The sequence below is a fragment of the Amia ocellicauda genome, chromosome 10 (assembly GCF_036373705.1).
Source record: "Amia ocellicauda isolate fAmiCal2 chromosome 10, fAmiCal2.hap1, whole genome shotgun sequence".
In the NCBI taxonomy this organism is placed as follows: domain Eukaryota; kingdom Metazoa; phylum Chordata; class Actinopteri; order Amiiformes; family Amiidae; genus Amia; species Amia ocellicauda.
The window spans coordinates 34877497-34933041 of record NC_089859.1 but is presented as its reverse complement, the minus strand read 5'-3'; the positions used below and the strand labels follow the sequence as shown (position 1 = coordinate 34933041).

General features: G+C 35.9%; 1 protein-coding gene across 1 annotated transcript; it reads left to right on the top strand.

Annotated features, from left to right (window-relative positions):
- Window positions 1–5202: 5202 nt before the first annotated feature.
- On the top strand, window positions 5203–55296 carry sdc2 (syndecan 2). Its single transcript, XM_066715977.1, has 5 exons — window positions 5203–5647; window positions 45069–45180; window positions 50525–50676; window positions 51395–51548; window positions 52775–55296. The coding sequence occupies exons 1-5, from the start codon at window positions 5585–5587 to the stop codon at window positions 52936–52938; spliced, it is 645 nt and encodes a 214-aa protein (XP_066572074.1). The 5' UTR covers window positions 5203–5584; the 3' UTR covers window positions 52939–55296.
- Window positions 55297–55545: the final 249 nt, after the last annotated feature.

Below are 55545 nucleotides of genomic sequence, written 5' to 3'. Positions count from 1 at the left end.
ATGGAAAAAAATAAAGCAAGCTGTTGCATTACATAAGGGGTCATTTTATTAGATGGATCAATATTTTTAAGTTCTAGAAAATGTCAAATAATGACTGTATAAGCACCATTTCATTTGTTGTGTGTAGCTGGTTGCAAGATCTTACAAGGAGTACAAAGGAAAAAATGAGTAAGGGGTGATTTAAAAAGATGTCTCAAATTTGCTCCAAGTGATAACACTGAAAACAAGGCAGGCACTAACTTAAAAGAGCCCTGGCTAATGATAGAATGTTCAAACTTGAAATAAATTAAATTGGTAATAAAAGTTCAGCATGTGTCCCCTTGTACAGAATCTTGCTTGAGGACAAAGAACACAGAGGCAGTGCAGATCTTAAGACTGAGTCAACAGGGAAAGGAAGAAAGGACTCTCAGCAATGAATACCCCTTGCATAAATCTTTTTATCTCATTGAGTAATATCTATATGTAATGTTATTACTGAAAAATCGTTAGGATAGATGGATACATTATGGGGGAAAAGGTGAGCTCAGTTTGATAAATCAACAACATGAAGGTTAATCTAATTAGACATTTGTGGTAAAACATGTGGCTTTTGAAGAAATCCTTCACACTAATTTGCAACTACCTGTTTTAAATATCTGTTTTCTCCCTTTTTGGGAAGAGAAAAAATACTCTGCTACTTGTGTAAAACCACTTCATGCATCCTCATACATTCCACCAGCTGGCCAGACAGATGGAGGGAGGTGATGGAGGAAAGTGTAAAGAATTACAACAAGGCAATCTGGGAGGCATTAAATACAGGGTGACTTTTGACAGTGTGCTACAGCTCTGTCCATTGTATGAGATCCAATGTAGCTTGAGAAAGTTAGAGGTAGACCAAAGACCAGAAAAGGTAATAGAAAAGAAAAATGCTTACAGAATTTATCCCCAAAAATGTTGTTGTTTTTCATGCTTTGTGCTTTTGACAGACTAGCTAGGACATGAAGAAAGGTATATTAAATGTTACCTTTCAGAAACATGGAAGGGGTTTCCATTTTATATAATGTGGCTCTGGTATATGTTTAATTTAATTACATGTATTTATTTATTTACAGAACTGGTTTACAAATAATGTAAAATTACTATAAAATACATTAAATACAATATAAATGTGTTTACTTTGAAAATGACCTACATATTGTGTCTTCAATATAGCATTTGCCCATCTACAGTACATCATTTGATGTTGAATAAAATACATTAAGCTGTAACATTGACATCATGCATTTAACATTTTGTGCATACATATTAATTCCATTATTATAATTTTTTTGTATTAAATTAGTTTAATAAAAACAGAGAACAGATGTGGAGAGAGAAATCATCACATTGAACATGTTACAATCCCTCACAAAACTGTTTTTATTTTTGTTTTTTAATGCTATGTTTAAATGTGTGCAGTCCCTTAGCTTTTCAAGGAAACCCTGAATAATCTCAAATGTATGCCAATGTGGCTTTGGCATGAATTACTTTAAGATAAGTAGGAATTTGACAGAGGCTGCCCTCTCATTATTATCACAAATTATATTCAAGTCAATACCATTATTATGATTATGTTCTTAATGTATATATTTTGATGACAGGACAATAAAAGTAACCAAAAAAATGAACAAGCAAAATCTGCAAATAATAAACTATGTATTGTATAAGACAGTATTATAGAAACTTTGATATGCTGTTTATTACCTCATTCAACTCGTACAACCAATGCAGGGGAGCCTACATCTTCTAGTGCGTTGGTAATGGTTGGAAATGACAGGCGCTGTGAAAACTTTTGTGTACAGCTCCATATAAATAAATAGAATGGCAGTTCTAAAATCAACTGTGATCTTTTGTCTAAGCTTAATCAGAGTTCAACAAACTCAGAAAAAATGTTATTAATAAGAAAGTATAGATGAATGAGCAAAATGTATTAAACTAAATTAATAACCGAATAGCATTGTTTTATACAAAGGGTGTGAATTGTTTTGAACTACAACTGTATCTCTGTGTCTAGAAATCTCTAAGATTAAGGTTGTTTATTTTTTCTAAGCAAGTCAATGCCTTGCTTGAGGCAAAGGGCATCACTACCAAGTAATAACACATCTCCTTATTGACAATAGTATTTATCCACAATAAACACTTATTAATATATATAGTGATAAAGTGTTTGAAACGGTATGGGAACTGCGCTACTTTGTCAGAATGAGCTGCCTAGCGAAAGTACGCGTACGCAGTGGACACGCCCATAAATCTGTTGGTAATAATTATGTACATTTAAAATTATTTTGACCGTGTTATGTCATAGTGACCAATTTGATATTTACACATAGATGACAGGATGAGCTACATAGGGTTTGAAAGGCTCTAATAAAGTAATAGTGTTGAAAAACAGAGGGAAGCCCATTCTGACGGGCCCCTTCTGTCCGACAGGATGAGCTGCCTCAGATTGTAAGTATTAAAATACAGTAATAGTGCTGAAAAACAGCTGGTAGCCAATTCAGACAGGTCCTTTATGGTCCAGTTGGGGCAGCTCATTCCAGAAGGTAGCCCATCATTTTCAGTCTACCGGGCAGCCCATCCTGATAGGGAAGCTCAGTTTGTCTGAACACCTCGGCATTAGGCCGGGTCGAAAGATTTAGGCCAGGTCGAAAAGCTGGACTAGTTTTGACCTGGCCCAGGGCCGGCCTAAATCTATGACCCCGTTCACATATGAGTTAAATCTCAAGTGTGAACGGGGTCTTTGGTGAGGAGTTTAGGAGGTATAAATAAGTCCGGTGTGTGCTGCCTTGTAGACCTTTTGCTATGAGACCTAGACTGACTAGTGTTTAAACCCTAAAATAAAGAAACGGGCAGTTGCACTGCATATGATGAAACATCTAGTATTGTTGCTTGGCATTCCCTGTAACAGTGTAGAAGAGTCTGAAGAGAAAAATAAAACAAAATAATTGTACACAGAATGTATATAAATATACCCCTTCTAATTCATGGAATCGGATATTTCAGCCACACCCATTGCTGACAGCACATAGCCATGCAATCTCCTCAGTCAAACATTGGCAGTAGAATGGGTCATACTGCAGAGCTCAGTGATTTTCAACATGGCACCATCATAGGATGGCTTTCCAGCAAGCCAGTTTGTCAAATTTCTGCCTGCTAGAGCTGCCCCGGTCATCTGTAAGTGCTGTTATTGTGAAGTGGCAACGTCTAGGAGCAACAACAGCTCAGCAGTGAAGTGGTAAGCCACACAAGCTCACGGAACGGGACCGCCGAGTGCTGAACCGTGTAGCACATGAAATGCGTTCTCTGGAGTGATGAATAACACTTCACCATCTGGCAGTCTGATGGACGAATATGGGTTTGGTGGATGCCAGGAGAACGCTAAGTCCTCGAATGCATAGTGCCAACTGTAAAGTTTGGTGGTGGAGGAATAATGGTCTGGGGCTGTTTTTCATGGTTCGGGCTCAGCCCCTTAGCAACAATTTGGGTATGGCCCTTTCCTGTCTCAGCATGACAGTGCCCCCAAGCACAAAGTGAGGTCCATACAGGACTGGTTTGTCGAGATTGGTGTGGAAGAACTTGACTGGCCTGCACAGAGCCCTGACCTCAACCCATCAAACACCTTTGGGATGAATTGCAACACAGACTGCGTGCCAGGCCTAATGGCCCAACATCAGTGCCCAACCTCACTAATGATCTTGTGGCTGAATGGAAGCAAATCCCTGCAGCAATGTTCCAATATGTTTTGGAAAGCCTTCCCAGAAGAGTGGAGGCTGTTATAGCAGCAAAGGGGTGACTAACTCCATATTAATGCCATATTAATGATTTTGGAATTAGATGTTTGACGAACAGGTGTCTACATACTTTTGGCCATGTAGTGTGTGTATATATATATCTTTATTTGATATAGTTTCCTTTGCAGAATTGGCAAAGAATGTTTATTACATTGAAATCAACAAAAGCTTGTGCTATTAATATGAATGGTAAAGTAAACCATATGGTATGGAGGAGTGAATAACAAAAGCTCTTACAGGATGACAGACTGATATACGAGAAAATAAATCTCTGGGGTTCTGTTTAAGGCCTATGCCGAATGGTTGCCTCTTCTGCAGGCAGTGTAACATAAGCAAAGAAGATCAGAAAGTCCTTGTCCTTGTTACCCCCCAAGTCCTTTGGGAGGGTGCCTCCTCATCGGCAATCAGACATGCTGTAAAGACTATGGAGGGAATGATAGACTAAAGGAATACTAGGTGTAATAAATACACACATATATATATATATATATATATATATATATATATATATATATATGTACACACAAGATTTAATAAAAGAGGAAAATGAAGGGAAACAGTGAAGTAAATGATTTTCATCCAATACTAATTCCAGAGATTACATGGATTGGGGTTTATTTTATCCAGCCTGCAGTCTGGTTACCACCAGATGGAGACAAAATCTGAAATTAAATGAATAGATATGAAATCACTGTTAGGTAATTGTTATTACATCCCCATCAATCTGAACTGCCATGCATAATGCTGAAAAGAAGAAAACTTTCCATTTTAAAATTCCTAAAACTGAATTACTTAATGACATGAAAACATTCTTCACAGAGGCATTTTAGAGGATAACCTGTTGATTTCAAGCAAAGGGAATCCAGGTGAATGTGGTTCAATGTGATACACTTGTAGCTGTACGTTTTTCTTTTCTTAATGTATGGTTTAACTTGGCATTTACCAAATACCGATGTTATTGCCAAACTGGACTCCAAACGAAGCAATAAAAAACACATCTGTGTGCTCATGTGTTTGTTCAAAAGGAAATAAACACCTCGCTATAAAATCGATGTTATGTTGATGTTTCTACAAGTAGCCTATGCATGTTTGGTGTTTTGGGATATGCACATTATTGTACATTGCACGGCCTTAAACAAACAACCAAATAAACAAATAACCAAGGCGGATACAGTTCTACATGTTCCAATACATAATGCTTTGCTAAAGAGAAAAGGACGTTGATTTTAAGGCTGCACCATTTAATCTTCTTTTTCTTCTTCTTACAACAAAGATGCATAGTAATTTATTTTCATATATAAGTGTCTATTGGGTGGGAAATGTTTCTATGTGGTCACAGCACCTGTCAATCACTGAGAAGCTGTCCTCGGCTCCTAGCAGCGCTTGTCTCGCAGGCTGGGCGTCGCATGTGAAGCTGTGCTCCAGACTGCGCGCTGTGTTGCTGCTGTACGGGCTTTATTGTTGCAAACGACCTCGGAAGGGAAACACGTCTCGAAATCAAACTTCTGAGCACGCCGTCGAGAAAGGAACATAAGCCTAGGTGATCAAACCAGGCTGATGCGCTTTGCCATTGTAGCAGAAAGAAAGTGCGCGGAGGAATAAAAAAAAGCAACACGTAGCCGGTGGGATTTTAGAGAGAGAGAGAGAGACAGATAGCAGGAGAGCAACAAACAAGCGGGGACAGCAAGGAGACGGGATCGCCGTGCGGGGAGGAATTGCACTGAAGAAAGACTTGATATTTTTTTGGTTTGTAGCATCACTCTTTGGGCAAAGTAATGATGAAGAACATTTGGATACTGTTGACTCTCGGCGTGGCGAGCTTTCTAACGGGGAACAGGGTAAGTTTTCCCCGAACGAAATGCAGTTTTTTGGGAATCGCTGTTAGAGAAAGTTGCCGCTGTTATTCGGGGGATTCGCGTCGCTTCGTGCGCTGTCAGCCCCCGTATCTTTTAGCAAAGAAGCTCTAGACTACAGCTGAAGTCATCTTAAACTAGCGGTGTCCATATTTACATGTATTCAATAATAGCTCATTATTATTATTATTATTATTATTATTATTATTATTATTATTATTATTATTATTAGTAGTAGTAGTAGTAGTATTATGCTATTAATAATAATTCGTGTGTTTAGTTTCAAATTACTTATGATCTCAGTTTGCTGGTTACAGAAAATGCATATAAACATAAGTTGTAGCCTGTTTAAGAATTATGTCCATTTGTATTGGTCAGTAATTCGGAGGGTTTACGGGTTTTACTTTAACTTCCAAAGGTGCGTGTTATTTTTTATAATTATTATTTATTAATTGCCTTGCCTGTTAAAAATAGTGTCCACCTTAAGTTTGTTTGCCTTAAAGATACATGCAGAGGTAGGGGTGTCTTTTGACTATATGTGATTTTATAAGTTTATTATTAGCTAGCCTTTAAAAACAACAACAAACAGTATTAATAATAAAACACCATGATAAATAATACTAAAATGGGTTTAAGATGTTCTACAACTGTCACACGCACACACCGGTGTGTATTTTACTTGACAAAGTATTTAATACTTGAATGTTTGTGGTCTTTCACATCGGTGATATTGTCAGCACGCAAAAGGACACTTGGTGACGTAATGCAACGCAACCACAACTTCGTGCATTCTGTAGCGCAGATTTCCGCAGTTCTGCGCGGATCTGCGCAGCTCCACCAATGGGATCGGCGGGATTCTGCACCTCTGCGCAGAACTGCGGAAATTTGCGCTACACGAACGCGACCTATGTATTCAAAACAAAAACGTTTGTTGAAGGTCAGTTAAAACCTCTTGCTCCATTATAACTTTACAGAAATTGAGTTGTAGTCAAAGCAGTTGTATAGGCCTATAATCTATACACCAATCAAAGTGGTTTACTACTCCGTATCACAGTTATAACCAGTTTTTATTTACTGCAGAACCCATCCATTTTTCCCCGAAAGGAATTACGTAGGCTACAGTGTGTCAGTGGCAGCTGTTCAATTTATTTGTGTTTTGGAAGCTGCCATTACAGGTGTCAGTTTGATTTGCATATTAATTGTTCGTTTTTTTAAATGTTTGAACACTACGAAGAAGGTTACAACCTTAGCTTAGGGAGTTAAAATGAAAATTTCCATTACAAAAAATATAACACTTGTGGATTTTAAAGTAGGTACCATTTTGCAGATCTATATTTGCTTAAAATGTTACTTTATTACGTTACTACGTTACGATAGCCACGATACTTTTTGAAATACAGTAGCTAGCGAGAAACTGTTTTTATATAGCTTGGAGTTGAAATTGTCATTGTTACCAACATTAAATTGAATTTTAATTAAGCTTAAGCAGATAGTACTGGTTCAGTTAATTTTGTAAGGAATTAGATTGAAACCAAATATTAAGGTAACAGAACTTAATGTAGTGTTTTTTGTGTTTGACACACACATTTTTTGTCATTATCATGCTTTTGTACTGTCCATCGCTAAAACATAATCAAATTTACTGATTCTGGCATTGATGGTCCAGTGTGTCATTATTTTGTATACGTCTTATTGCACACCAATTGACTCGCTTTATAAGCTGTGGCATTCTGTTAAACTTACTTTTAGTTGTGACAATTGTACAATATGAAACCATATTTACCATATATACGTATGTAATGTATGTAAATGGTTGAGAAGGTATGGGTTACTTTACGAAAACATGCACACTGGTTCCTAGCCATACACAAATTAGTAAATTGGATTAAGGCGTTTGTGAGCTGTGGTGATGTTAGTGCAACATACAGCCATGATTGATTCTGTTTGATGCTGGTTGAGGCATCACAGTATATACCTTACTGTGTAACCTTTTTCATCTTTATTTAAATAAAGTTCAAAATGTTGAAATTAACTCATCTGGTAAGAAAGATACATTAAGATAAGATACATTCCATATAGATTCCAGCATCAGATTTTAAAGTAGAAAATAAAATAATGAAAAATATTTTTGAATATTTGTTTTTGCTATTTTTTTTTAATTTTTTTTACAAAAACGTACAGCTTATCAAAATATCAGAACACTACACGGACCACTGCCAGAGGATCTTATAGTCTGCATTTCATGCATTTTCTAGATGCTGTTTGCTATCCCATTGCTGAGATTCACTTAGCTCCTATGTTTTTTTTTCTTTACCTAATGACAATATACCATTTATTTCATGAAAGAGCATGGATGCATCTTCACAGAAAAGCTTGACATAATTTTTTGTAGGAGCAAAAATAACAAGGTTAACATAATATCAATCTCTTTTCTGCACTCAAACCTTATCCTGCCCTGCAGTCTTCTTTTAAAGGAGGATGGAACTGTGAAAAGAAGTAAAGCAGGCTGAGGGACATCAAATGCAGTTTCACTCCAGGGTTTATATTGCATTTTCTGAGTGGTGTCAGCTGACTCTTCTCCCTGAATAAACTCCTCTAATGAAAAACCTCACTCCCTCCACAGCAGTGCCTTGCAACAGTCATGGCTGAATGGCACTCTTCATAATTTCCCCAATCCACTTATTTTAATTTTCTCCATGTGAGGTAGATGGATTAATTACCCTTGATCTTAAAATGTGTTTCACGGGGCTGTGTCACACACATTTACAGTATTGTGTAGCATCCTCAAACCATTAATACGTTTGGTGTAAAGCAGATAACAACACGGCACTTAAGTTCCGAGTCTAATGCATTTAATGCAGTCTTGATGATGTTAAGACTCTCTGCTCCTTGTAATGCAAGTTTAGGAAGTCAGATTTATCAGGATTTACTTAGTGTAACCTAACATGCTTATGTGTTATGTCGTATCCAAAATTGTTCCTTCCTTAGCACAGAGCACATGAATCCATGTCTGTGCCAGTAGTTTACATTAACTTTCCCGTCTCTGCCAGATGTTATGTAATTATTTGAAGACACTGCAGACATCGTCTCTTCCCCCTCTACTTGGAAGAAATACCTTTTGAGCTGTGTTTTTATTTTTAAGATTTATGTGGTGCATAATCCCTTGGACTGTTCTTTCAGTTAAGTGGTTTTTATATGGTCTTTAGTTATATGACTTAAAGGAATGATGGTATCATTATTCCTAGTTAAAGGAAGAACAAAATACAAAAAAAAAACTCAGGCACACTTCCCTGTGTCTCTCAAGTTGAGTAATGCAGAGAAACTTATATTTGCAATTGCAATTTATATTTGTGCACATCTGTAAGGCTTATGGTGTTTTTTTTGACTGTGCAGTATAATTTATGGTTAGAAATGGCCCTTTATGTTCTTCTGGTTTTCTGCAATACAGAATCGTAATACATTCCAATGTGGGTTTTGGTGAAAAGCAAGATAGAGGACAAACTCAGCAATTGTAATTGGAAACACAAAATGAATTAGATTGTAAATATGAATAATACTAGCAAGACTTCTATAAGCTTCCTGTGTACAACTTGTGTGTTGTCTTGAATTGCAATCCTTTAGTTAACTTCAAGGTATTTGAGCTTGTGGAAAATCATCCCGTAGTTTAATACAGTGCAATACTCAGGCACTTTTTGTGCAGTTAATTAGCTTAGCAAATGGAAATGTTTGCACTGAGGTTTGAAAGGGGAGTACTGCAAACTAAACTATGTGTTAAGCTGTATGTTTTTTTTTTCTGTATGTCCTACCAGGATCTGATTTCCAGGTTTGAAATTTGCATTTTTTTTAATCAACTATCCTTTGCTGCAGGAGTGTAAATTGGGTAAGATGGTGATCATAAAGCCATATGCTTAGACAGACATGCTGCAGATCTCAAGCCTCTTTTTTTTTTTTTTTTTATATAAACAGTGCCAACAATGAGAGAGTTTCCTTTTGTCTATATGGGGATTCAGTCCTTGGCTCTTTGTTTTGGAAATAATTTTTCATTTTTGAATGTGCTGGTTATTAAGATAATTAGTTTGGTAAAATATATTTGAAAATGTTCATTTACATTTTTGGTCAAATGTTATGGCAAGGTAGAATACACCATTCTGCTGTCCCTTTAGCTCTCTCCAAGGCTTTACTGTGCCTTATGACATAATGGGTTATGTTCCCAGTTCACAGGGTCTGGGCAACAAGAATGAAGGTCAGAGGGTCGTGCCAGACCCCCCCCTCACACTGAAAACACATTGTATTACAGAAGATGTCTTAAAAACAGATTTCAGGATCTTAAATATAGAAACAAACAAATCAGTTAAATTACTTAAACCGCTGTAGGATCTCATGATTCTGACACATTTTACATTATAGGCCTACAAATATAATGCAAAATATGTCAGAATCATGCAATTTCTTCACTTAACCCCTTAAGAAATAGATGGTCAACTTGTAGATGGTTCTGTCATTGCTCGCTAATTGCTTGAACCAATTAATGAGCTTGATGGATCTGTGCTCTAGGAGATACTGGTTTTATCAGTGGTAAAATGTCAACCTTATAAGAGATCACAATACTAATAATATTCTATATATTGCTTTTAACACTGCTGAAAGAGAAATATGGTTTGATATAGGAAATGTATGGTGTTGCAGAGCACTTTCCAACTGCAGATAAAATCATTATTTGTAACGCTGTTTTTTGTAAGTTATTTCTGTAGTTAGCAGAAATCTGTCTCCATATTGGGTGGTTCTGCATGAGAGAGCTAAGTACTTGTATCATAGCAAACGTCATAAAATTGATATTGTTTCATTCTAAGAGAAACACGATTTGTCTGTGACAGTGCTCAGTATTCTTAAATTATATACATGTTTTCTGGTAAGATATGTTTTTTTATTACTATTATTTTTGGTTTCTTCTTACCTTTGATCTTTTATAATGCAACGCAATGGAAAGGGTAAAACAGAAAATTGTCTGCTGCGCTCGTGGGTTAATGCATCTAAAAATGGTTTGTAACTGCTTGTAATTAAGAGGCCATTCATTGTCTTATGACTTTAGTGTCAGAAGCAGAGATCAAACACTGACTGAACACTCCTTTGTCTTTGTAGTAGAGCTTCAAAAGGCATGAATTGATTTTGATGCACTTGTAGTATTGAGGGTCCAAGTGCAAGATGCAAGGAATCAAGACTTGAAAGAGTAACAGCCATGATTTTTATTTTTTTTTCTATGCAGAATTTCTGTGAAATCAATGTTGACCTCTACATGTGTCCCTTTTTATACACACACACACACACACACACATATATATATATGTGTGTGTATATATGGACACCATGGGTCTGGAAGTGCTGTGAAAATACATTATATTTCTGCTATTTCAATGGCTGTTCATTTTAATGTGGCATGGATGTGAATAAATTGAGCAAATTAGCTGATCCAGTTATTATGGAAAAAGGGTTTGTTACCCGCCTCTGCTGCTGGGTCACTGTGAGTTATACTGAGCAAGTAACTTAATCTCCTTGTTCCCCACGCTTCATATGAGCCATAAAACTGACATCCTATTGTAAGAGAATCAGCAGTTGTTGATGTTTATCCTGGGAGTCTGTAAATACCTTTGGGTAAAAATTATTTTAAATATATTCATATTCAAGATGCTTATCTGACACTACTGCAGATAAATGTTACATTCAGACTGTAAAAGATGAGTCTCATTTAGATCACATTACATTGTGTTTTAAAATATAATAGGATTGTAAACCCCTCTAGTTGTTAGTTATTGATCCCACCCCATTGATTTTGTTTCACTTTTTGGAAAATATCTACATAACACCTTTAACGTGATGACATTGCATAAGTCAATAATGCAGTATCCCCTTAAAACAAATAGAATGACATAATGGAAATTACATTAACCTAAATTTTAATAGCATGATGTCTTTACCTTTCAGTCTTGCACATTGCATATTGTATTGCAATGATTTTTCAATGGCAAATTATTTTCTGCATATAGTTCTGAATCATGGCATGTTTTCTTTAACCATGAGGCAAATGCACTGCCAGTGTGTCATCCCATATTTCTTGTGTTACCAAGCCTTAAAGATTTCATGGTTGTATGACCCTATGAAGAGATTCTCTGCATTTAGTCAGATTTATGCAATACTCTAAAAGCCTGGAATTAATTTATGCAAATGGATGCTTTATTTACACCAGACTCTAGGGAGATTTCAGGGTGTTTAAATGGAAATTAAAGCTGTCATCCCATGTTATTGTTTAATTAACTGTAACACCAATGAGCGTAGTTTAAAGAAATACCTTTTAAGTATTTTGAGTATGAGCCTTTTAATAAGTTACTCATTAACATTAGGTTCTGTCAGGTTAATTTGCATGTTTTGTTTAAGGTTAGTCTAAAATGCCCTTTCACCCACAATTACGAAAAACTACCCATGTCCTGGTTTCTCTGGCACATACACATGTTTCTATTTTCATTACTGGCAAATCTATACATAGCATAATTTTATTTTTCTTCTCTGCTATGTGTGAGTATTGCTACAATGTACTATGCTCATCTTCACCTCATGTGTGCTGTACAGCTGTCATGCTACAACATATTTAGTCATATAAATAATTACTTCCTATTTTAATGCTTTTAAACTATGTATCGTGTATGTAGTCAGACCCCAGATTTAAACTGCAATTACAGGCATATCTCTGAGCTACACAACCCAACCAAGTGACAAACCTGCTGTGGGAAAAGATGTAGATTGTGGGAGATCTGTACTGCAGAAGTCACAGGAAAGTGACATCTACTATAGGCTTATATTTGTTCAAAATGAGCTATGTTACATAGAATGAAAAATGTTTAATATTAGGAAATTTAGACTTTGGCAATAAACATTACATTCAGAAGTTTCAAGTACGTGTTTTTAGTAAAATTGTATTTGTTGGTGAAGTGATATGGGCATATAAAACTTCATTCTACAAAAAATAAGGTTGTTGTTGAATAAATGTATACATTTGCACTAGTTATGGACTATTTGCAGAGCTCTGTTAGCATTTGCTGTAAATTGTGTTTTAAAGCTTTTCCTCAGGCCTACAGAGTCCAAGTGAAATACTGCTCATGTTGCTTTGAGTGATCTTTAACTGAACATGTTCATTATCTTGTACTTCACAGTTTTTGGATTAAAGTGCTAAAGCAGTCATATTAAAAGGTCATCTGTTGTAAATATTTCAAGTCATTTAGCTGGTTAAATTGTGTTGCATGGAATATTTGCTCACTTTGGATTAAGGAATAGGGATGATTTCCACATATGTACCAAAGTTGAACTGATGTCATAAAGCAGTCAAAGCCACGATATTAGCCAATATATGTGGGACTTTTGTAATACTGTGGTTAGGATTTTTTTGGAGTGAAAATAGTTTCTCATTAAATATTTGCTTTAAACTCCAGTTGCACTCTGAAAAGTATTCTTTCCAATGAGATGTAGAATATCGAGCAGTTTTAAATATAAAGAAATGTATGATATATCTTCTGTCCTGAAAAAAATAATCAGAGCTAGTTACCACCTGTATTCTTCATATTAGTCATAGTCAACCATGGTTGTGCCATGGTTTTGTGGTTTACATAGGAAAATAAGGAATAGTATTTCTGTTCAGGAGTAATTAAACATTGTATGGTAATGGAAAGAATACTGATGATCAGGATGAAATATGTATCCTTTCACAAGCTGACAGATTATTAAATAGCCTTAAGTGTGTCCAGAAATATTAAAAAAATAAATAATAATAATAATAATAATAATAATAATAAAAAAAACATATATATATATATATATATATATATATATATATATATATATTAAAAGACTAGTTGCAGAAATCATTCAGTCTTTGGCACTGTGATAAAATTAGACGTGGTGCTGTCCTATATTCAGTAGTCGGATGGGCGTTGTGATTAGTGTTGATTGGAACTCAGAAGTGGCATGACAACCAGTTCATGTATCTCTCATCCATCACTGCAGTTAGTCTATAAAGCTCTCTCTCATGGCAAGATATTCCACAATTTTCAGACACCTACTGTTACACGATGTGATCAAAACTAAAGATTGTTTCCATTTGTGCTTAGAATCCATCAATCATCTATATCCCAGACTGCTTTTCTGTAAGCTAATGTTTCATCTTGCTTCTGACAGCTAAGACATTTTTCTTCTTTTTAACTGCACTGTGGAATTTGAAGTGTCTCTTGTCAAACACTTGAAGTTTTAGAATGATGTGGTTTGCATCTGTTGTCCTTTTTAATATATTTGTCTTTAGTTTCTGTTGCGAGTTGTAAAAAATCTCAGTTCATGCACTGAAACGGTACAATTAAAAAATCCTGCTACAGAGAGTAGGGGAGTATTTCTTGCTTAATTTGAGCTCCACGTTGGCAGGTTTCATTTCATTGCAATAACAGGTTACCGCACAAATCAGATGAGCTGTTTCAGCAGCACTTTCAGTAATCTCTTATTGTTGACTTCTTCTAAAGCTGTCTAATAGCCTGTGCATTTGAGGTTTTCTGAAATGTCACCAATATGTTACGTGATAGAAATCCCATGCAATTGGGTGTCAGCAGCAGGTTTTAACACCTGCACCAAGCTTCACATTTGGTCCCTGGGTCATTGCTGTAAACCACTTACATATGTTTTTGTCTGCAATCTCCAAGTTCCCTGTAGGAGTTCACCACAGGACCGTTGGCCTTTCCTTTTTAACCGCCTATTTAATTCAAGATTTTTTTACACTGTGGTCCTTTAAAAAATGGAATGACCAGTAAAACGTTTTTTTCTAATAAACAGGTCAAATTAAATTAGTTGACAATTCTTAAATATAGTATTTTGTTTCTAGCTGTCCTGGCAAGACTTGCTTCTCTTTCCATAATTTACAGTATTATTCCATTGCTGATTACCATATCAGGGATGTGACTGAAGAAACTCTCAGTACAGCTGTTAAGCTTCATTTTGAATAGCAGCAAATGCTTTCTGTCATGTCTGTAGCATCATCTGTTTGTTGCTACCACTACCGGCTATCTTTTAATGCTTTAAATTGCTTAGACAATGAATATTTTTAATGAATATAATGCATGTGATAACACTAATTATTTTTGTCACACTTTTTTTCTTTCTAGTGGCAGGTCTAACTGAAGATGCACCATACTGATGCTCTGAAATGTATTTTCCCATTTATTTAACCTGCAGTTATTTTAACTTTAACTTGTTTTTTCCTTTGGCAACAAAAGGAAAATTCTGTGTGTGTTTATGTGTGTGTATATATATATATATATATATATATATATATATATATTATATAAACTGAATGAGAAATAAGAAGCGGTTTGTTTTATACTTTTAAATTTAGAATATACTATGTCTGAGAGCATTAAAAAACAAGCATGAGTGAGAAGTGGAAAACAGGCCTGCATGTGTGCTGAATTAGTTTTACGTAATGGGATAAGCGTTTCCCACCTGCTGCTCTTGCCTGAGGTCGGAATTTCTCCTTTACACTCACTGTCACTTTGAGTTTAGATGAAAACGTGGATATCCTAGCTTGCTCTCCCTCTGTCTTTGCTGCATCTTGGTGCTGTAAGTCCGCGAGCACAAATCCTCTTAACGGGGATGTGAATTCAATTGCTGCACAGCAAGGATTGAGATAGATCAGCCACTGAACCGATGAAATTATTTCCCCCTAGTCGTACGCGATGGATAAGAGCCCATTTGCAGAACAGAGATGCAGAGTGTTGTTTGTTTGTTTGCTTATTTTTTTGGGTTTGTTTGCACAGTATAGGCTCCAGCCTTGACATTTCTTCTGTTGTGTTTCAGACTTTCTCGGGTTAAGCTGGTAACGATGGAGTTAATCAATTGGAATTAGGACCACATGATCAGCTTTCTTTGGGGGGGGAATGGATTAGAGCATGTGTGGAACAAATTAGATACAGAAGGTAAAATTGTAATTTTAAAGATTACTCCAAATTATTTGAGGAAAACTCTGCTGTAAATATTTCTATAGAGGGGAAACCACTTTATGAAACTGTAGTTTCTTTGCCTATGATTTTCATGTATTGCAGTATATGATGAACAACTACCAACAAGTATCATATATAAGCAGAGAAATGGGGGAAGAGAAAATTTTGAAGAAATTTTACTTTCATTCACCCTGTCGTGGCTATGTTGGTGTATGCATATGACATCAAAGAAGCCAACTTTCACACATAATTTGGCGACACTGATGATGAAGATTCTGAGTTTGAAGGATTTTAAAGTTAACTTTCTATTTACTATTATTACTAAATAGGCCAGACAGTTATTATTTACACAATTGGAAAATATTATTTATTTGTATGTGCTTTAGAAGTTGGTATTTTATATGCATGCTTTGTTTCCACCCTCTTGATTTTTTTGTTTTTCTAGGTCTATGGTGTTGGAAGAATAATTATAACCTATAATAATGTAGCCTAGTATACATTTTAATAAAAAAATTAACAAGAAGTTTAAACCGTGAATAACAGAAAATAAAACGCAATCAATTTTCATTTGAGAAAAAAATACAAAAACTATATTCATTGCTGACCACAATTTGCTGTTATAAAAAGAGTACATGAGTTTCCAAATTTAGGGTTTTGACTTATGCCCAGGGGATGCTGTTTTTATGTATTTTTACCTTGAATTTGGGAGGTTAGCTTATGCATGAATGGGCTTATACGTGATTACGGTAGTTACTGGTGTGCCATAATACCAACATTTTTACTCATAATAGAGATCCTTTGTAGTCTTTTTGTATTAATGAAAATGTTTTTTAGACTCCAAATGATTTAATAATGTACTGCATTTAAATAGATGGTAAAATGTTCATGAGTAAAAATAAATTTATTTTGTATTTTTATTTTACAAGAACTTTCAAATAAAACTACAGTCCATATAGTAGTCTTAATGAGGGTTACATTTTCTTTGACTCCTACATATAATACAATTTCTCAACCAGGCAACACTTGATATACAGCCTATCCATCGTAATTTACTCATAGTACCATTTTTCTTAACTCCAAGGATATGTCACACAATATGTGTATCAACTTTGTGGAATTTTCACACATAACTGGATAATTCACAATAGGTTTCCCACATATTTAACCAAAGTGACCATGAGAAAATAGGATAAAAGGCTTAAACTGTTATGATTCTTGAACTGTCTGTGGCTGAAGTAGCTGGGGATTAATGTTAGATAAATTCCTTACCAACAGTATTGTCATAGTTTTTACACTAACTTGTCTTATTGCTGCTGCGTCAGCATTATGGTATAATCTACTACACATGGTTCTATTAGAACGTTTGTGTGCTTCTGATAATGTTTGGGCTGATATGTGATGCTCCATTTAATAGGTCTTCAGCGAGTATATTTTATCAGGGGTGGACAAAATCACTTCTGTCCTACCAAGGTAAACTATGGTAGCCTGCCACAGATTTTGGTAGCCCACATTTTTCATTTCCATTTAATGCTCCAATAAATAAATTGTAGACTGATCTGAATCTTTTACCACCTTGAAATTAGAACAGAAAAACTCAAACACTCCGAAGTACAAAAACTATAAAGTTTTTTCCTTTGTTTGAAACATTCCACATTTGTCATATTAACTTGACAAAAACATACCCCTGACAGAAAAATTATAGATCAAATGTTATGTCTAGATAGAAAGGCCTGTGTATTGCTTGGTCTGTCCTACATACATTTTGTAAAACTAAAATACAAGTTTTTTCAAAACAAATTTTATTGTGTTGTAGTTAATTGTAACTTAAATTTGCATTATATTCTATATAGAAAACAATGAGTGAAATTGGGTGAAATAGGGAGTTAATTTCCTGATTGCAAAAGTACCGAGACCTTCCAGTGTCACATTTAAGTTTTCCAAGTGAACCGAACTCAGTTATTTTGCCAAATGGACTGAGACCACCTATTTCAGTGGTCTCAGTTTGTTTCGGTTTGGTTCATTTGCTAATCGAAAGTTATTGTTCTCCAAACAAACTGAACCACACTGAATACAAAACAAACGAGCCTTACTTTATCTTGAAACCTACAAATAATCTGACCAGATCTTTTCACTTATAACTTTTTAATGCGGCCTTTTAAGGAGGTGTGTGTGTGTGTGTGTGTGTGTGTGTGTGTGTGTGTGTGTGTGTGTGTGTGTGTGTGTGTGTGTGTGTGTGTATGTATATATATATATATATATATATATATATATATATATATATATATATATATCACACACACACACACACACACACAAACACGGATTATGTCCGTAGCATTTACACATGTTTTCTCCCATTGTTTTGTAATTTTTAATTTTTACCCATTTGTTTTTTGGCCACAAAACTGATTCTCCCGATATTTGGGACAAACGTGCACGCGTGTCATCGCTTCACGAGTTACAAACTTTGCATGTAAACGCCCCTGTGGCATTTGAGTAAACGTGTGTGTGTGTGTGTGTGTATATATGTGTATGTGTGTGTGTACCAATTACAAAATGGACCAGCAACTATGTCTACTACTATACAACCAACTCATGTTGCCAACACAAATATTATAATTAGGCTTAAAAGATTCTCAGTTGCACAACTAAACACTCAGAGCTCGATGTAACTTAGTTCCTAATAAACGTGCCTTACCTTTACTTGATATTTACTTAATGCAGTTTTAACATTTCAGTCAGCTTCTTCTGCAATTTAGACAACTACACAAACTCCAGCCTGCAAGCCAAACCTAGTGGAACAACCAATCACAGCTCTGTGTTCAGCATAAAGTCCTTTCCCATAGGCCTAGGAGCCAATCACAACTTGAATTCAACACAGAACTCGCGTCAATCAAGACCAGAAGTCTATCAACAATATTGTTTTAGCGTCACGGTAGTCCCGCTGGCTTTGGGACATTAGTTCGGTAGTCCTGGGCGTCCGGACTGCCTATTTGTCCGCCCCTGACTATTGCAATGAGTCACAGTACTTCCTTTAATAAGGCAAAAGGTTTCTGGAAAAAAAAGATACTCACCATGATGGAACCATCACTGCCTGATGATAGGTATGATGATATGCTATGTGACGATTAACAGCCAGAAATGTAAGAGTTCAAAATAAATATTTTGATTTGTTTTTCTTTGAGACCTCAGTTTAATAAAAGATTCACAGAATTTTGCTGAGTATTAAATTTGACCAATTATTTCTATTCAGCATTCAAGAAGCCTTTTCCTATAGCACTAGGGGTCTTCATTTGAAAAGAAGTGTATACTTTGTAAATGTCAGGAATTAATGAGTTTCAATAGATTTGTTCCATCATATTCCACAGTAAAATTGCTCAGGGTAAGATATGTTATTATGTAGTATTATATTAATTTTAAAGGGATGCTATTAAGGGAATAGAAAAATGTAAATTAATGTGTGTGTGTGTGTGTGTGTGTGTGTGTGTGTGTGTGTGTGTGTGTGTGTAAGAATCAGAGCAATTAATATCCTTAACAAATTACAGAGGCAAATATCTGTCCAATAATGTAGTCCTAGGACGATTCCTGTAATAAGTGAGTAAGTTGCAAGCCAGCTTGGATCTATTGAGCAAGGCCACCATTCATTAGTTGCCATTTTGTAATGTATCATCTTACTCTCTTGTTGAGCTAAACCATGTTTTAAAATAGCAGATTATGCATGAGGTATTGCCTATAGGTTCAGATATTCTTTAAACCATTCATAAAGCTATCTTTATAACACTTAAATAGAGTTAGAGTGCCTGTTCTAGTTCTAGTAAAATGTTTCTGGTTGGAAGAGACATCAGCCCATTTCTGCGTTTCGAAAAGTATACATTTTAAAGTATGTATGTGTATGTTTAGTCTAAGCTCTTTAAAGGTATTTCTATATAATTATATTAAGCACTGTAGAGTGGAAGTGGATAAATATCTATTTTCTTCACCAAAATGGGCCTGGGTAATTGGTACACGTGGAGAAGCATACCATAAAGAATGTCCTATTAAATCTGTGCATTAATGTTTTCAGATTTATGTTAAGTACATCTAGTCATGCTCAATCTATGTTGCCAGTTAGCCTACAATAGCTTAATTTCTATTTAATTCTTACATTGCTTTATATAAAATAGGCATCTAGGCTGCTAAGAATTGGAATTAAAAAGACCTTTCTTATATTTACACCATTCTAGAAAAATTGACAATCGGTGATTTTCACTACTATAATAATTAACAAAATGCCAAAAAAAACAACATCCAAAAAACAGAAATCAGCTGTGACACTCTTCACATTCTGAATCTGAAAATATGATTTGGTGTTTTCAATAACTGTGTTTTATGCTGGTGAAAAACATTCCTTGTTCAAAGCCCAATTCATGTGCCTAATAGACCAGCTATTATTCAGAAGCAAAGCGGACTTTCAAGCAAATTACCAAAATCCTCAGAATTGTCATTACAGGTGAAGACAGCTTGTTATTTAAAATTAAAATAAAAGAAGTTGATTTTCTTTTAAAGTGGCAGATTCCTGCCCCCCATCCTCTCCAAGCACAACACCTGTGTTTATCAAGGAATGTCAGAAATAACACACGTTCCACTGCTTTGAAAGGGCTGTATTCATCAGTTTGTGCTCTGCATGGTGATTGTAGTGCAGGTATGATTCTATATCCATACCTCATGACATTGACATTGGCAGCCAGAAGAGATGCTTTTTGTGATCCACCATGCGGTGTACAGCAATTTATAATGTTATTGCATCCTTTGAAGTAAGTGGGGTAGCTATTGGAAGCCACATGTATGTTTACTTGACTGGGAATGCTGCAAATAATTTTCTTTATATCATTATGGCTTCAGCTTTTGAGCGGAAAGAAACTTCATGCAATAGCTGTTTTCTATTTACAAAACATGTTTCAGTTGTTCACTATCACCTTAAGCTGAGTTAAGAACTATTACATGTATGTATGTATGTATGTACAGTGAGGGGAAAAAAGTATTTGATCCCCTGATGATTTTGTACATTTGCCCACTGCCAAAGAAATGATCAGTCTATAATTTTAATGGTAGGTGTATTTTAACAGTGAGAGACAGAACAACAGCAAAAAAATCCAGAAAAACGCATTTCAAAAAAGTTATAAATTGATTTGCATGTTAATGAGGGAAATAAGTATTTGATCCCCTATCAATCAGCAAGATTTCTGGCTCCCAGGTGTCTTTTATACAGGTAACGAGCTGAGCTCCTAATCTCAGCTCGTTACCTGTATAAAAGACACCCCTCCACAGAAGCAATCAATCAATCAGATTCCAAACTCTCCAACATGGCCAAGACCAAAGAGCTGTCAAAGGTTGTCAGGGACAAGATTGTAGATCTACACAAGGCTGGAATGGGCTACAAGACCATCGCCAAGCAGCTTGGTGAGAAGGTGACAACAGTTGGTGCGATTATTCGCAAATGGAAGAAACACAAAATAACTGTCAGTCACCCTCGGTCTGGGGCTCCATGCAAGATCTCACCTGGTGGAGTTTCAGTGATCATGAGAATGGTGAGGAATCAGCTCAGAACTACACGGGAGGATCTTGTTAATGATCTCAAGGCAGCTGGGACCATAGTCACCAAGAAAACAATTGGTAACACACTATGCCGTGAAGGACTGAAATCCTGCAGCGCCCGCAAGGTCCCCCTGCTCAAGAAAGCACATGTACAGGCCCGTCTGAAGTTTGCCAACATCTGAATGATTCAGAGGAGAACTGGGTGAAAGTGTTGTGGTCAGATGAGACCAAATTCGAGCTCTTTGGCATCAACTCAACTTGCTGTGTTTGGAGGAGGAGGAATGACCCCAAGAACACCATCCCCACCGTCAAACATGGAGGTGGAAACCTTATGCTTTGGGGGTGTTTTTCTGCTAAGGGGACAGGACAACTGCACCGCATCAAAGGGACGATGCACAGGGCCATGTACTGTCAAATCTTGGGTGAGAACCTCCTTCCCTCAGCCAGGGCATTGAAAATGGGTCGTGGATGGTATTCCAGCATGCCAATGACCCAAAACACACAGCCAAGGAAACAAATGTCTCTCACTGCTAAAATACACCTACCATTAAAATTATAGACCGATCATTTCTTTGTCAGTGGGCAAACGTACAAAATCAGCAGGGGATCAAATACTTTTTTCCCTCACTGTATGTATGTATGTATTTAAAATCAGAAGTGAAATGGAAATTCAGTTTAGAGCAGCTTGGTTAATTGACATCACGATTGCAGTTCATTAAACAAATAGGACCATTATACTGTTTTTCTCAATACAGATTGCAGACCAAACATTCTCAAGCCTTGGTGGATACTTATTAGAGATCTTGCTTCTGGGTACCAACATTTGTTTATATCTTTTAAACCTGATTTGTAAAATACACAAGACAGATGTATGACGTTCAGCTAGCTAGCTAGCAGTTCAACATATCTTACATGCATTGTAATTTGGTTCAGTCTTAATGAAGAACATCAATTTAGAATAGGAATTCATATCTTTCAGACCTGGTCCCCTTCAAAAGAAATGTATATTTCTAATTGTAATTAATTGTATAATCTGTTTAGTTGTATAATATTGTATAGGGAAATAAGTGTAGCCTGTAAAAGTGCAAGAATAATTTTTATTTGTATTTAACTCGAATCAAGAACTGGATTGTTTTTTTCTTCTATTCTTACTCCCATGTTTATTTTTTTAATTCGATTTCATTCTCTGGTTTAGCTCTAAACCCATTTGCTAAGATTTGGGTATGATAAATGAATACAAATGAAATAATAAATGCACATTTATTTAGTTCTGTCCCACTAATTTTCTTCCTAGAGAATTTACTTGGGAAGCTGTTGCTTAAATCTGTTTATATTAAATCCCTAGTGAAAGTTAATTCTGTGTTACACATGAGTGCATTTTCAGAATGGCAAGCATAATTGTGTAACCTACTTTAGGGTGTTGCCACTTCAGCTATTCATATTTGTTAGGCTGAAAGAACTATAGTATAAATGTATTAAAGGAGTTAAAAAGGCTGAATAAACATGAAATTTTTCACTGTTTTGCAAAATGGACACATTTGTCATCGAAAAAAAAAAAAAAAAACGTAAATGATATTTAAGAACATGTTATAAATATATATTCCTAATATGAAATATACTTGTGTGTTTGTATGCGTGTGCCATATTTGTTAATTACAAAATGTTGTAGCCTAATCCTCCTCACTATTACTGTTAAAAATAAGATAATCAGTTACTTTATATATATATATATATATATATATATATATATATATATATAAATATTTTGAAAACTGCTTGAATACATTTGTAGTCTATTATACATTGCAGTATTTGGAGAAACATGGTATATTCAAAATTAGAAGGAAAATAGTTCAGTTTCTTCTCTTCAAAACATCTAATGTTTCTTAAATTCAGCACATCATTAGGAAAGTATGTGTTTAAACCTTGACAGATTTGATTCAGACACTGCATTGAAGCCAGCTTTAATTTGAATTTGAACTTTGAAAATAACAAATTGACTGGGAGATTCAGTAAACAAAGCTTCCAAATGTCTAGGTTGCTTTATTATGGCTTAGATTAATTTACCTGGTCTAAAGAATGACATCTCTGTCAGTATTTGTAGATCCAGGAGTGCTTTTTAAAGAAGCATTTTGTGCTTTGTAATAATATGTGATGTAGAACTAATAAAAAATAGGGACAGCAAAAACCAAAAACAACGACAATTAGACATGTTTACTATGTGCTGCTTATGAAACAAAATGTAATCCTGATCAATTCTGCAATGACGTGTATGGTGTTGTGAAAGCTCTACAATGTTTGAAAGATAATACGTTTGTAATTCTCAATCATATGTTGAACTCTGGGCCTTCCATTCAGAAGTCATAAGAACCCAGTTACAGTTATTTTCTATTTTACTAAAGAGGATTCTTTAATAGGCATTTAACCTTTGCTCACATCCTTAATCAAATATGAAATATATTAACAATGTAGCTTTACAAAATATTGTGTTAATTCTTAAGTGCCGAAGGACTAAATAGACCAAACTAACATATTAACATTAAAAATGTGGGATATTAAAGTGTGTACCATTACATAAAATGGGTATTACATTTAGAGTTTAGATAAATTTAAGATGGCAGATTCCACATTTTCTACAAACAGCAGTGTAAAGGTAAAATGTCCATGATAAAAGTACACTAAGCAATTCTATAAGCTATGGTATTTAAAGTAGGCACAGCCACACATTTATTATGAGTAATAAACATTAAACCTAATCTGATCCTAATATCTTTCTATGTCTTTCTTTTTTGGTGCTCGTTTATTGGGGGGGGGGGGGGGATAAGGCAATTACTCTATACAAGATGTTGTGTTCATTTTACAAGCACTGAATTAAGAAATTAGCAGGTTGTAATTCTGTGACATCTCATAAATGTACAGGAGACAATTTTTATGTCAGTTGCAATAAAACTGCAGCATTCAACCTAGGGAAAGGATTCCTGCACAACTTCATTTTGCTCATCCTGACAAGCATCTAGGAGATCTGAGTTTTGTTAAGGGTCAGGAAGTGTGTATTGGGGTGACCTGCACAAAAACTGGTCAAGCCTTTGTTAAACACTGACTCTCTGAACAGAAAAGCACAATATAACTACCCGTATAACTATGTCAGCTATGAATTATCATTTTGAGGTTCACTGCCTTATGTAACTTAGATAAAATTGAACTATAATAAGGCCTAATTAGAACTTTAAATATCTTAAATATACTCTGCCAAACAATAACTAAAACAGTTAATGTTAATCCACACAATTACAATGTCCTGTGTCACCAAACATCATTTACATACCAGAATGTAAACTCACCCATACAGCAAAACAGCAAATACTGATTTTAACATCTTATTGTATTGCATTCAGAGATAAACATAGGTATTACCCTAATTGCTGCATTTTTAAGCATCATGTTTACCCGTTGTAAAATATTACAGCATGCTTTTAAAATGCATTTATTTTCTAGCTTAATTTGCGTAAAAATCTGTGTAGGTGTTGCACACTGGTCTCCCAAGTGTTTTTCTACTTCCCTACTAAACAAAACACTTGCGGCAAAGCATCGGGTAATTTTGCCAATTGAAGTAGGCTACATTTTCTGCCCTTCTGTAAATTGCTATGGCTTTCTTTGTTTGAACAAAACTTTTTTTGAGTACACTTCACTGTGGTCTCGGTTGAATTTAGTCGGGCTTGTAGCTTCAGCTTATTTTTGGCCACTGCAGGGTAGGACTGGGCGATGTGACTTAAAAATAATATCTCTTTCTTGTTTTTATCCAATCAAGCTACAAAATAAAACCAGACATTCAAACTACAAGTATTTCGTTAATCATTAAATATGCAAAACTAACAAATACCACATACAGGCTGTCATGGTAAACATAGGTGCCGACTACGCGGGGGCTCAAGGGCTTCAGCCCGCGCCGAACAGTAACAGTGTAATGCTCCCTGGAATTTTGATCAGTTTCTTAATCATTTACGGAAGAAAATAACCCCCCCGCCCAGCTCTTACCGGAGAAAAACATCGTCCTCCACCCCCCGCCCCGGTCTTACCGGAGATAACAGCGTCACTACGATAGTTGTCGTAGGGGGTTAGGGTTAATAACTAACCCCCCCCCCCCGAGTTTCAAAACTCGGCACCTATAATGCTAAATATATGCAGAATGCAACACATTACAGCGCAAGTGTTGTGTGATTACTATTACGTGTGTTATGTTGTTATGGGAGATTATATATATATATATATATATATATATATATATATATATACACACACACATATATATATATATATATATATATATATATATATACACACACATATATATACACATGATTTACTGTCGCATAACAATAACACAAGTAATAGTAATCACGCAACACATGCGCTGTAAAATGGTATAGATCCAGGTAGATTTACCACAGCCGGGTTTATAGTGGCGCAATTAGCATCTACTGGACAGGGACATTTCTTCTCTGTCTCGTTTCCATTCTACTTACCAGTACAGCACGTTAATACAAAATAGTTATAATAATAAAAACTGTTGTACCACTTCACCATCTTAATAAAAAGAAAAGGAAACTTTCTGCATCTGTTTGGATTGCTTTCCAATTTATTAAAATGCAAACAAACTTTATTCCATTTTTTTACAAATTATATATATCTAAATTAGCGGGGGTGGGGGGTGCTTGCGGATCGTGTTTAGCCCGGCAACGAGAGCGGGGCGTAGGGCTGGGCGATATGACCTTAAAAATGTCTCGATATTTTTATACGATATATCTCGATGTTTCTTGTTTTTATCCAATCAAGCTACAAAATAAGACCAAAGACATTCAAACTACAAGTATTTCGTTAATCATTAAATATGCAAAACTAACAAATAATACATGCAGGCTGTCTTGGTAAATATATGCAGAATGCAACACATTACAGCGCGAGTGGTGTATGATTACTATTACGTGTGTTATGTTATGGGATATATAGACACACATATATACATACATATACACACATATATACATACATATACACATGATTTACGGTCACATAACAACAACACAAGTAATAGTAATTACGCAACACATGTGCTGTAAATGGTATAGATTCAGGCAGATTTACCACATCCGGGTTTATAGTGACGCATTTAACATGTTAGACAGGGACATTTCTCCTCTGACTGGCGTTTCGATTCTACTGACCGGTACAGAACGTGTTAATACAAAATAGTTATTATTATTATTATTATTATTATTATTATTATTATTATTATTATTATAAGCTGTTGTACCACTTCACCATCTAATGCAACTTTCTGTTTGCATTGCTTTGCAATTTATTAAAATGCAAACAAACTATTATGCCTTAATTTCTATACAAATTATATCCGTCTAAATTAGCAGGGGTAGGGGAGCGATGGCGTATTGTCGGGGGTGCTTTGCAGATCGAGTTTAGCCGGGGGCCAGAAAGGGGGGGAACGTGTGCGTTTGAGCATTAAAGTTTATTTGGTCTATTTTGGTTATTCTGTGACAGTTCACTCTCCTCCATGTCTGTTTGTGTTTCTGATGCACATTTCTTGCCGCATCCGACACGTATGCAAGAACCGGGAAGAACGCAAAGCGTCATAATGACGAAAAATACTGCCGTAAAGAGTGGGATTTGCTACACCACGATATAAACGATAGAGCATAATATGAAACGATGGACGTTTTTCTATCGTCATATCGCCCTAGCAGGGCGGAACGTGTGCGCTTGCGCATTAAATTATCTTTTGGTTATGTTGGTTGTTGTGTGTCGGTTCACTCTCCTCCATGTCTGTCTGTGTTTCTGATTTTCAAATTTCTTGGCTGCATCCGGCAGGTGTGGAAGAACTGGGAAGAATGCAAAGCGTCGTCCATTGACCAAAACTATTGCAGTAAAGAGTGGAATTTGTGACATAACGAAATAAACGATAGAGCATAATGGGAAACGATAGACGTTTTTCTACCATCACACGATGTATATTTTCATATCGCACAGCCCTACTGCAGGGGTGTAGCATGAATTTTGACACTGACGAACAACTGCTTTTATACTGGCATATATCTTTTATTATATTATGATTGGTCCATTACTTATCCAGTTTAGTGGTATCAACTGGCCTATGGCAATGAATGTAATAACTGTTTTGATAATAAAGCGTTAATTTTTATGGTAACCCTCTTCGGTATCAATTTATTTGTTCGTTTATTGATACATTTAATTTTTCATTTTTTTTCTTCTTGATCAAATCTTTTTTTTATTAACTCTGTTTTTAATGCAAAACTATTTTTTTTCTTTTAGGAGCTTATAACCCTATTACGGGGTTGGTGCAACTATTAGACGAACTTTAGTAGCACCAAAACTAGGGGGGGATGGGGAGGCAGGCTATTAGCAACTATTTAGATAAAACTTTAGTCATTGCATGCTGGTTGAAGCTGCCTGATGGTCTGAAGGAGATGTTTCACACAGCGTGTCAATTACCCTTGCACCAGGTCCTGTCCTTTTACTATGTTTATTATTTTTTTCAGTGTTGTTTTCAGTAGATGTTTACCATGGTTACCAAAAGCAAAAGGCTTTCCAGACATATTTAACCTAAAATCCCATGTAGCCTATAGCCCTAAGCTTGCAGTTCCATTATTAGTTTGCTAATGATGAGTCATTATATAGTGTGTGTGTGTGTGTGTGTGTGTGTGTGTGTGTGTGTGTATCTATATGCTATATATATAATCTGTTATGTTCTTTAGGTTACAAATTAAAATAAAATTTGCATTTACAATTGTCATGTAATTCCTGACATATAGATACATTATATCATTATATCATCACTAAAGGAAAACATTCAAATGTGCTTTGTATTAACACAATAAGATTCTATGCTTGTAAAATCTGAGTGTCAGAATTACATGTTCCCTTATGCCAAAATAGCATACATGCTGCTTATATAATTATCCCTGAATTCTTTTTTATTATTATTATTTTTTTTTAACTGATCCTCATTCATGTGAAACCTTTTTCCCAGTGTATAATGTTTCTTAACTGACAAAGAGTTTAGGGTTTCCCTCCATATCCAAAGGCTCTGAGCCATTTGTGGAATGTCCCAATTCCCAGTGCACTAAAACCCTGAACTGCAAAATGGAGAATGTGAAGTTGTGGTGAGCAGCATGGCAAGAATACCTGCTTTTATTGACAAATTGTCAAGTTTAGTTTAGGCATTTAGTTGTATCATATCACAAATAAGAAGGTCAATGAAGGCCACAGTTTGCTGCACAAGGCTCACTTTAAAGAACATAAAATGTAGCCTACATTTACCAAAACATTTTCAGTTGTACGTAGTTTTGCCTTGATTCGCCTATAAAATAATCAGAACTCTAAAAGATTCATAGGGAGATTGCTAATTATGGGTTTATTAGCATTTCTCAGACTGTTTATTGACTTAAGTGACTTAAATGGTGTCAGAATAAGAAGGCTGTTACACTGCACTTACAGGCCTTATCTGAAGGCATATGAAACAAATCATAGCCCAACACTTACTAAATTCATATCTCTAAAAATGAGAATTAGTCTTGTGTGGAACTAATGTACTGCAATGTATGGTTTAATTTTTTTTTTTGTATTGTTATTGCACATTTCCTGAAAACATTTACTTTATCAAAAATATATTGCCTCAAAGAATTTGGAAAGGGGAAAACCCTTAGAGAACATTGTTGAATCGAAGTCTTCCACAAACAGTACTTTGGGAGGTATATCCCTGACAACTAAAACATGAAAGAAAAATCACAAAGCCGAATCACTGGAGACATTCTGGTCTGCCATGTGCCCCGTTTTATAATTGCTGAACTCCCATTATTTTGCTAGGTGACAAATAATGGCAAGGGACTGTAAGTATTCAGCACCTGAGCTTGATAAATGACTGTGTATGGACATTGCTAAAGTAATTTCAGGTAGGCCTTAACATGATTTAAAAAAAAAATGTCAGCACCTTATTTTATCTTATTAAAAAATTTACACAGTAGAACAATTTGCTACAGCATTTATATTAAACATTTAAAAGTTTAGCTTAGTATTTTTATAAACTTATGGTGGTTAGCAATCTCCAAAAAAAAATTTCCACCCCTAACTGAATTTGTATTTTGACATATAAAACAAACAGCAATATCATGCTCTAGATACAATAACTTGATATTTTCTATTTTGCATTTTTTCCTGATGCATCAAGGAGAGAAAGCATTGAAACCTAGTTTTGACTCGAGTCTAATTAATCTGCCATTCTAATGTTAATCCAGTTTTTTGTTGTTTTTGCAAGATCTTTATTAAATGGAGATAGCTGGATTTGCAGTCAGTTGAAATGGAAGGCACTATTGGACAAACTGAAGTTTAAGATCTTGTGAAGAGGGGACAAGAAGGAACAAGTCTGAGATAATGGCAGTGCAGTAGCAGCTAAATATAATTGTAATTATAGAATCTTATATGGAGGTAGATTTGCATCAGTGCTTTTGTGATTGTGAGCAGTTTGTCGTGTCAAACAAGATTGCAAAGTGAATCAAATAGCTTTAATCATATTAGGCAAACCAGCTTGTTTAAGGGTAAATATGTTTAAGTTTGACAGAACACTTCCAGTGGTGTTCTGGTCAGTATATTCCCTTGTAGCCAGTATGGTAATGTGCATCATTGTGTATGTGATCAGCTGTACTGAGTGAACAGTTTAAAAGCTCCTTGTTTTTTAGTTTTTTTTTTTTTTTTTTTTAATTCCCTGGATTGCCTGGGATGTCCATAAAAAAAAAAAGTCTGTTTTTCATCATGCATTAAAAGTAATCAGGAGCTGAATTTTATTTTGTTTAAAAAAAGAAATGGTGACACCAAAGTACTGTTGATGTTGCTTTAACACAAAGTCTGTCATTCGGCTTTATTTTCATTCAGACAATGTGATATGACATATTAAATTGTGACAGGATGTACCTCTTTGTAGTATTAGTTATATAATACTTTCAATATGATTAGTAAAGAAATATGCACCAAATGTATTCTAAATTTAAATTATTCAAACATTTGGGGTATAGTTAGCATATCATATAACTAGAAGTTGTTGAATGCATGCTTACATTTATAAATACTAGCGTGATAATACTTTTTCACATTCTTTATCATAAACACCAGTATTCATGCATGATGTGGGGAACTTCTGTTGAAAAATTCTCTAGTATATGGTTTCACACTGTGAGTGTTTGAGAACTAAAATTCAAAATTCACTTAATTAAAAGCCAGAACAAAAGAAGGATTGTAACACAGCAAATTTCAATTCTATAACTTTCACCAGTCTGAGTTTATGCATGTTGTTATTACTGCAAGCCATAAAGTTGACATTCTTCCACTGGACACCCCCTCAGGAAGTAATATTGGAAAGAGGAAATTATAGAGAGGCAATGGCGTGTCTTGTTGGAAGTTCTTTGGAAAACTGTTTGTTTCTTGGCACAGTGCACAAGCCAAAAACATCTATGACAAAATCAAGTTTCGGGCTGCTGTAACTGCTGCCGTCACTTAATACAGATATTTAATCTGATTTAAAACTTGTTGCCGCCTAATTGTTTTGTAAAGTTTTTATATTATTTTAAAATTAATTATGTATGTGAAAATGTTTGTGAATGTTTGTGAATTCTGAAGAAGTTAACACCGTAGTATTGCTGACAGTATTGGGAAAGTGTTTGCCACAAAATATTGCAGATGCATGTATTTTGTATTATGTAAAAATCAAATTCTGATAAGACTATATTGAATAGCCAAACTCTCTTGAGCAAAAAGACTGTAACGATTGAGTTTTAACTGTAAATACCGTAAAGTTAAGTCATTCTAAATTATTATTTTTTAAGTCTCTACAACTGTGTTACAGGGACCTGACTGTTTGCATCTCAAGAATGAAAAGCACACGGTATATTTTAATTTTTTCAATCTCTGGTAGGTTTCTACCAGTTGCTGTAAAACTGTTTACTTCAGTTAGCAGCTGCTAAAAATGATACAGAAAGAAGACCATCTTTGTGAAGTGTGTTTGGGATATTAACCAGGAAGGAACCAAAGTGGTATTTCCTGTCCGACTTTCATCCTGGCAGCCCCTGAAAGGCCTGGCCTAAGACCCGCGCACAATGGACCTCTTGTGAGACAGCGGGGCTTAGGAATGCGGCACCCGCCTTAAAAAATGTCAGACAGCAGTTTGTTTTGGAATCTGAGATATTATTTACCATACTGTGCAAGCACACATGCTATTACCCCGAGGGTCCAGACTGTGCCATCATATTTTTTTTAAATAGTGGGAAGACCAAAAGGGACATGTTAAGATGACAAATAAGTCACCAGTATACAGTTTTGTATATGTACGTATATGCTTTATATGATATTTGTATATTTTAATGACATTAGGCTACATATGTTTCTATTTTTGTGAGGCGAGAAAATCTGCATTATTTTCTTCAATATACCGCTGTGCTTGAAAGTTGAAGAGAACAACAACTTTTTTAGGGGCAGTCAAACTGGGTTTAATATTCGGCAGTAGTCCATGGTAGACACAGAGCTTCGTCATAAATCATCTTTCAGACATGTGGTAACAGACTTAAATACTATATTGCACAAATGGAAAGACATTAAGAAGACAAAAGAAATATATGCATGTTGCACTGTATTCATTACAAGCTGCGATAGAAACTAAAACAATTTGTGGTGTGAGACATTGGACTAGGTGTCTGTCAGGTTGTTCACAGCTGTAGCGTCAACACATTTCCATAGCAAAAAACTACCTAGGGCTACTTATTGAAAAATATATAAAACTTATGGGTAAAGCTTTTTCTGTCAAATACACTAATTAAGATGTGTGTTTACAGTCGTCCATGAGCAAGTGCTGCGAGAATGAAGTGTCATTCTAAGTTTGACTCCTTGTTGCCCATTAAACAAGAAAATACATTTGGGCAATTTTTCCTATCATAGTCCTCTTATTTTTATCATTGTAGGCTATTTTAGGTTTGTACAATTATTTCGTACTTTAATGATAGGAGAGGATGCTTTTTTGGGCTCCAACGTTTTGATATGATAGGCCAGATTATTATTATTATTTTTTTAAACGAATAGCGAACTTAATGTTCTTGGAACGGAACATCCACACAAATCAAATATACAATCAACAATAATGTAGCCTATAATATAAAAATGTATGTGAAGAAAAGATGTTACTGACTTGATTACTAGTTACAATGGAAAAATAAAATCTCCCAAAGTTCATTGTCAGAATTTCCTTATAGGCAATGTGTTAGCCCAGTGGCAATGGAATCCATTTCCTTTAGATATTTTTAGTACTACACTTAAGCACTGCACAAGAGGTTACATCCAAGCTTGTTACTGGCATTCCAAACCACAGCTTTTTATCTAGGACATGATGACCAGTTTCTGTAGCGATTGTGCTTGTTAATTAAGTGAGATAATGTAAGCTCTGGAATTTGATAAACTTGAAAAAGAAAGGTAGGTAATTAGGACATATTGTGATAATCCAAGGGGCAGAGGTGTTGGGAATGTGTCCTGTGGAAAGGTGGCTACTTAAAAACAAGTGGACTACAGATAACAAAATGGCCACCCACAGAAAAACTACATGTCCCAGAACCCTCAGCAAGCCATTTCCCCCATTAATGAGTCCACCTGGTGGTAATCTACAAATCATCCACCAGGTATAAAAGGGAAGAATCTGGGGCAAGGCAGCAGAGTTGAAAAAGGCAGTTAAGTGTGAGTAGCTGAGTTGGGCTGTGGAAGAATTGTCATGAGGTTTGCTTTGCTTTGGTTTGGGAGTTTTGTGGTTTGTTTTGGCCCTTGAGCCTTGTTTCTTTTGTTTGGTTGGATATTTATTAAAAGTATTTTTGTTTAAAGACTGGTCTCCTGCACGTTTTTAAAGAACCGCTTTGTCACAATATTTTTCTGATGTACAGTGAGGGAAAAAGTATTTGATCCCCTGCTGATTTTGTACGTTTGCCCACTGACAAAGAAATGATCAGTCTATAATTTTAATGGTAGGTGTATTTTAACAGTGAGAGACAGAATAACAACAAAAAAATCCTGAAAAACGCATTTCAAAAAAGTTATACATTGATTTGCATGTTAATGAGGGAAATAAGTATTTGACCCCTTCGACTTAGTACTTGGTGGCAAAACCCTTGTTGGCAATCACAGAGGTCAGACGTTTCTTGTAGTTGGCCACCAGGTTTGCACACATCTCAGGAGGGATTTTGTCCCACTCCTCTGTGCAGATCCTCTCCAAGTCATTAAGGTTTCGAGGCTGATGTTTGGCAACTCGAACCTTCAGCTCCCTCCACAGATTTTCTATGGGATTAAGGTCTGGAGACTAGCTAGGCCACTCCAGGACCTTAATGTGCTTCTTCTTGAGCCACTCCTTTGTTGCCATGGCTGTGTGTTTTGGGTCATTGTCATGCGGGAATACGCATCCACGACCCATTTTCAATGCCCTGGCTGAGGGAAGGAGGTTCTCACCCAAGATTTGACGGTACATGGCCCCGTCCATCGTCCCTTTGATTCGGTGCAGTTGTCCTGTCCCCTTAGCAGAAAAACCCCCCCAAAGCATAATGTTTCCACCTCCTTGTTTGACGGTGGGGATGGTGTTCTTGGGGTCATTCCTCCTCCTCCAAACATGGCGAGTTGAGTTGATGCCAAAGAGCTCGATTTTGGTCTCATCTGACCACAACACTTTCACCCAGTTCTCCTCTGATTCATTCAGATGTTCATTGGCAAACTTCAGACGGGCCTGTACATGTGTTTTCTTGAGCAGGGGGACCTTGCGGGCGCTGCAGGATTTCAGTCCTTCACTGCATAGTGTGTTACCAATTGTTTTCTTGGTGACTATGGTCCCAGCTGCTTTGAGATCATTAACAAAATCCTCCCGTGTAGTTCTGGGCTGATTCCTCACCGTTCTCATGATCATTGAAACTCCACGAGGTGAGATCTTGCATGGAGCCCCAGACCGAGGGAGACTGACAGTTATTTTGTGTTTCTCCATTTGCGAATAATCGCACCAACTGTTGTCACCTTCTCACCAAGCTGCTTGGCGATGGTCTTGTAGCCCATTCCAGCCTTGTGTAGGTCTACAGTCTTGTCCCTGACATCCTTGGACAGCTCTTTGGTCTTGGCCAAGGTGGAGAGTGCTCTTTAAGAGAGTGCTCCTAATCTCAGCTCGTTACCTGTATAAAAGACACCTGGGAGCCAGAAATCTTGCTGATTGATAGGGGATCAAATACTTATTTCCCTCATTAACATGCAAATCAATTTATAACTTTTTTGCAATACGTTTTTCTGGATTTGTTTGTTGTTATTCTGTCTCTCACTGTTAAAATACACCTACCATTAAAATTATAGACTGATCATTTCTTTGTCAGTGGGCAAACGTACAAAATCATCAGGGGATCAAATACTTTTTTCCCCTCACTGTAAGTCTCCTGGGAAATTCACATCTAAATTGGTTGATTTTGAAAATATATTAAGGCAATTTAATTGGGAACTGTATACAAATTAAATTCTTTTTTCATTTCATTTTTGTTGTTTTACCTTTAAGTAGAATATAGAAACACATTCATATAGGCCTAGATTACATATTAAAACATCAGTTTATCACTGTGCATTAAATAAAGATATTTATACAAATGGAAAAAAAAAACTGGTATTATGGTATGGTGAACCATAGTATATTTTTCAGTGATTAGCAATAATACATAATTATTTAACAACATATTTGCAGGTGTAAACTGACATTTTACAATTTATAGTACATAAAGCTGGAGACAGACTAAGGGATCAAACATTTACATTTCTTGCAGTTTTCTTAGCACACAATTGTCTTGTCATATTGGAAGTTTCATTTACTCCATGATCGTCTGGAGAACGCTAATCCTAATTGGCCAGTCTGTCAGTCAAGTTAATGCACATCAGACAAATATCACTGGTTACAAGGTAGGATTTCTGCAAAGAGAAGAGGGAGGTGATGAAATGTTTCTAACGTTGGAACTCTGCTGGGACAAGATGTCAGAAATAATTTAATCCAGCCTGGTTAAATATTTCAATCAAAGTTATGTTCCTCATTGTTTTATTTCTTTTTAAATATAAAAATTACTGGGTCTGGTTGCTTTGCTTTCCTTTGTCTGGTTTCAGAAGTCATTGTATGACACCTGCTTAATTCTTGGCTTGCTGATTTAATTGTACTTAAGTCTTGCAGAAGATACACTTTTAATTATACAGTATACTATAACAAATCACATGAGTAAAATTAATATCTGTCAAGTAAAATATGCTGTTTACTGGTGGGAAAGATATTGAGGAGTGAAAAAAGGTAAACAACTTAACATCTATTAGGTATTACCTTGGTCTCATACAATTCAAATTGTAGTTTTTTTTCCCATGTCTTAATGATTTGTATTGCAAGAGTTGTTTAGGGAATATTATTGGTGTCTTAATTTCTTGATAGTAGACTATAGGCCTCTCACAGGCTATCTCTGTATTAAGTGTCTTGTCTGTTAATTTCATTTAATGGATTACAATTGTATTAAAACCAAACTTAATACCTATTCATAAAGAGCAATTTGATTTGAGCAATAAATATATCCCCGCTCTGCTTTTGTGAAGAGTAATACCAAGCACTTTGTGATGGGCTGTGTTTTGAATCTGCTTTTACAAGGAACAAGGCATTCAGTGGCCTCTTTGCTTGATGATTAATTAGTTCCATATTAAGAACCCCCAGGAGACTGATTTAAAAAAAAAAGCCCTGTGGGACCAGTCACTGCAAATGGAATAAAACCAGCCACTCCAGATGAGTCTTCAAGAGGCATTTAACATACTTAGTTGAAATATAAACTGAGCTGAGATAAACAGGCATATTCAGCTGGTGGTTTAGAGATTCTGTCCCATGGTGGTTGTATTGTAATATCAATTACTTTATTTGTTGTCAGAACTACTTTAAGGGCTAATGCAGCAGAACAATAGCTACTTTTTGCAGGTGCTATTTAATAAAAATGTTTTATTAAATTATATATCAAGGAAATGCATGCTTATGGACTGTGTGTGTTTCTAACATTATCAATTACTTAAAATGAAAACTGACATTTTGTTACATGTTGTACGGTCTGTTTAGAGCTGTCCATTGCTTCTGTTCAGTTCCATTAGTAGTATGGAAATGTGATAAACTGGCAATAGGGAATGGAGGGCTTTTTTCAAAGGCTGCATCAAGGCTAATTTCTGTCCATCTGTGCATCTCTCATTCATGGGAACCTTCAGTATTTTGTGTGAATATTTGTATAAATTGGTCTTTAAGCTTTCATCTACATACCATTCGCTTTTTTATGTTCAGTTAAGTGTACCCCCCCCACCCCCATTCAGTTATTATAAACTGATGCAAAAGCCAGTGTACTCTAAACATAATTTCAAATATAGATGTTAGTTACTTCAACAAAACTGAGAATGTATTCAAGTAATTCATATTGGTTCTACTTTTAATATAAAATGTGCTTTATTTGTAGTTTCATAACAGAGACCTTTTTATGTTATATGTAATAAATGTGGTTTTAAAATGCAAAAGCATGTTACATAATTACTTAGCCATTGTGATGGAGTAGAATAGTACAGCATGTAGACTATAACTGGACATTTTGCATTAAAGTGCACTTGCCTATTCATGGCTGGATTTTTTTCTCCAGATGTATAATTAATTTTTCAGACTTGCAGAGGATTGTTTTCCTTTCATATTCATAGTTTATATATTAAGGCATAGAGGCGCATTTTGAATGAAACGTTAATTCAATCACTTTTCAAAATTCTCAATAGTAATTAAAATCAGTAAATGTTCACTGAAGATGTTGACTTGGATATAAGCAAACAAACTGTCTCCAAATGACAAGCAAGCTCAGATCACAGTAAAACATCTAAAGAAAATGAGTGGAAAAACACATCTCTCAGACATGCAGTGAGGGGAAAAAAGTATTTGATCCCCTGTTGATTTTGTACATTTGCCCACTGACAAAGAAATGATCAGTCTATAATTTTAATGGTAGGTGTATTTTAACAGTGAGAGACAGAATAACAACAAACAAATCCAGAAAAACGCATTTCAAAAAAGTTATAAATTGATTTGCTTGTTAATGAAGGAAATACGTATTTGACCCCTTCGACTTAGTACTTGGTGGCAAAACCCTTGTTGGCAATCACAGAGGTCAGACGTTTCTTGTAGTTGGCCACCAGGTTTGCACACATCTCAGGAGGGATTTTGTCCCACTCCTCTTTGCAGATCCTTTCCAAGTCATTAAGGTTTCGAGGCTGACATTTGGCAACTTGAACCTTCAGCTCCCTCCACAGATTTTCTATGGGATTAAGGTCTGGAGACTGGCTAGGCCACTCCAGGACCTTAATGTGCTTCTTCTTGAGCCACTCCTTTGTTGCCTTGGCTGTGTGTTTTGGGACAATGTCATGCTGGAATACCCATCCACGACCCATTTTCAATGCCCTGGCTGAGGGAAGGAGGTTCTCACCCAAGATTTGACGGTACATGGCCCCGTCCATCGTCTCTTTGATGCGGTGCAGTTGTCCTGTCCCCTTAGCAGAAAAACACCACCAAAGCATAATGTTTCCACCTCCATGTTTGACGGTGGGGATGGTGTTCTTGAGGTCATTCCTCCTCCTCCAAACACTGCGAGTTGAGTTGATGCCAACGAGCTCGATTTTGGTCTCATCTGACCACAACACTTTCACCCAGTTCTCCTCTGAATCATTCAGATGTTGGCAAACTTCAGACGGGCCTGTACATGTGCTTTCTTGAGTAGGGGGACCTTGCGGGCGCTGCAGGATTTCAGTCCTTCACGGTATAGTGTGTTACCAATTGTTTTCTTGGTGATTATGGTCCCAGCTGCTTTGAGATCATTAACAAGATCCTCCCGTGTAGTTCTGGGCTGATTCCTCACCGTTCTCATGATCATTGAAACTCCACGAGGTGAGATCTTGCATGGAGCCCCAGACCGAGGGAGATTGACAGTTATTTTGTGTTTCTTCCATTTGTGAATAATCGCACCAACTGTTGTCACCTTCTCACCAAGCTGCTTGGCGATGGTCTTGTAGCCCATTCCAGCCTTGTGTAGGTCTACAGTCTTGTCCCTGACATCCTTGATAGGGGATCAAATACTTATTTCCCTCATTAACATGCAAATCAATTTATAACTTTTCTGAAATGCGTTTTTCTGGATTTTTTTGTTGTTATTCTGTCTCTCACTGTTAAAATACACCTACCATTAAAATTATAGACTGATCATTTCTTTTTCAGTAGGCAAACGTACTAAATTAGCAGGGGATCAAATACTTTTTTCCCTCACTGTATATATATATATATCGGCAGATATCGGTAATCGGGGAAATTTAACTTCCCAATTATCAGTATCGGATACCTGTGTGTTTAAAAACCTGTATCGGTCCGGCTATTTTTAAAGGGGAAAAAAAAGATAAAAGATAAAAATAAAATAATCGGATAACCATGCACAGAGAACCTGTACTGCACTGTACTGAAAAATATACCTCGGTGAAAAACATTTAGTACAAAACCCTTATTGCTCAAGAATGAGGATCTTTTAATATTAATTTGTTGCGTCAACTCTATTAATGCACCATTCATTTGGTGCAGAAATTGAAAAGACAGAAATACTTTATCACAAAACACATTTAATGCGTTTAAAAATTCATAACACATAAAACCTTGAGAATTGTTGTGTAGAAAATTAAGCCATTATTGATTTTATGAATAGTTAATAATCAAGGATAAGTGATAATCAGTACATTTTAAAAGTTTATTAAAAGTATGATTAATTGAATTTCCTTACCCTGAGCACCAGTTAGCAGTTGAAACAATATGGGTGAACATTTTAAAATATATTTTTAAAGATTATTTAATTGATTTTCTGACTTGAGAATATTTTTGCAGTGTATTTAACTTTTTCATTTAACAAGGTATCATTGTTGAAGATTTCTTGTTTGAATGGAGCTTACATTTAAACTTATTGGATAAACCGGGGGCGGGGGGGTCCCTATCCAATGGGATTAGATCATATTTTGACAAGTTATCAAGATAAGATTAGAAAGTTATTTAAAAAAAATAGACAAGATAGTACTGTTACTTTGGATTACCACCAGATTTATGGGAATACTCATTTCAGTATGTGCTTAAGCCTTGCTGTAGTGCAGACCTGACAAAAAACATGTGCGAACATTTAACATCTTTAAAGCACTACTAAATTCTTACTCGCACTTTGGCTTGCACCATGTTCACACGCCACTGAGGTTAAAAATCTCATATCAGTTTTGCTGCAAATTACAACAATGGATGAACCTTGTTTCTTGCTCTAGTATGTGAATTGCAAATACCAGTTGTAGATGCTGATCTGGGACATATAAAATGCACTTTTCCATAGACCATATTTTTCATTATATGATTGGTACTAATAAAGCTATCAAATTTGGACTGAAGACTGTACAAGATTGTGTTTGACCAGCATAATATCTAATAAACACAGCCTATACACAGAGTTCTTTGTATAGCTGTGATAAGAGCTATTTGGATTGTTTTGAATGCTCCCTGTTTTTAAAAGGATATGGGAAATCATGTGCAACTGGAAGAACACCATAAATTGAGAATTGAATAGCCTCTTATCAACTGTCATATCATTTTAATGTTTTACTCAGTGTCAGCAAGTCACTTTGAACAGTATAATTTTAATTGATATCCAAAGCACATGTTGTGGAAGTGGTTTTGCAGGGTGCGTACCAATCAGGGAAACCCTTCACTGAGGCTTTTTAAAAGCAACGCACCTAAAAAAAAAAACTTGTGATGTGGATCCAGGCACCCTCACTAATCCTACAGTGATCTGAAGGTGCTGTCAGAACTGTGCAAGGAGTACATTAACAAGGCATATGGGGAAACTTCATTATTATTTTTATTTTTTTAATTCCTATTTGCGTGTGAGCACCATGAACCGCCTTTCCAAAGGCTGCTGTTGTGGATGTGATTCCATTGTGATTGACTGCTCAATGCAAACAGCCTCGTCTTGTCTGCCCAAACATGGCTTAAAATAGCTCTGAAGGATGAAAATGAAAAATAAAAACTCTTCATAGGTTAATAAAATGTATTTTAGCTGCAGTAGATTTAGCAAATTGATGTATGCTTTGGAAATAGGCCTCCCTGGTTTTGCTGAGCTAATATTCATTGTAGTAAAAGCATATGAATAGATTTTAAAAGACAAAGGGCTAGAGATGGATCAAGAGTCCTGTTTACCACTGCAACCCCCCTCCCCCCACTCCTCCCACCCCAAAAACTAAATTACACACAACATTGAATGATCCCTTACAGATCTCCTTTATATATGTTCAGTGTTTTGCCAGTGTTGTGAGGCTTTAAGGAATACTAGATTTGTGGTCTGACAGCCTTTTTAATAAAGTAACCTGCAGTCATAGACAGCTTGTGCTAGCAGTAATGTGTATCTCTCTCTCTCTCCAGCTCTCGTGTGTCTCCATAGAGACTTTCAGAAGCAAACTCCTGCTGACTTGTTATTCATCAAACAGAGAACAAAATGTAGCTATAGATTTTGCTTAATAACTCCACCAAATGCAGCTCAAAGTTACAGAAATACCGGGGTGGCTTAGCTTGTGAGAAGGAGACTTTCAAATAGGAATGGTTTTATTTATTTCGAGTTTTACAATAAATGTGTTGTTTTTATGATACAGAAAACAGTTTAACGCAGTTGCTTAGGGATATCATTGTCCAGATAGGTGTTGTCCAAAACCTTCTTAAAATACTTGTTATAAGTGTCCATTTCTGCCAGATTGTTAAAATACCCTATACTTCAAACTGCAAATCTGTTGAAGTTGATTAAAAACGGTGACTCCTTTCATAGCTCAGCCAACGTTGTGATGTAGCCAAAGGCTGCAGTGTGTGGTCTTGTAGAAATGGCAGACAAAGTGAAGACCAATCCCACATCTGGAAGGCACTAGGAATACATCTTTGTGTTTTTGCTGGATAATGTTTAAAAGCAAACTGAAGAGTAATTCCATTAGTAGAGATTTCTTCCATCAGGAAATCAAAGAATCTTTCTCTTTCTGTGACTTTAAGAGCAGCTTTGAACTTAAATGTGTAACCTTTAAGCAAATAATAAATCATTGTGAGGAAACTGCTTTTTACAGAGGAAGTATGTGACATGAGACTACACAGAAAATGGGACACACACCACCACAGCCTGGTAGCTTGACCTTCTGTGTCAAAAAGTTAATGATGCAGATGTCCACAAAGAAGGCTAATACTTAAATGGACCGAAATAGCATTCTTTGGCATTGGTTTTTCAGGCATTGCAGGGATCTGTAGGATAACTACAATAAACAGTCTACCATTTATAAACACTTCGACTGAAAGACTGTACTTCAGCACTGATGCATTATAAATTTCCTGTTTAAGAGTTGCTGCTCTTGACACCAATACTGTCATATCCACTTCAGGGTGCTGTGATAAGTCTCTAAAGCAGCTTGTGTTGTTGTAGTTTAATTGACACTTAATGATAACCTGGAAACCTTGAGTTTAATTTGTTGACATTCAGATCTACTTCAGATTAAAGCCTTCCTTGTAGTAGTCTGCACACAATCTTTATATCAGTCTGACTGCATTGGCTTGCTATATATTTTCTCTTGTCCCATGGTGCTGCCTGTGAGAATATGGGTGGTCTTAGGGTCTTAACATCTTTCATCGATTCCTTAACACACAAGGATTTTAATAGAAATAATAACCAAGGAAAGTCACAGTTTTTTTATTTTTTTTTATTTTAAAATTCAGTAATAAATGAAATTTTTAAAAATATATTTACTGAAAGACTGTCTGTAAGGCTTTTCCATATAACCCCATAAGGTTATTAGGTTATTCCTTATTTGGGTTACAGTTTACATGTTGCAGGAGCAGTTAGGGTTCTGGACTCTGTAGTTCAATCCCAGATGGGTGCAGTACACTACTGCTGTTGTACCCTTGAGCAAGGTACTTTATCTAGATTGCTGCAGTAAAAACTCAGCTGTAATGGGTAATTGTATGTAAAAATAATGTGATGTATTGTAACAATTGTAAGTCGCTCTGGATGAGGGCATCTGCTAAGAAATGTAATAATAAATGTAATCTGAACAGATAATAAAATGTTAGGACAGAAAATAGATTGTGCTTCAATAAGTAGGACAAAATAAAATATGACTTAAAGAGTGTTTATTTTTGTTTACTATTTAATATTAAATTAATTTGAAAACTTGAGCTTTGTAGTATGTCTTGGCATATGTATACATACTGCAGAATTATGCGTACCCTTCAGGTTCTGTGCTTTATATGTATGGCAGAGCGATTGTGATAATCGTTCATCCAAAATAAATAAATGGACAGGCAGTGTGCTGTTAATGTTCTCAAAAGCAGACTTTGTGCAATAAGAGGTTAGTTATGTACACTACATATGTGATGCAATTCAATGGGAAAGGGATAATTAGTACATTTGATTATGTGTAGGATCATCCAGTATGAATGTTGGCTGTATCATAATGTAATTGATTGAAATGGAATATGTGGCACAAGTTTTCTTTCTTGGAGTAAAGGTAAATTAATACTCTTTTACTAGCTAACAGAAATTTGGAAGGGTGCATGAACATATTAAAACCAAATTAAACTTTCAAGTACATCAAGGATCTCTCTATCTTAGTTTGTCTTGGCTTTCAATATGGTTATCACCATACTTTATAGCATTTTCCAGGAAGGGATTCAAGAATTTGTCCAGGCTTATCACTAGCACCTTGTGGGAAGAGGTGTTAAGCTTTCAATTGGCAAGAAAGGAAACACACAGTCAAGTTTTCTATCTTGTCCTTATTGAATACAAGCTTGTTTAAAACTAAGTGTAATTTTTACTTAATTGCATTTTTTGAATGACCTGATGCTTGCAGAAACTGTCCCCTATCTTTCTCTTCGTACACAAATTAATCTGTATAATCATTGTTTTAAATACACATCTATAAATCATAATTCAATAAATCTTCAGCTCTATATTTGAATTGGAATTAGAGTTCAAAGATGAAAATGTTTAAACTATTATAGTAGAGCTGTGGAAACTTGTAATGCTATAGAACAGATATTTACTTAATTCATAATAAAACACTGAATAAAATATAATTTTGATTGTTAGTATTACAGAAAAATAAAATGTAAGGCTAGCATTGTTACTGTCCTTAAAGTGCATTCCAAAATACATTCATCAGCTAGTAAAACTGTTAAGAGGAAAAGGGAAAAAAAAAAAAAAAAACTTCCATGAGATGAAGTTGCTGTGGAACTAAAATAATTCCTCCTTTGATCAAAGAGCTGTGACACAAATGCCTTTATTTAGGAAATCACTGTTCCCTTCAGCCATCTGAAGTATTGTGGTATTTTAATCATCCTGCCCTTGCTTTAGTGCTCTGTGGACCACATACCTGAACCTTTATTTTCCCTGCACTGGATTCTTTGAAGAAAGTGTGTCTTGTCTCTTTTTCCCCTTAGATCCCTTTTTTCTCAAAGCAAGGACTGGAAAATTGAATCTAGATTCTTAGCATCAGGGTTATCTGCTAAGCACACGAACTGGAGAAATAATCAATATAGTCTATTTAACACATCTCAACCCCTTTCTTCCCTTGTCCGATTGATTACAACTGCTTTTGTACAGATTTGAAAAGCACAATCTGTATTAAAAACATCACGTGCTAGGATGAGCTTGAACGCCTTCGAATGGATGTTTCCATGGGTGCAGCCATGCTATTTGACCACTTGAAGCTCCAGCATTGAGCTCCCAGAGAGCTTTGGGCTGCAAGCAGGAGGAGAAGGCTAAGGAGTGATGAGTTATTGACATGCATACTTCAGAGCTTGCCCCAGCACCTTTAATCACTCGGCTAGAATCCACAGAACACAGGGGAGAATGTAGTTAAGTAGTTGGCTTTTCCATTTCTCATTTGGACACCCTAAGAACAAGACAAATGTTTCTGCATTTCATCGGGTTACCCAGGGAACTGTTGTGGGCGGATGAAGCCAGGTGTTTCTGACCATGTGCCGTTAGATTAAAAAAAAAAAAGAAAAAGTGTTCAGTTGATTTATTCTCCATGCTATTGCTGGGGATATCATCTTTTGTGGTTGTCTGTGCTCAGTTAATTCAACAGGAAAAAAAGAAAGCCTTTTCGTTTGTCATTGTGTAAACACGTTTTTGTTTCTCCCTTTAAAAATAAAACGATTGTTGATTTGTGATTCACATTTAATTTCTGGGTGTGATGGGAGGTATTGATGAATAAAAGACAGTTGTTGGACTTTCAATGCAAAGCATTAATAAACCTTTGATATCCTTTCTAATTTACAATGGACGCCTTCGGATTTCTAGCTTTAGTCTAGTCTTTCTTAGTCCAGTTTGATTTATTATGTTTATTTGCCACCACGGTTGACTAAGTTGACAGAAATGCCATCAATTCATTGTTTTTTTGCTAAATATTTGCAAAGATAGTGCAGGAGTTTCCCTTGTCTCTCTTACACCCCTGCGAAAACCAAGCTCAGGTGTCCGGATGTTTCTAATTTTGTTTCCAATTAATTGGAGTAAATCTCAACTGAGCACATTTTAAATCATTAATCATTGTGGGAACATTAAAGAATTGAAATCTGGAAATAATCACTTTTTTCCTTTGATTTGCAGATATTGGCACAAGAGATCAAAACAGCAGATGATAAAGATTTGTATCTTGATGATGTTATGTCAGGAGATTATCCAGTAGATGACGACGATTTTAATTCGGGATCAGGCTCGGGTAAGATTTCCAGTGACTAGTACAACTGACTAGTTTCTAAACAAAGAGTTTAACATGTATTTTTCCTTCGCATGTATTTCCCTTTTTTCAGCAGTTTAATTCAAAATGGCTAAGTCACAATTCATCTTGCATGTTTATTTGTATAATTATTAATTGATTTTTGCCTTTTTCAAAGGCATTTAGAGTTATGTTAGTAAATGCGACTGAAAGCAGATGTTTGCATTATCTTGCCAGATGCCAATTTCAGCCCAGAAAGATCCATCCCAACCTTAGCAACCTTCACCTGTTTTTACAGTCACCTGCTCTTATGTCTTAACTAAAGTCATTATTAGCTCTGCCATAGCAGTTCAGTATGTTTAGAGGAGCACTGTCTGTTAGCCCTGGAGTTACAGAATCATAAGGTACTGGTCTAGTACTCTGTTGACATGTCCTGTCATTTATACAAGATAAACTGTGTTGTGCGCAATGGTTCAAATGAGAAACTGAAGAAACTTTCTCAAAGGAAAGCATAGGCATAAAACCCTGCCAATGTGGGTTTGTTCTTTCACCTACAATTATATAAACTTGTGGTCACTTTCCAGAGCTAAATCCTAACTTTTGGTATTTTTTAATTCTTCTTACACCTCATCTAATCTGTCTTTAAAATTCTAGATTGTGGAGACCTTTGATTCTTAAAACCTGTGGATCAATCCTAAATTTAGTTATTTCCAAATTTCCTTTTAACCATCCTAATACCGAATAATTATCTTGTCCTAATGTGAAACACAGCATGTCTTGAACTTGTCTTGTTGCTTTTTTTTGTTTGTTTGTTTACTGGCATTGACCAGAATCTTCGAGCTAGTACAACCAAAAGTTGTAGCAAATGTCTGTCAAGTCAGTAAATAATGTAGCACAGTCTAGTTGAGCACAGTGCTTATAATAACCAAGATCTAAACAGTAAATCATTAGGAATATTGTTTTTACTTTTTTAAATTTGTAAACTATTACAATCAAAATACTTTGGAACACCCAGTTCCATAATCCTGTTGTGTTTGGGATTACTCCAGGTCTTTCTGTTATGTGTTAAGAGACTGAGTGTCCAATTTATTTGGCAAGAAGGGTATAAAACCAGGAGGGTAGTGTTAAGTCAGAAACCCCAATTCCTGATGCAGCTGCCCACTTTAATTAACTAATGAGGTGTGCTAATATTCCTCTTGCTTGGGTTAGTGGGGGGTGCTGGCAAAGCTCAGTCTTTGCAGTTTCAAAACTGAAATAAAATTTGCAGTTCACCTGTTTTGTGAGCATCAGTATGTGAAGCATTTTTTGGAATTAAAAGCATAGATCTTAGATAAGCAAATCACAATTTTAAAGCAAAACAAATGTGTGTGTGTGTGTGTGTATGTATGTGTATATATATATATATATATATATATATATATATATACAGTGAGGGGAAAAAAGTATTTGATCCCCTGCTGATTTTGTACGTTTGCCCACTGACAAAGAAATTATCAGTCTATAATTTTAATGGTAGGTGTATTTTAACAGTGAGAGACAGAATAACAGCAAAAAAATCCAGAAAAACGCATTTCAAAAAAGTTATAAATTGATTTGCATGTTAATGAGGGAAATAAGTATTTGATCCCCTATCAATCAGCAAGGTTTCTGGCTCCCAGGTGTCTTTTATACAGGTAACGAGCTGAAATTAGGAGCACTCTCTTAAAGGGAGTGCTCCTAATCTCAGCTCGTTACCTGTATAAAAGACACCTGTCCACAGAAGCAATCAATCAATCAGATTCCAAACTCTCCAACATGGCCAAGACCAAAGAGCTGTCCAAGGTTGTCAGGGACAAGATTGTAGACCTACACAAGGCTGGAATGGGCTACAAGACCAAGGTGACAACAGTTGGTGCGATTATTCGCAAATGGAAGAAAAATAACACAAAATAACTGTCAGTCTCCCTCGGTCTGGGGCTCCATGCAAGATCTCACCTCGTGGAGTTTCAATGATCATGAGAACGGTGAGGAATCAGCCCAGAACTACACGGGAGGATCTTGTTAATGATCTCAAGGCAGCTGGGACCATAGTCACCAAGAAAACAATTGGTAACACACTACACCGTGAAGGACTGAAATCCTGCAGCGCCCGCAAGGTCCCCCTACTCAAGAAAACACATGTACAGGCCCGTCTGAAGTTTGCCAACATCTGAATGATTCAGAGGAGAACTGGGTGAATGTGTTGTGGTCAAATGAGACCAAAATCAAGCTCTTTGGCATCAACTCAACTCGCTGTGTTTGGAGGAGGAGGAATGACCCCAAGAACACCATCCCCACTGTCAAACATGGAGGTGGAAACATTATGCTTTGGGGGTGTTTTTCTGCTAAGGGGACAGGACAACTGCACCGCATCAAAGGGACGATGGACGGGGCCATGTACCGTCAAATCTTGGGTGAGAACCTCCTTCCCTCGGCCAGGGCATTGAAAATGGGTCGTGGATGGGTATTCCAGCATAACAAAGACCCAAAACACACAGCCAAGGCAACAAAGGAGTGGCTCAAGAAGAAGCACATTAAGGTCCTGGAGTGGCCTAGCCAGTCTCCAGACCTTAATCCCATAGAAAATCTGTGGAGGGAGCTGAAGGTTCGAGTTGCCAAATGTCAGCCTCGAAACCTTAATGACTTGGAGAGGATCTGCAAAGAGGAGTGGGACAAAATCCCTCCTGAGATGTGTGCAAACCTGGTGGCGAACTACAAGAAACGTCTGACCTCTTTGATTTGCCAGCAAGGGTTTTACCACCAAGTACTAAGTCGAAGGGGTCAAATACTTATTTCCCTCATTAACATGCAGATCAATTTATAACTTTTTTGAAATGCATTTTTCTGGATTTTTTTTGTTGTTATTCTGTCTGTCACTGTTAAAATACACCTACCATTAAAATTTATAGACTGATCATTTCTTTGTCAGTGGGCAAACCTACAAAATCAGCAGGGGATCAAATACTTTTTTCCCCCACTGTATATATAGTAAAGGTAGGAAGACATAAAGTTTTAAGTGAGTCCCTCATCTTCATTACACAGATGTAGGATAGAAAGCATGCCCAACATAACATGCATTAACTTTGCAAATGTGCTGCCTGTTAAACAGAACAGGTTTTATTTATTGTACAATTAACTGCTGCTTTAAAATGAAATTAATATAATGCAATTAAAGTTGTTCTTATTGTATGTCTAGAATGTAGCTGGCAGCAGGCAGTCCAAAGCATCTACTTTAATGCTTGAAAAGTCTGTCATTCCACGCTTGACTCATCTGGGTTTTCACACAAGTTATCAGCACATCCGGGACTGACTCCAGCAACTGTGTTTGTCAGCTACTTTTAGCAGGTTCATTACAGCTGATTTGTAGTCTACTCTGTACAAATGGTTTTGTCTTCTTTGCTAGTGACATACTAAGAGGCCAGTGGCTCAGAGCATTAGAGGGAGTGATGGTAAGCATTATACTGATAGAAATCGCTATTCATTATGTTTATCCTTTTATACAGCTGATTGGAATGTCAAAAATATATTTTATATAAAAAGGGAGCCTAATTTGTGAACCCAAATTGTTTATCAAGGCAAGCATTATAAATGTACTAGCACAGGAAGCATCTATTTCTTAATTTCTCATTGGTAATTTCTTATTCTTCCTTCCAAAAAATCTTGATTTGGGCTTATTTCCCTTTCTATTAATTGAAACAAGTTATTGATTTTTGCCAGAGCCCATTGTAGGACATAATTGCCAAGATCTGTTCTGCGCATGCAAGTGGAGGTAGATTTTTGTATATATATATATATATATATATATATATATATATATATATATATATATATATATATATACAGAAAGGATACATAAATCAAATTAATTAATTACAATTAAAAACAAACATAAAATCATAAAACATGTAACTCAGAATTTAATCTTGGAATCATTTCATTTTCCTGTTCATTATTGTTGAGGTATAAAGCAAATCCTAACACTACAGTAACATGTTAGTTTAATTGGTGATTGACAATATTATAGAAATTCATTTGTTCATTAAAATTGCACTTTGTTCAAAGACAATGTGAACACCACATTTTATCAAAATCAAATAATGCAACACTGTGACACAATGGAACACAATCCTGTATTAAAACGGAGAGCAATGCAATTCAGGAAAACATTAAAACCTGTATAGGAATTGTGGAAAAGATGCCATATGTGGCAGTTAAATTATTATTTTTATTATCATTAATAACTTGTATGATATTTTGCTGTAACAAGCATTTACATGTTGGAGTTGGTATTATACTCGCAGTTCCACAGATGATTCTTGGCAATTTAGATCTCAGGATGTAGAAAGTGCAGTGTCCATGGTAACAGTCTAGTGAGTTTCTGATTCTCCTTTAGCTTGAGTTGACTACGAAGAAACATCAGTGATCAGACAGACTGTTTTCCATTTTAGTGTTGTAGCGAAGTTATCTTGATAGGTAGCCTCCGACTGGATTTAGGGATTATTTGAAACAAAACACTGTCAGTTATGTAAAGACGTGTAGATGGCAAGGTAGAAACATCAGTTTAACATAAAATACAGGTGTTTCAGAAATGTTATAACTAAGAGTTCTTGAGTGGCTCCATCAGTAAAGGTAATTGTTAATAAAGTCACTGGTTATGTTAGCAGATTGTAACTGGGTTCCCCCTAGCAGAGGAATGCAATTGGACTCATTCCACCAGGGAAAGGTGGGTTTAAGTTGGCTAAGCTTCCTTGGGTTATCACTGTAACAGTGACTCCTAGTGACTCACTAGAAGTGTGTGAGCTGTCTGTGTTTTCAATGGCTGATGCTCTGCTCCTCTTGCTGACATTAGTTCTGCTTTTAGACACTGTGCAACTTATAGTTTAAAGCTAGCCACTGGCTTTCACAGGTGTGTATGTTGGAGAAGTGCACACATCTGTGGCAGTGTTTCGTGACATGAGAGCGGCAGTCACAGCAGTGATGTGAATGGATATGTAGTTGACTGGTTCACAATTGAGTGGGTACAATGGTTTTAATAATGTGTAATTCTAAGACTGTATAAAAGATTGTTCTTTGTGCTTCCACCCCTAATATCCCTTTATTAAAACATACATAAAACTATGGAGCTGTATTGTAACTTAGATGGCCCAAAGCTGACATACACACACTTAAAAGGGCTAATATTCATACCAGCAAAAAATGTGTGTACTTTGTTGTGCACTGCAATCATTTATATGCCATATATATGTACTAATATGGCAGGACTCTGTATACGTTTTACAAGTTTAACTAGATTGTGCCATTTTTATTTATTTTTCATGGTCTGTTTTAGGAACAGGAGAATTGCCGGATGAGTCCATCACTGTGAAAACACTGTACAATGTTCCAAAATCAGAACCAACCAGAGACTCGACTAAAGACTTCACACCGAAAGTTGAGACGTCAACATCCAGAATTATCCCCAGAAAGCCTGCCAGGACAGAGGTAAACCTGCTCATTTACTAATGCTAGCAATACTGTTGGTTAACCAATTAACAGTAAAGATCCAGACATACAATTACTTACCGGACAGACAATCTAACTTGGATTTTGATTTGCATCTGGATTATAACTAGATGTCAACACCCTGAAGTAAGGGAACACACACCATCACTAGTGTTTTTAACAATAAGCAGATGGGTTCATTTTATATTTCAAAGATAGAGTAGAACATGTGGTCGAATACTAAGAAATTGAAAACCGGTAATTTAATACATGGAAAAATCCCACTTATCACCACACCTGCTCCAATAATAAAAGACTGGCATTCTATTCAACACTACTGTTTCAGTAATATTCAGGTTTATTTATATGCAACAGGAGAGAATAGCATGAAAAATAAGAAACAATGATGTATCCAAACTTTGACTTGTGGAGTGACTTTCATCCTAAAGTATGTAGTCATAACTCTTGTCTAGAAGTTGATGAATGGTTTCATTTCCCAATATTCTTTAGCACACATTAAACTAAATAACCATTCTAGTTATTAAATGGGTCCTCAATACATTAACACACTACTGCTTTTCTAAGCATTAATTAATTCAGAGGGAATACAACAATCCATTTCATACATTTGAGTAATGTGTATTTTATTCAAATATGGGAATTCTTATGGAACCTTATATGGGAACTAGCCTTACTGATGTGATGTCTTTCCACACAGCCAACAGATATTTTCCCTGTTGATGGAGGGAATACAAATGATGTGACCAGCACTACCAGCGGACCTCCAGATAAATCTAAAAATGATGCAAATAAAGATGTATCAACAGAGATACGTTCAGAAAACCTCTTCCAGAGAACAGAAGTATTGGCAGGTACGTACATGATTTCTACTGTAGACAAGCTTCATTATTGAGCTCTTTTTTTTCCTTCCCCCCCTCCTCTCAAGCCACAAAATGAGAATGTAGTTATGTGATTTGGTAAATGGAAAGTCTGTGGTTCCACATTTAAATTCCATCTCATTCCTGAAAAATCTCCTTTTACATCATAGTCCTTCCTGCAAGTCACTAACTTGCTCACGCACAACATCATTCTCGGTAGATTGTATAAACAATGACACTGGGATGTATTGGACTGGTTCTGTAGGAATATCCATTATGAGAGATCTTTTTAGATTTCTGAAAACTACTGTCCATCCACCAGATACCCTCTCATTTTTACACTCACGATTGGGTTCATCTCTCTCTCTGACATAATCAACATTCAGGATTGCATTTTCATGCTTTCTGTAAATTGAGGGTTATTTTTGACCACTCATCTACCAGTAGTACTCATGCAAGATGATTTTAAAACCTGACAAGTTTAGTCTCTCTTAATAATGTATATATTTATAGCAGTATATTATTTACACTCACGTTGAACTTGCTTAGTGGAATAATGTGTTTTGAATGCTCATGAACTCAATCACAAAGTGACAGCATGCACTTAGTGTAGTAGAAGTGTTCTGGATAATGTTTTTTCACATCATTATAGTGCTTCAATTATAATTCACAACATGCTTGGAAAGTTTGAACCAATGAAGTAATTTTAACGGTTGAATTCTGGGGTGTGTTTTCAAAGCTGCTATATGTCCTCTGAATTTCCCGGAGGAAGGCCTGTATGGTCTGAGATACAGCAGACCCACAACCGCAACAATTTCGGGAAAAAAATATTTCTCTAGCAGCTGTGGTGGCTGTCGGACAGACGGCATCCTTAAGACCAACCTTTACTCAAGATCTAGTTACAATTCAGTTTCATCACATTTAAACTTTTACCATGAAGTTTGAAACCGCATTGGAACAAACAGACATTTACTGAACCAGTTCTGAATTTTGAAGGGAAGTAATGCCTTTTAGTCAAACTTTGTTTTCATCTTTGCAATCAATGCAACCCTATAGACTTTTTATGAAAGGAGACAAATTGGAGAATCACTGCTATAAATATTAGTAAGAATGGAGGGAGGGACTGATTTGTGTAGTGGCAATCAGTGTATATTAGCAGGATAAGGACATTATTCTTTGTATCACCTGTTCTAACCTGATGCTTGTTTTTAATCCCGCAGCTGTAATTGCTGGTGGAGTAATTGGATTTCTATTTGCAATTTTCCTGATTTTGCTGCTGGTGTACCGCATGAGAAAGAAGGATGAGGGCAGCTATGACCTTGGGGAGCGCAAACCATCCAGTGCTGCCTATCAGAAAGCACCAACAAAGGAGTTTTATGCATAAACCTTTAAGAGAATCTCTGACTGAGATCAATGAACTTTTTAAAGAAATCAATTTAAAAAATAATAAAAATAAATAAATAAAAAGCTTTTGCATAGAGTAATGAAGACCTTTTGTTTTTCTTTCTTTAAAGGAAAGCCAACCAGGCTATTTTATGATAAATCCCAATTTACTTAAACATTTTCATGCATTCTTTGAAAAGGCTGAAAGACAAAAACACTTCATTTGTAAAGGTGAGATACAAAATGGCATCCTTCAAAGAAGCCATTTAAATCACTGACTACTTTGTAACTGCAGCAGAACTTATTTGTAAAAAAAAAAAAAAAAAAAAAAAAAAAAAAGTATAATTAAAAAGTGGAAATGAATATAATTGTTCTTTATCTATCCTATTCTTTTACTTTTGTCATAGCATGTCTGAGATTGATCTTACAAGATGTATTTCATTAATTTATCTGTTTTCAAATGTTAAAATTGCCTTTCTATAGTTTTCATGGTGCAAGTTTGTCTTCATATTAATTCAGATAACGATAAATGTAAATTAATTTTTTTCCTTCAGGTTACAATGTTAATTTTTTTTTTTCTTTCATATAAAGCTAGAAAGATGAAGATTTCACTTTTTTGTTTTTTGTTTTCCTCTCAATGTAGCTTCAGACTATTGCGAAAGCAGCATCTTTGTACAAAGAAATTGGTCTTGAAGGTTGAAATTGCAGATGAAAAGAAAAGTTAAATTGACATTACTCACATTTGTGTTCTCTCCTCCTCCTTGCGTTTGACCTGCTCCATGTTTCAGAATGTCTCAGTGTTTTCTATTTTTAAATGTAGAATATGCAGAGAAGCATAATATCTTGCATTTATATTGTGCTTTAAATCCTGAAGGATCTCAAAGTATTTTACAATGATCAGTTGACAGTCTTCATCCACCACTGAAATAATGTGATGCCCAGCATCCATTCTTGCACCAGAAACTCACCACACTGTAGATAAAATTGAGAAGTGAGTTATTTAGCACATTAAACAATGGGGTTGATCTTTGTTTGGTAGTCCAGATTGAGAAAGCATGAACTGGAATTTAGCTACAGAATTCGTGACCCTGAGTTTAGCAACCCTTCTTTCAAAACGTGCCATGGACTCTTTTCTGGCCACGGGGCATCAGAGACTTTGGTGTAACATCACATATCAAAGAAGGACGTTTGCTGTGGCTTTTGGTCCTGGTATGGTTGGTCCATAGGCATGATTCTATTAATTTCAGGGACAACATCTCTGAGAAGTGTAATACCTTTTTAGAAGTCAGGGATGTAATCTAAAAAATACGGTATGCCAGTCGCTGAAGTAAACAGCTTTGTGTTTTTGTCTTCTGGATAGTATGTTAGTTTCACTTTCTGTAAATATGGACACTAGAACTTTTGTATATGTTTTCTGCTATTTTGTTCTTTACTATTTCTGAATCATTCAGACCTCGAGAACCTGATAGGGTATTGTTTCAATATCCCTCGAGACACCCTTTGATGACGTGTATTTTCCTACAGATCTGTTTGTGGAGACCTGCATTCAGGCCTCTGTGTCTGATCAAATAAAGTTCAACATGCCTATCTTGATTCTTCCCTTTAAATCTAAGGCAGCCTTAGGAGTATTATCATTACAGATTCTGCATGGTTGTGAACTTGATCTTGGTAAAGATCAGACTTGGTACACTTAGTCATTGATAAGAACTTTTCTCATGAAATCAATCTATTCTATCTTGTAACAAGGTTGAAAGAACCAGTAAATCCACTGTGGCTGGCAAAGCGCTTATTGAAAGCATAAATATGTGAATCATCTGATATGGACCTTCAGAAAGTGAGCAAGCAAGGTGGAGCATGAAAACGATCACATTGAGTATTGCGAATGTACTTTTGAAACCCTGTAATTTCTGCCCTTAACTGCAAACAGTATAGTTGTCCTTACTACACTAACCTTCTCACCAGAAGGTCCGATGGAAGCTACTGACATGCCTAAGGAAACCCAAAGACTTTTTAACAGTATTCTCGAAGTTGCTGCAGATTCCTATGGCCACGTTTTTTGTTTTGTTTCTTTTTTTTTTCTTTAGGGACCTGACCATTTTGAATCCAACTGCTTAATAGTTATGTAGAAATATATATTCACAAATGTTTTAAGCCTTTGAAGTGCCTACCATTCTGAATTGTGCTTGTTCCTGTCTGGATTGAAAGATTTCTGTATTACAGGTGTGAGATAATTGCTGGTATTTTATAAGCACAGGCAACTGTAATGGTACCTTTTTTTAGTCTTACAGAAGCAGACAGTATTGTATCTATAATTTGAAACACACTACTGAATAAACATTGTGGCCTAATATTGAAATAACTGTGTTGGCTTCTTGTTTGTGTTTGTTCTTTGGTTTATTTGTTGTCTTCTCAACCTCAAACATGAACATTATTAATCATTGTTTTAATGGTAGACCTTTTTCTTGCACTCAGTGTTCAGAGAATAGGGCTTGAGATGGTCTGTCCCTTAGTGTCTTGGAAACTCTGGGAACTCACACAAACCTACAGTGAGCTCCCATATTGTGTTCTTGGTATCTGGTCCTGAATCGCCTTCAGTATCATATTTATA

Bases quoted from the DNA above. Each gene is read 5' to 3' on its own strand.
- sdc2 (XM_066715977.1), top strand. From the start codon at position 5,585: ATGATGAAGAACATTTGGATACTGTTGACTCTCGGCGTGGCGAGCTTT. The intron at 5,648-45,068 runs GTAAGTTTTCCC...TTTGATTTGCAG, and splicing joins GCTTTCTAACGGGGAACAGG to ATATTGGCACAAGAGATCAA. The intron at 50,677-51,394 runs GTAAACCTGCTC...CTTTCCACACAG, and splicing joins GAAAGCCTGCCAGGACAGAG to CCAACAGATATTTTCCCTGT.